The 71196-nt window shown below is 47.2% G+C and overlaps 3 long non-coding RNA genes and 2 pseudogenes across 4 annotated transcripts; all 5 read left to right on the top strand.

The window, feature by feature from the left end:
* Window positions 1–907: 907 nt before the first annotated feature.
* Window positions 908–5082, top strand: LOC127696577 (uncharacterized). Its single transcript, XR_007980246.1, has 3 exons — window positions 908–1026; window positions 1512–1619; window positions 4392–5082. It is a non-coding gene; the product is annotated as an uncharacterized LOC127696577 (long non-coding RNA).
* A 2189-nt stretch (window positions 5083–7271) lies between these two features.
* On the top strand, window positions 7272–10353 carry LOC127696277 (uncharacterized). Its single transcript, XR_007980209.1, has 3 exons — window positions 7272–7395; window positions 8364–8483; window positions 9896–10353. It is a non-coding gene; the product is annotated as an uncharacterized LOC127696277 (long non-coding RNA).
* Window positions 10354–19809: 9456 nt separating this feature from the next.
* LOC127696204 (uncharacterized) lies at window positions 19810–28034 on the top strand. Of its 2 annotated transcripts, XR_007980203.1 has the most exons (3): window positions 19844–20050; window positions 22902–23057; window positions 26702–28034. It is a non-coding gene; the product is annotated as an uncharacterized LOC127696204 (long non-coding RNA). The 2 variants fall into 2 exon arrangements; XR_007980202.1 differs by lacking the exon at window positions 26702–28034 and having other exon boundaries at window positions 19810–20050; window positions 22902–25407.
* Window positions 28035–29167: 1133 nt separating this feature from the next.
* On the top strand, window positions 29168–41242 carry LOC127696805 (glycine cleavage system H protein, mitochondrial-like; annotated as a pseudogene).
* Window positions 41243–47972: 6730 nt separating this feature from the next.
* Window positions 47973–50103, top strand: LOC127696804 (methionine aminopeptidase 2-like; annotated as a pseudogene).
* The last annotated feature ends 21093 nt before the right edge of the window (window positions 50104–71196 follow it).

The following is a 71196-nucleotide window of genomic DNA, read 5'->3' as shown; positions in this document are numbered from 1 at the left end:
CCAGAGAACTTGCCCAGCCACCCCTCATGGAAGCCTTCACTGACAGAGTGGTCCTGTCAGGTTTAAAGCCTTCTCTTTTGGGGAGTTCCCCTAGGTAAGCACGTGAACCATGCTCTGTAATTCATAACTAGGAAAAGAATTATGAATGGTCTAAATAGTAAATGTGAACTATCAGAGACCACTCAGGTTGACCCTAACTCTCTGGGAGCACAAATGTTATTCTCGAAGGCCAAGGCAACTCCCAGAATTTCAACCTTGATGTTGAACAGCAAGGTTGGGGCTACCAGGGGAGACATCTCAGCTGAGCTCCTCTCTTCAAGGACAGGGTAGACATGGCATCTACTTTTGCCAGGGAACAGCAGTAACTAAGGCCCCACTACTGCAGTGTTGCTGGAACCTAACCCCCAAGTCCTGAGGGGACAGGACAGGCATCTGGCGATCTCTGGTTCCCTGGCCTTATTCTAGCCCTGGGGAGAGTAGACAAGTTACAGAACATCAGCTTAGCAGAGAGAAGAAACCGAATCAAGAAATCTCCATGTGCTTTCCTGAAACTCTGACAAACATGAGTCATAAGGAGAAAGCAGAAAACAAATGAGATGCACGACTAACGATCACTGCTATGCCACAAAGCAGGGGGCGCGGCCGGCAATGCCGGTGGGCACCAGGTGTGCAGCTCACGGTTCCTGTGTGAGCAAACTGCTCACATCCGGCCCAGGCCAGTCAGGACCCTGCAGGAACTCTGGTGCAGGCGCCCAGGACAACCGGCAGCTACTCTTTTTTTGAAAGAGGACAGGCCTGGAGAAGACTGGCATACTTGGAGGCTGTCAGCTCAAATAAGACACCATTACCCTGGACAACAAGAAGCATTTGATGGCCCAGCCCCCCCCCCCCCCCCCCCCCCCCCCCCCCCCCGTGCTCCAGTGGCTTCCCATCTCATTTACTCTGCATCTCAGCGGGACAGGGCAAGGCTGGTGTGATGCCTGATCTCAGCTGTCAACTTGATGAGATGGAGACCCATCCGTTGAGGTGGGCATGCCTGTGGAAGATTGCTTTGATTCGGTTTGTTGAGGGCGGGAAGAACTGTGTGGGTCCCACTGTTTCCTGGGATGGGACCTGGGACTGTTTTAAAAGGAGAAATGAGGGGTTGGAGAGATGGTCAGTGGTTAGGAACACTGCTGCTCTTTCAGAGGACCTGGATTCAGTTCCCAGAACACACATCTAGAAACCCAGTTCTAGGGGATCCAAGGAGCTCTTCTGGTTTTCTCAGGTGCCATGCATAAGTGTGGTACAGAGACAATCATGCAGGGAAAACAATCATAATATAAAATTAAATAAAATCAAGAATGTGAGCTGAGCATAAGCCTCTGTTCCTCTTTATTTCGTGACCATGAGTGTCCCGTGACCTCTGTCCCGACTCCCCCACCACCTGGGCTGGAGCCTCAGACTGTGAGGCAAACCTCTTTCCCCAGGAAGTTGCTTTTGCCTATTTTCCTCCTCTGCTTTCTTTTTAGATATTTTATGTGTTTGAGTGCTTTGCCTTTGTGGTATGCATGGAGTGCCCAAGAAGACCAGAAGAGGGTGTGAGACCCCCCTGCAGCTGGAGCTGTGAGCCTCCCCAGGTGGGTGCTGGGAGCCACACCTAGGTCCCCAGGCAGAGCAGCTGATGCCCTTAATGCTGGGCCATCTCTTGAGCTCTGCTTAGTCCATGGGCAGAGGAAGGTGGAGCTCTGTGAGTTCAAGACCAGCCTGGTTCAGAAGAGCTAGGACCATGTAGAGAGGTCCCGCCTGACAACGACCACAAGAGGAGGGGGGAGGATGTTGTCATCATCAATGATTCTCACATTCAGTGTGTTGTCCCTAGCTGTATTCCAACACTGGGGGGTGCGGAGGGGCAGGAGGAGTGCAAGTTTGAGGCCAGCCTGGGGTATATAGTTCAACTCTATCTCTATAAAGTTTTTTCCCTTTGTAAATCCTATGCACTCTTTTGCCTTAGAGGTGCAAGCATCTTCTGTGCAGAGTGCCAGACCTGAACTCTGCCCTGGCCTGTCACAGAGCTGAAGGCTCTAGGAGGAGGCAGGGCCCCCAGCAGCTGCAGTCAGTGGGGTAGCCTGCCTCTGACTGACAACTGAATCCAGGGCTTTCCCCATGACACCAGCTGGTGCCTTCCTTCTCACCACATCTGGAAGAAATGATTCGGGTGGCAGTAGGCTAGCCATGTGATCCTGTGTGCTGAAGCACTTCAAAGTGGGAGCGTGTGCACTGGCTTTCCCCAGCTTCTGTTAAGTAAAGGTCACGGTGTTTGTGAAAATGTGTGTGTACAGTGGTTGGTTCACAGGAAAGGTTTCAAAGGTCATGTCTGAGATAAGGCTGGCTCTAGGGGATGCTCTGCCGAAGCCTGTCCCACCTCCGGCTCTCACTGGATGAGTGGATCTGGAAGATCTGGTCCTTCCCTTCCTGTCTGCCTCTGCCTGCCACTGTCCTCATTTGCTCTAAGACAGCACTCCACCCACACAGAGGGCTAGAACAAAGAAGGCTCAGGCCCCACGACAGTTTCGGGTCTCTCTCTGCAATGGCAGGTTTTTTCTGGCTACATGAGGATGTTTCCCATCCTGTCTCCAGAGAATGCCACATCTTTCTCTCAGTCTCCTCTGAGGTGGCCCACAGCCCTCAACACTAGTGTTGTGGTTTCAATCTCAGCCCCGAGTGCAGGTCTGTAAAGACTCCCCGACCTAGAACAGAAAGTCCTGCTGTGCTCCTGCCATTAATTTTAGTCCAGTAATGTAGAGAGCAGAGCTCACAGATGGTTAGGTGCTAGGCTAACGCCTATTTGCCTCCTGCCTTCCTGTGTAAGGAGGATGTCTATAAGCACAAAGGACCAGTTCATGTGGAAGGCTACGGTTCATTTTGAGGCAGAGCTCACCAAGGCTCAGGGGAGGCCTGGAGCTCCTGGCTGCTCAGTTAACCAGTGGATGGAACGAGGGTTCCTCTCTGCAGAGCCAGCCTTATCTGAGGCACTGCCTTGAAACCCTTCCCTGTGAAGCATTCTTCATGTGCTCATGTTGGAGTGTGTCAGATAGAACTCAAAGCAAGATGTGGGGCAAGTAACCATGCTCTTCTCAAGGCAGCCCAGGAGGGGTGCTGCAGAGACAGATGCATGTATGGCTGCAGAGAATTAATGCATGAATAGCCATAGTATAAGTAGAACAGGTGCCAAGCCTATAGAAAGAACTATAGAGCACTGCAGAGAGCTGGACTAGGAGAGGTGCCCTTCCCTTCTGAAGAGCATACCACTGTCCAGTGCCAAGCAGCCCTGAAAACATACATGCAAGTATCATTATATGGCGTGGACAGGATACATACAGGAATATGTATGTATATACATATATACATGTAATAACAGTTAATGAAAAAAGCGGCCAGGGATTTAAGGAAGAGCAGGGATGTTGTATATGGGAGAGTTTGGAGGGAGGAAAGGGAAGGGGGAATGCAATTATAATCTCAAAAAAAAACAAACAAAGCTAAAACAAAGGCAGACATTCTAAGTAAAAACCAGGGCTAGAGAAATGGCTCAGCAGATCAGAATGCTTAACTGTCCTTGTAGAGGACCCAGTGCTCCTCTGAACAACACATCAGATGCTCCCAACCATTTATAACTCTAGTTCAGCGAATCCGATGCCTCTGCTCATCACGTGTGTGGTCAGGCACAGATGAGCATGCCCATACAGTAAAAACAAAAAAAATCTTTAAAATATTAGAAACTAAAAATGAAGTTGTGGAAATGACTACACATGATCTTATTTGTGCTTTCTATCCATATGGAGTTTTTGCATCCAGACATTAACATACATAAAAATCCGGCAGAATATGTATTAAGTTGCATGTGTCATATGTGCATTACCGCAGAGTAGACTCGGAATGTTTTTCATTTGCTTTTTTCTTGTTTCTTTGCATATCCTAACTTTACTTTTTCCGCAGAATAGATGTAATGGTTTTGTTTTTTTAAAATTCACCAAAGATATATTTTAATTTAAAAGCTATGATATAGGGAGCAGTTTTGATGCTGAGGTCCTGTCCCCCATTTGATTCTTGTTTTGTCAGTAAAGAAAGCCATGGGCCAATTGATGGGTGGAAGGTACGGATGGGACTCTCAAGTCCCCGGAGAAAAGGGGGGCCGCATAGAAGGGAGAGGGAGTTTGCCATGCTTTGGAGAGAGGAGACCCTGGCAACCATGTGCCGTCTCAAGAGACCCAGTGTACAGAGCCATATTGGGGCAGTCATGCACTTGGTCAGAGTTTGACTTTGGTCAAGGTTAACTTCTCCTAGATAGCCAGGATCCTGCTCCACCTAGGGCAGAGTGCTCGAAGTAAAGGTTAAGTTCATTGTTCCTCCAGGTCTAGGAATTCCTGAATTAAACAGGTGACCCAACCAGCTGCAGGAGCAGTCAAGACGAGGACCTCCAAGAGAAGCTAGACAACTTCCACCGGAACTCAGCCTGGAGTCTGGGGGGAAGGGTTTGCCCAAATTGTTAAAAGGTCTGGCGCCATTAAAGTTTGGGGCTTTGATCAGTGAATATTGTCTTAGCCATACTTCTTTTCGCCCCTCTTCCCTATTTATTCCTCAGCTTCTGTTCCAGAAACCCACTTCGTAATAGCTGCAGGAAGCTATGGAACCCTACAACCCAGAGGGCTCCTTCAGTCAGGTTGTCGGAGATGTTTATCACTGACTGACAAAGGTTTAGGGCCGATGGGAGGAGTGGAGCTAAGAGTATTGATAAGGCGGGCTTCTCCAGGTGGGAGAGAGCAGCACCCAGCAATTATGCCAAGAAGGCACACTGAAAATAAACAACTGCACATGTGTCTTTTATTCATGGATTCAAGGGAAGCCAGGATGGAGCTGGTAGTGTGGGGCAGCTAAAGGCTATACACAACACTATGACCCTGTCTGGATGTAGCAGCACACGACTGTAATTCCAGTGCTCAAAGAGTGGAGGCAAGAGGGTGAGGAGTTCAAGGCCAGCCTCAGCTAGATAGCAAGTACAAAGGGCATAGCCTGGGCGTCAGAAGACTAATAGCTCAAAACACACACAGACATACAAATACACTTTCTATTTTTTTATTTTTTTTATTTTTTATTTTTTTAAAATTTATTTATTATATGTAAGTACACTGTAGCTGTCTTCAGACACACCAGAAGAGGGCATAAGATCTCATTTACGGATGGTTGTGAGCCACCATGTGGTTGCTGGGATTTGAACTCAAGACCTTAGGAAGAACAGTCAGTGTTCTTAACCACTGAGCCATCTCACCAGCCCCACAAATACACTTTCATGTGTGCCAGTTTATAGCACGTGGACCACCTGGATTCCTTAGTGTTTACTCACAGGATGCTGTTTACCTCAGAGTTAACCCAGTCTACAATGTGGTGTTTGAATTAAATTAATAAGTTGCTTTCTTCACATTGTGCTGCTCTGAATTTTCTGGACAAGAGCATCTTTATGTATGGGAATCAGGGTAGATTAGGATGGACTCTGCTGTGGTTTGACTGAACCCTCAGAGGTCTTGTGTTGAACCTGAAGCACAGCAGGTCTGAAAGTTGGGGTGTTAAGGGGTGGTTAGATCACAAGGTCACTTACTGCCTTGGTGAATGGGTCAATTTAATAACGATGGGATTAACTGGTTGTTGAAGCTTGGCCACGAGCGCCATCTTCCTTGGTGAGTCTCCTTGTTAGCTAGTGTTCCGGACTTTGAGTACAATCCATTAACATCCGACCTCCATGTTTACTATCATCACAGCGAACTAATAGCAATTTTTCCCCTTTCTTTCTAGAGACTCCTGCGCCATGAGAGCGAAGTGGCGGAAGAAGAGAATGCGCAGGCTGAAGCGCAAGAGAAGAAAGATGAGGCAGAGGTCCAAGTAAACCAGCTTGTGCACCCACGAAGGCCGCAGGGGCAGAAGTAAGGGATGCCGAAAGCCGGGACACTGGAACAAGTAGTTGGACTGTATATGCTGCTGTCGGCAATAAGTCTTCGTAGACCTGGAACGTCACTGCCGAGATCACCCGGGGAGATGACTGCCTCCGAAACAGTCCCTCTGGCTGGCCCTCCGCCCCGGACCTTTGGCATTCTGGACTAGTTCTGTTCTCTTGTGTGGCCAAGTGTAACTGGTGTACAATAAACCTTCTTGCTGTCAGCTGAAAAAAAAAAAAAAAAAAAAAAAAAGCTTGGCCACATCTTTCCTTGCTCATAAATCACCTTGCTTCATAAATCACCCAGAACTGTTCTCTTGTTAAGATGGCATACAGAAGACTGAGATAACCCCAGCTGTTTGGTAGCCTATTATTGCATTCACCATGCAGCCCAGTTGCCTTGAACTCACAGCCCTCTCTGTTCTAGCCTCCAGAGTGCAGACAGTAGCATACGGCAGCAATAAATCTATCTGATTCTCAGCTGTAGGCGTTTGCTGTTGGTTGTGGATGGGGTGTGTGTCTGGTGTCTGCCTGGGGACTGAATCCATGGCTTCGTGCCTGTCAGGTAAACTCTACCACTGAGCCGCATCCCTCGCCTTTCCGTTCATTTGTGATCTTAACTGAGTAACTGCAGTCCCCACAGGGTAAGAGCTGAGTTCCATAATGCTGTCCATACTTCAGACAGAACTCATGGATCTCAGATTACTTACACTTCAGAACAACCATGGCAAGTTCCCAGGGACCCTCTCCAAGGTGATGATTTTCTAGAATGTTTCCTAGAACTAGAACATCACTTTATTGACTGCTCATTATACACTGTCATTCCAACCAGTGAAGACTTGCACAGGGCAAGGCTTGCGTGTGGGAAGGGCCGAGTAGGCATCTCTTCCCCTGCAGGCCATCCTCCCCTCTCAGGACCCTGTTATGTCCAGACCATCAGTGGACAGGTTTCTGTCTCTCCATATTGTCAGGATTTAAACCGCTAACTTCACCAGCTTCGACATTTTCTTTGGGTGTCGTTTGTCAAGCTAGCATAAACTCTTACATACCAATTTTATTGCTAATTTTAACTCTCAGATCACATATTATACTTCATATAATAATATTCGAATGTGTACAAGTTAAAGCAGCTGCAGCTTAAGGAATCTGCAAAAGCTAGAGGCCCAGCCCTGAAACAGGCTGAAGAGGAGTCTGTCGGGGCCAGATAACAGGCCTTAACAAACCACAGAGATAAGGCACTGAGACATCAGGTGCTGCTTGCAGGGACAGTGCATCTGAGGATTTAAAGCAAGGCAGGAGAGACAGTGCCCAAGCTAGAGCTCTGAGAGGAGGCTTCTGCTGTGACGGGGCCTTGACTGATGGTGGGTGGCTAGTCAGTCAGCATGCCTGGCACATTTTGACCTTGGATGGCCTCTTGGCAGTAGTGGCAGGTGAGGGGCTTCCATCTGGCGATATGATATGAGACATTTTCAGAGATCACTTTTTATTACTTCCTGGAGTACCAGGCAGCTGGTGGCTGCTCCTTTGTAAACAAGTTACAACAGGAGTTGTTCTTTCTTGCCACTTCTACTCTAAGGGGAGTAACTTAGGTCAAGTCTGCTTTAGAAAATGGAACCATTCAGCTGGGCGGTGGTGGCGCACGCCTGTAATCCCAGCACTCTGGGAGGCAGAGGCAGGCAGATTTCTGAGTTCCAGGCCAGCCTGGTCTACAGAGTGAGTTCCAGGACACCTACGGCTACACAGAGAAACCCTGTCTCGAAAAAACCAAATCAAAAAAAAAAAAAAAAAAAAGGAACTATTCAAGGCTAGGCAGAGGCAGAAAGTTGGCCTACTATTCAGCACACAGAGCTCTAGACCAGGTCCAGTCTGGACTCAAATGCCTGGGGAGAAGGCATCCTATGTTTGTTTCTGTCTGTCTGTCTGTCTGTCTGTCTCTCTCTCTCTCTCTGTGTGTGTGTGTGTGTCTTTGTTTCCAGATTTTTGGGTAGATATGGGTTCTTTTCATATGGTAGCAGAATGACTGGGGAAGGGTACCTTAGCTTTAAGATGACTCCAGCCGTCCTTGGAACTGTATGTACTCTCTTAGCTTACTTAGCTCTTTCTCTGCTAATTTCTTCCTTTGGGTACCCAACAACCTGGACCCTTTCTGGAAATGTCCACAGAACCCACATATCAGCCAATATCAATAGGAAATCTGTAGTTTCTGGGAATTTGGGAAGAGCCTGTAGGAGAGAAAGTCAGGAGGGAGTTACTAGCTCCGTGAAGCACTCGATCATCCCCGGGCCACCAGGGTTCTGTTGTGGGGCAGTCTGGAAGCAAGCGCGGCCAGCACCATGAGGCTGGAAAGGCTGGCACCACCGGCTCCTGCCTTCATGGCCCTATTCTGACTTATATCCAGGTGGTGCCTCCTGCATTTCTTTTCCAGACATTGGAAATGAGACTCTGTGTGAAAACTCAGAGGAAGAGTGAGCCCCGAGCCTAATCTGCAATGTTGGCCTCCTTGGAACACCTCCAGACGGTAGGAGGGGCGTCGGTAGTCTGTCCTAGAACCTGCTGGTTGGCGGTTTTAAGTTTTCCTTGTGCGAGGGGGCGGGGCGGGGCGGTGGTGGTGAACTGCAGGTTTCCTTAGCCGGGTGGTGGGGCGACTGGAAGGGAGGCAGTACAAAGCTACTTTGCTTGATGAAGAATGCTAAAAATGTGTGTGACGAAGCAGAGCGAGGTGGAAGTGAGCCCAAGATTGTAAACAAAAAGCCCGGAGGATCCCAAGGGGGCAGGTGAGGTGGGGGCGGGGCCGGGCCTGGCTTTCCTCACTTGCCAGCCGGGTCTCCGGGGTTTACACTTCTGGTCACTTTGTTGCAGCTGCATTTCTCCTGTGGTCTGTGAGCACAGCAGGGAGGAGCAGACCTGTCCCTCTTGGCATTCACAAAAGCCAGTTTCTCTCACAGGCTTAATAATTCAGGCGTCTCAGCCTGCTGGCCCCAGAGCCTTTGTACTGCAGAGAACTATGCTCTGTTCCCAGGCCTCCCCACACCTGAGCTCAGTGTGCTGCTCCTGACAACCTTCCTCACCCCTACCCACCTGACTGACCTTTACCTGGGTGGGTATGGATCCTGTGCCCACAGCTCTGATTCTTGGGAGCCATCTCCCACCCCAGGCTGGGTTCACACTTCATCGAGCACAGTTTAACTATGCGATGCCCTCGTACCCCCCGACTCCCACCCCTACCCCCACTCGCTCTGTTCTTCATGCCCTTGCAGACACCTGAGTCTTCCACCTTCTGCTCTGCTGTCTCAGACCTGAGCTGCTTGCTAACAAGGGCCGAGTAGCCACCTTAGGTCAGGACCTCAGCCACGGCCTTGGCTTGAGCACCCAGACCGTGGTCTGTAACCTGCACCGAAAGCCCCAGACCACAAAGATGATGGCGCGTTGGGGCAGAGAGACAGCCTTCCTTCTGAGTATAATTAAGGCCTTCCCATCTCAGGCTTGACAGGAGGAGACCCCTGGGAGGCTCCTCAGAAGCTAGTGAGTGGGAAGTTATTTATTTCTCTTCTGCTGAAATGAGTCAGTTCAATCCACATAAGAATATATTAAAGGCAAGTCTGTTGGCAGTCTGCTTTCCGTCGAGTTGACTTGACCCAAGGATGGAGACCAGGGAAGTCACCATGGAGGTGAGGGGCTGGGGGAGAAAGAAAGGGCGGGTTCTCACAGAGAGTTGGGGGCAGGGTATGCCAGGTAGGGACTGAGGGATGCTGGGAGAACCTGGAGGCCAGGTCTGCAAACTGTGCACCTGAGTCCCTTGTCCTGGGATCTGAAACCAAAGTATGAAGACTGTTGCTGGCTTGGCTTCTGGATTTCCCATGATGCACTGTACTGGGATAGGCAAAGGTTAGAACAGAGGAGAAGCCACTCCCTGTGCGTTGATGTCTACAGGGAGAAGTGAGGCCGTTTGGAGAGGGAAGCCGCTACCGCCACAGAAGCAGCCAGCTGACCAGGGGCTGTGTTATAGAAGTTAGATTTTGGACCAGGGACAAGGGACTGAGGTGCATAGTTTACATACCAAAGCAGACCCGGCCTCCAGGTTCTCCAAGAATCCCTCAGTGACTTCCTGGCATACCCTGCCCCAACCCTGAACTCTGCAGCCCAGGGGCTGGGCAGCCCTTCCCCCAGAGGCTCCTCCCTACTATGTCGTGCAGACATTTTGGTCTCTCCTCTCTCCCTCTCCCTCCCTCTCTCTCCTTTTCTTCCTCTCCCTTTTCCCCTCTCCTCCTTCTCTCTGCACGCAGGGGCCTTTTCTCTCTTTCTTGCCCCCTACCCCACTCCCCATGACCACTCCCCTAGCCTTAATCCTTGGAGCTAGTGAACTCAGCCAAGAACAGTTTTCCAATAAACCTGCCTTTAATATCTAATAATCTAATCTGGCTCAAATTGGCCCATTTCATCATACAGAGAAATAACCTATCAACAGAAGCATTGAAGGCCCATTACATGGAAAACTCTCTCCTCCTAGCAGAAAGAATGGCTTAACAGAGTTAGTACAGTTGGGCAGGTCAACCCCTTCGGTCAGGGACCTCCCCTAGGGAAGAAGGCCTGTGTACTGTAAGTTATGCTAAAGAGGTAGGAGGAAAAATATAAGAACTTAATGAGATAATATATGTTTTCTTCCCAGAATTCCTGTCCCCTAGCACAGCCCTCAGAAGCCTCTCTGAGGATCTGTGGGTTTACCCAACTTTATGAGTCTTCTCTTATGCCCTCTTCTTTCAGGGGCCAGCCAGAGCCTAAGTGTACTTTCTGGTACTCTGGGGTTCCTCCCCTTTCTCTGAAGTCTCCTTTCCCTGACACACAGGGTAATGTCAGCTATGTGGCTAAGAGCCAGGCCCTTCCAACCTATACATTTATACTTTTCTCTAAAACTCATCCAGTGTGGTTCATGAATTTCATTCTTTGAATTCACAGTGCAAACTCCCAAAAGCCTGCTTTGGGGGAGAATTGGTGGCATTTAGGTTTTGGGATTCTAGCTCTCTCCAAAAAACTCAGTTCTTAAAGATACCTCGGTCTTTACATATCATTGTTGCAGGTGATAGTCACACAGGTGGTGGGCAGTGCAGGACTTAGAAGCTGGAGACAACTTCACACAGACGGGAGGATCAGGGGCTGCCCAGGTTGTCCCTAGAAGAGCCCCAGAGAGTTCTATCTCATAATGACTGAAAGTTCCTGAACCTCTTCAGCAAGAGAGAGCCTGGAAGATTGCCTGCTGACTCCCAGGCAAAGCCTTCTGCATACACGAGATAGAGAGAACATCTCTCACACAACCTTAGGACAGCTTTTTACAAGGCCTTAGTGTTCCTGTGGTCCCCAATAAGATCACTTTGACAGAGGTGGTGTTGACTCAAAATGGGCTGACAGGGGTTCCTCAGGGAGCTTCCAGGGGTGACCACTTCTTCCAGGAAGCCTCTTCTCTTTAGGGGGGCTCCCTATCCCAAGAAGAGCCACACTGACCCTCACAGGGCGCACTCTGGTCTTGTGAGTGGAGCTGGCTCCAGGCCTCAGCAGGCCTCACAGACAATTCTGTTAGACTCCGCCCAACAGTGACCTAGCAACAGCTTGCGTCCATCCCCGCCTCTGCTGTGAGCCAAGTTTGGCTGGCATCTTGTAAGAGGACTGCTTGATACCTAGCTCTTCTTTCTTCATTTCTCATTCTCCCTCCCCCACCCTTCTCTCCCTGTTCCCACGTGTTCCTGGCGGGTCTCTGTTTCTCTCTGCCCATCTCTACCCCTACTTCCTCTGCCCTTGTACTCTACCTCTACCCCATCTCCAGGCCCCGTCCCCTCCCTTTACCCACAGTAACTATCCCTTACACCAGGTCCTGGCATTGCATGGTTTCTCGGGGGGGGGGGGGGGGCGCGGGGGGGGGGGTACCCTGGCGTGGGCCTACCAGGTCGCTCTTCACTCCCACCAGCACCACTGCGATGATGTCTGTGCGAGCATGCAGACCTGAGTTCAGATCCGAGGTGCGGTGGTGTGATCTAGTCAGTTTTGCAGGAGCATGCACATGCATACACACAGGTGCATATCCTAACTAAATGTAAAAACAAGTACATATTAAAAATAAGTAAGCAGGTACAAGAGATAGCTCAGTGCTAGGAGCATTTGCTGTTCTTGTAGATGATGGGGGTTTGGATATCAGCACCCACGTGGTGGCTCGTAACCACCTATAACTCACCAGTCCTTGGGTATCAGGCATGCATTGTACATATACACTTGTAGGAAAAACACTCATATATACATATATATATGTATATATATATACACATATATATGTGTAATTAAATTGAGAATAAAAGCATATAAGGTAAGACAGGCATGGTGGCACATGTCTTTAGTCTCTATACTCAGGAGGCAGAGAGAAGGCAGATCTTTGTAATTTTTGAGTCTAGCCTGTTCTACGTAGCAAGCTTCAGGCCAGCCAGAGCTATACAATGTGACTCTGTCTAAAAATAAGTTAGTAAGCCTGGTGTGGTGATATACACCTTTAATCTCAGAACTTAGGAGGTGGATGCAGGCAGATCTAGTTTGAGACCAGTCTGGTCTACATAGCAAGTTCCAGGCCAATTCTATCCTTGTCTCAAAATAACGATGATGGTGATGGTGGTGGTGGTGGTGGTGGTGGTGGTGGTGGTGACAATGATGAAGACAACTGAGGAAGACACTCAACATCAATCTTTGGCTCCACAGCTCATGGCACATGAGCACACCTGTAGCTGTAATAGATTAATCTTTTCTGTCTGCCCAGCGGCAGCCGCATGAGTTCCTCACTACCACCCCAATGTTGTGGATTCTTGAATAAAAGACAGACAGACAGACACAGGCACACACACACAGCCTTATGTTTAATATGCCTTAAATAGCTCAATGACTGGGCACTTTCAAACAGCCGCATGGCTAACGCACTCTCTCCTTTGATATTCCTGAGTTATTACTATATTCCATCTTGGCCGCCCCGCACTCAGGCCTGCTACTCCTCGCTGGGGAGAGCTGGGATGGCCTCGGCTCTGGGGTTGTTCAGTTCAGGCCGGCAACAACACGCACCAGGCTCCATTTCCTGCGCTGCCTCTGGCAGCAGTCCTGAGGCACAGGACTCAGGTCTTGGCCCTTAACATGTGGGGCCCATGAGGCCGAGAATGTCTGCCTTAGCCCCATCCCGTGTGCAGCCTTGGCACTGCGTGGCGTGTGATGAGGGAGACTTGCTCAATGCTGAGTAAGTGAAGGCCTGGGTTTAGCTCCATGCCACTGGCTATGTCTTTCCAGCTAGGGGTCCACCGGGGCGTTTGCAAACTGGTGAAGAGAGGATGTGGATCCTTCACGGTTGCTCCTTGTCAGCTCAGTCAGGGCTCTGAATCATTAATCATCTCATTTCTTAGGAAGGCGTTTAGCTCTTCGCCCGTCCCCCTGTGCCCGAATCATAGACAAAAGCCCTTCCCATCTGGTTTCAGAGCTGATCCTTCCCCTCCATCATTCTGGCCCAGGAAGAAAAAGCAGGAAACAGCTGTGAGGGTGGTTTTGCCTTTCTAAGTTTCATGTGTCCAGATTATGATACATCTGGCTCCCAGGAGAACCACTACATGTAGGCCAAGTGTTTCTTATAAGTCCTGACAGGGTGTGGCCATATACTAGGCACACATTCTACCCTCCACAATCAGGAGGAGCCCAGGCTAGGTTCTTAGTGCCTTCCCTCACCGCTTCTGGGCTGATCCGATCCTTTGGCTATCCCTTCCCTCAGATGCCCCAAAGCCAGCATTTCTTGGACCTCACACCTGCATCACCAGCTGGGTCACCCAGTCCTGTGACATGTCTTCTGTAATCACATGTTTTAGATGACCACAAGTTGACTTTAGATAGGCAAAGCACAATGCCAGGGCACCAAGGTGTTAACTGTCATGGTATCTTTTTAAGAAGCTGGTGGCTCCCTGCCTCTGGCTCTTCCCTTAGGATGCCACTATATTTACATGATAGTTATGAAGAGCCCTTTGAGGTCACCTCACTCTTGGTGGATGTGCTCTGCCTCTCTGATTAGTCTCTGCAGTCTGATACAATGAGCAGGCTAGGAAGCTAATTGTACCTTGTTTTCTGGGTTGTTTTCATAATGACAAAATGAAGCATAAGTTAGTCAGGGTTTTATTGCTATGAATGGATACCGTGACCATGGCAACTCTTATAAAGACAAGCATTTACTTGGAGCTGGCTTACAGGTTTAGGGTTTAGTCTATTGTCATCACGGTGGGAAGCATGGCTGTAAACAAACAGACATGGTGCTGGAGGAGGTGGAGAATTCTACATCTGGATCAGAAGGCAGCAGGGAGAGTGACACTGGCCTGGTTTGAGCTTCTGAAACCTCAGAGCATACCCCCAATGGCACACTTCCTCCAAAGTCCACACCTCCTAATAGTGCCACTCCCTATGAGCCTCTGGGGGGCCATTTTTTTCTCAAACCACCACAAAGCACCTCTCCTCCTTATGGAGAGTCAGAGCTATATCCTGGGGTCTTGGGTTTCCTCTGCCTAAACAGATGGCTTTCTTTCTTTCTTTCTTTCTTTCTTTCTTTCTTTCTTTCTTTCTTTCTTTCTTTCTTTCTTTCTTTCTTTCTTTCTTTCTTTCTCTTTCTCTCTCTCTCTCTCTCTCTCTCTCTCTCTTTCTTTCTTCATTTGTTTATTTGTATTTTATGTATATAAGTGTTTGAGTCTGTGCACCTAGTGCCAGCAGATGCCAGAAAAGGGTGGGGTTACAGATGGTGGTGAGCAGCTGTGTGGGTGCAGAAACTGACCCTGGGTCCTCTGAAAGAACAGTGAGTGCTCTTAACCACAGAGACACAGTTGCAACTCCAAGATTTCAACTCAGTTGCTAAACACCCAGACCATATCATCACTGATGAGTCCCTTTTAATTTGGTTATTCTGATATGACATTCTTATATCTTTTACAAAAGAGAGCCCCCTCCCCCATCAGAATTTTAGATAAATTGTTGCATTTTGAAGCAAGGCTTTGTTTCAAAATGACATATCTTTTGAGCAGTCGTGGAGACCACACAGAGTTCCTATGCACCTTTAATGGGACCATGATGCTGGGATCTTTCTGAGCCCTAAGCCCTCCTGTGTCTGCAGCTCTCTATTTTACCAAGGAACCTGTGGTTTGACTCCATGAGATGAGCTAGCTCTGGGGTCTGGGGTCATGCCACCTCAGAGGGGACATTCTACCCCTGGCTGAGGCCCTTTGTCCCTGTTTGCTGGAAAGTGGCTGTGTTTGGTGGATTTTGACCTCAGGCTTTTCAGTAGAGAAATCCCCTGGGAGGATGTTAATACGACCCTTGGTGGATTCTATAACTGAGGGTTGCCAAATGGTCAGATGAGCTGAGGTCAACTGACATCAAAAAGAAAGGAGGAAAACCGTCATAGGTAAAATTAACAAAGGCATTGCGGGACTGCCTTCAAAAAACTTCCTTCCCCATTTAGGAGAGTGTGACTCACATCAGGCTGCCATTGAGGGGGAAACTGCAGGGCTGGGACAGGACTCTGTGCCTTGGGTAACCTTCTCCTCATGAGTCCCCACCACAGCCACCGACACACTGCTAGATAGGATCCAGCCCTGCAATCCTTCCTCTGTCAGGCTCAGACTTCTTCTGCTATAGTCAGGATTCACCTCCAATGATTTCGTTCCCCATCCTGCTAACACATGCCTCAGCCAGAGCCAGAAAGACCTACACTTTTCCAGGAAAGGAACATTAGCTGAATGGTTGGGCACCATGTGTTCCGTGGGGTGGCTGAGTGAATGTATCTACGCCTGAAGAGCTCCAGAGAAGCCACACCCAACTTTATCTGACTCTTTTTTGTGGGTGGGGATGGGGTGGTTGGAAAAGACAGGGTCTCATGTTGCCCAGGCTGGCCTCAAATTCTCTACGTAGCTGAGGATGATTTTGAACTTCTGATCCTCCTCCTCCTCTTCCCAAGATTTGGGATTACAAGCATGCACTCCCATGCTCGCCTTATTCTGATCTTTTATGAGTTGTTTTGAAAGCACCTCTTACTGTTGCATTCATATCAGGCATGTGGAGAAGCAAAAAGGAAAACAACAAAGTCCCAAGAACTGGTAGGAGTTAGAGTAGGGCTGGCCGGCCGGCTCAGCATGGGAAGCCCTTACTGCCAAGTCTGCTGATTGGGTGGATGATCTCTAAAGCCCCGTGGAAGAAGAGACTTGACTCGAAGAAGTTGTCCTCTGACCTTTTCTTCCATGCTGTGGCACATGTGAGCCTCCATCATACCATTAAAAAATTTTAATTAAATAAAACCAAACCAAACACACAAGGATCTGAGTAGATATTTCTCCAAAGGTCCATAAATGACCAAAAAGCTCATGAAAAGTGCTTGGCATAATTAGAACTTACTATGTTCCAATATAACATATGTTATATAAGAGAATGAGATCAGAACCGTTGGGGAGCCGCGGGAGAGATGGCCCAGCAGTTGAGAGGACTGTCTGCTCTCCCAGAGGACCTGGGTTCAATTCCCAGCACCCACATGGCAGCTCACAACTATCTGCAACTCCTGTTTCAGGGTATCTGACACCCTCATTCAGACATATATGCAGGCAAAACACTGATGTACAGAAAATAAAAATAAATACATTAAAAAATAAATATAAGATTAAGAATAAATCCATGGAGAGACAGGGCTGGGGGTGGGGGGGGTGGGGGCAGAATTGGGGAGGCAGCACCCGTGGTGGGGAGGACTAGGATGCAGGGAGGACTAGGATGCAGGGAGGACTAGGATGCAGGGAGGACTAGGATGCAGAGATTCTGGACTCGTGTGCATCACTGGTAAAGGAATTTGTTGTGGAGAACATCAGGGATTATTACAAAGGTCAAACAAGTCTGTCATCCCAATACTTGGGAGGCATAGTCTGGAGGTTTAGGAGTGCAAGTCCAGTCTCCACACAGGAAACCTGATCTAAAAAAAACCAAAGGGGGAAATAAATATAATCCAGCAACTCCATTCTTTAGACCCCAAAGAGCTGAGAGTGATGTTTGTATAAAAATGGATCAAGCCAACCATGGTGGTATATGTCTGTGACTCCGCACATAGGAAGCAGAGGCAGGAGGATCATGAATTTGGTGTTAGTCTGGGCTCTAGGGTGAGACCCTGTCTCAGACAAACAAAAGTAAATAAACAAAAAGCTGTAGTAAAACAACTTAGGCGTGAATCATCTGAAGGACAGATGACTGATCAATCAATCGATCGGATGGGGCCCATGCTTTTTAAGAATAAAAAGAAAGTGCTGACTCATGCCACAGTGTGGGTCAGTCTTGAATACATTAAACCAAAACCAGCCAGACACAAAAGGTCGCACACTGTGTAACCCTATTTACCCCACGCCCAGAGCAGGCTATTTTATAGAGAAAGGATGTAGATTCATAGTGACCAGGGACTAGGAAGAAAGGCGAATGCCTCTTGTTCACGTTGCTCCCCATCCCTTAAAGGTGTGATGGCAAGAACCTGGCCAGAGAGAGAGAAAGCAAGGCAGGAACGGCAGGGAGTGTCTTGGGTGCCCCATGGGTGCGGTGGGTGAGCGAGACAAGAAAGACTTCTTGGGAGAGAGGCTTTGTTGAGCAACTCATTTATTGGTGTGTGGGTGAGGACAAAGGCTATTTAAACCTTTGTAGGGTTGGGGTTGCGTGGAGGGTTATGGACTGAGTGTGCATCCTTGGCCCGAGCAGGTATTGGGGATGCCTCATTTGCATAAGGAGGAATTCCAGGTGCTTGCTGGATATGACCTTATAAGGAGAGAGGAAGTTTAACTTGTAACTTGGACAGCAGGTTACTTGTCTAAGATTGAGTGGGGTCATAGGGCTGTGTGTGCCTAGACATATAGGCCCAAAACAGGAAGGGAAGGGCTCTACTCCAGCCTCAAAATGAGACTTTTAGAGCTTGGATATGCCTCAACCTCTCTCTTCCTGCACCGTAGTTCCTCCTGGTTCCATGATTCCCCCAGACCCACACTGCTAATGTATAGTCAGGCCGTTTTCCTAGGATGAAGAAGCTCTGCAGTTAGGTATGTTGTGATGACAGGTGCAGAACCCTGAATGTCCTCACACCCAGTCCTATACATGTTAAACCTGCATATCTCATACGTAATCCAGTCATAAGTGATTGATCCAGTTTGGTTTGTGTATTATATGCTAAATGCATAGCTCATACGTGATCCAGTCATAAGTCATTGATACGGTTATAGTGTGTGCATTATATGCTGAAGGCATATCTTATATGTGATCTAGTCATAAGCCATTGATATTTAGTGATGGTGTGTGGATTATATGCTAAAGGAAGGCATATCTCATGATCCAGTCATAAGCCATCAATATTTAGTGATGGTGTTGGTCCACTTGTTGTTGCTATAACAGAATATCTCAGATTAGGTCATTCATAGACATGGAGACTCATTGGCTCACAATTCCAGAGGCTCTGATCAAAGAGCTGTTGTACTTTCAGGGTAGGCTTCTGAACTCTTAAGATATAACGGATTTGTCATGTGTCCCCCCCCCCCCATCTGTGTGACTTCTGAGCGGGGGTGGAGGAGGTGGAGGGGGGGTGGGGGGGTGTTTACTGCCCTCTCTTTCCTTCACTATGAGTCACTTTACATTTCCTGAGCCCCTCCCCCATCACTTACTCCTATTTATGGCCAGCTGTCTATTTTAATTATTTTATGTATTGAGTCTTTTTGCATTTATTTTAAGTGATTATGCGTGTGTTATTGTGGCCTAATTTACTCTTTGCTGTGTCCTGCAGGTGGAGCTCAGGGATGAGAAACTGAGTCTCAAAGATCTTTAAAGCTGTAAGTGGCAGCAGCAGAGTATAAACCCATGGCTGTCTTACTCTGAACCCCAACTCTTGGAAGGGGCCATGGTTTGCTGAAGAGTGATACCATGGACTCAAATGTTACGTAAACTCAAAAAGTGTTTTATTCTGCAGAAGTCCAGCATGCTGGGGTCTACTACCTACAAAGATGAGCTCACAGGCCTGATTTAAAGCACATTAGGGAAATTCCAGGGAGGGGTAGGTGACTTCTATCTTAACCTTGGCTCTAACTCCAGGGACATTCCAGAACCACTGATGGGGACAGGGGGCCTGGAAACTGTTGCAGGGGAAGTCTAGAAACTGCTGCTGACCTATTGTCCTTGTCTCAGGCCAGGTGGCAGGGCAGCTTCTGAGGCCTGAACTTGCTTGGACTTGTCAGTTCTTGGAAACAGAGATTTAGGCCTAGTCTCCTGAACTGCCAAATTGAAAACTGTCATGGAGTCAGCCTAACCATCTCATTCTCTCCTTCAGTTTTGGGCCACCTCGAATCCTTGAGATATTTCTATGAGCTGACATTGTTGTTTGAGAATCACCAATTGAATGGTGGGAATCTGTTTCTTAACAAACTTAACTAAAGCATTGATTATGCAGGGACCACAAGTCAATACTAACATCAATAGGATAAGAGGACTGGTCAGGGCAGACAAGGGTGGTCAGCCAAGGAGACCAGTTGAAGAGAAATCATACCAACCCTGAGACTGTTCTCTTTCTATTCTTCTGTCTTGTAGTCTCTTTCTGACTAAGGCCATGAATTCTTTGACCACCCCTGAGTGGTCAATGTAGAAACACCATTCTTCACCTAAGGCTGTGTAGAGTCCTCCCTGCTGGAGGAACAGTGCGTCTAGGGCTCTTCTGTTCTGTTAGAGTGCTTCTGCCAGGGAGGACAGGGAATCCTGCAGGGCCGTGGAGGCCATGATGGACTTTTCCATCTCCTGTGTATCTGCATCTTGTTATGGTTTGTATATGCAAGGCCCAGGGGGTGGCACCATTAGAAGGTGTGGCCATGTTGGAGTAGGTGTGCCACTGTGGGCGTGGGCTTTAAGACTCTCACCCCAGCTGCCTGGAAGTCAGTATTCTGCTAGCAGCCTTCAGATGAAGATGTAGAACTCTCAGCTCCTCTTGCACCATGCCTGCCTGGATGCTGCCATGCTCCCACCTTGACGATAATGGACTGAAACTCTGAACCTGTAAGTCAGGTCCAATGAAATGTTGTTTTTATAGGAGTTGTCTTGGTTGTGGTGTCTGTTCGCAGCAGTGAAACCCTAACTAAGACACATCTATTGCCATCCACAAGGCTTTGTAATTTTTATCTTGGAGTATTAGGGCTGAGGCCCCTACACTTGTAGCTTCTGCCAGCCCTGTGCCAAGGAGAGAGCCTAGTAACACAGTAGAAATGGCCACCCTTTTAACCCAATTGGTTGGAGGTGCTAGCTGTTTGAAGAAATCCTCCCCAGAGTAAGAGGTCATTCTGGGTACAAGCTGTACAAGAACATAAAAATCCTCAGTTGTATTTATAACCAGGCCATGAATGCATGGAGTAAGCCCTGAGGTACAAGCCTACCAAGTGTTCTCTGGGGGCAGCATGTGTCCTGCAACAGTAGGGTTTGCAGTGTGGTTGCAGAGATGCAGAGGTGGGAATAGGCTGGGGGCACCTTATTTCCAATGCAGTGTCCCTGTCTGGTAACCAATAATTCTGCATCAAGTTTGGGTAGAGAGGAGTTAAGAACTGGAAGTCTAATTGGCCTTCCTCCCAGCCACTGTGAGTGAACTTGACAAGGTTGGTGCATCATCTCCTGGGGTACACAGATAGTAAAGGGGTAGTTGCTGGTGCATCATCTCCTGGGGTACACAGATAGTAAGGGGGTAGTGGCTGGTGCATCATCTCCTGGGGTACACAGATAGTAAGGGGGTAGTGGTTGGTGCATCATCTCCTGGGGTACACAGATAGTAAAGGGGTAGTTGCTGGTGCATCATCTCTTGGGGTAGACAGATAGTAAGGGGGTAGTGGTTGGTGCAGCAAAGTGTAAACAGCGAGCAGGCAGGACCAGGAACACTAGAGTCACAGTTCCAGTGGATGGACAGCAGTTCCTCTGCTGGGACCTCAATTGCTGGATCATCTCTCCTGGCAGGCTTGATGTGGGAGTGATGTATCCACGTCCTGATCCTGTCCATGTTAACCGTCAAAGGCATAGTCAGGATCATGGTGTGAGGTCCATTCCAGTGAGGTTTCAGAGTCCTGTGGTTATGTCTTTTAATCCAGTCTGGCATCGGACAGCCACCAACTGGGTAGATTCTTGAGGGTCTCCTCAATTCCTGCCTTACAGTTATTTTGTCAACATCCTTGACTAGCAGGGCAGTAGTAGATATGATCTGGAGGCAGGCTGATCATCTTTGAGCCATCAAGTACAGCTTCTTAGATAAATAAGCCACAGGTCTTTTTGATGGTACCAAAGTTTGAATGATGACCCCTTTTGCTATCCACTTTCTCTGATCTACATATAGTTGGAAAGGTTTGTGAATGACCATTACGGCCAATTGTGGTGACTCTAATAAGTCTTTTCTTAGAGTCTTAAAAGCCATGTCCATCTCAGGGTCCATTTTATTTTATCTTCTTAGTCCCTGGTGGCCTCATAGAACAGCTTGACTATCTCAGTGAACCCTGGCACCCAAAGTCTACAAAAACTAACAGACCCCAGAAATTCCAGTACTTGTCTTTAGGTTCATGGGACTGGAATGCTAAGGATGGTTTGCTTCTGGGGAGTCAGACAGCATGCATTGGCTGGCCGCCCCTTGAATATGTACCCCAGAGAAGTGACCTCAAGTTGACAATGCTGAGCCTTCTTAGCCAACCCTAAGTAGCCAAGTTGACTCAGGTCCTGTTGCAAGTCTCCTGTGACCTCCTGGCATGTCTTCAAGTTGGGGGCCCACAATACATACTGGAGCACAGTTATTTAGTGGAAATATTAAAAACATTGAACCAGCTCATTCCCACACTTGTGCCTCTGACCTGGTGGCCTGGCTGGCCATGTACTGGCAGGCAATGGCCGACCTGTTTTTATCTCATGGAGATTCTGACTCTGAACTCCGCAGTCTCTCCACCCAGCTCACTAGGTTTCCATTGGTGAGTAGCTACCAGGCCAACCCGTGCGTCAAATCCCCCGTGGCCTTTGTGGAGTACCTCAGGCAAACCTGCTCTTGGCCACCGTACCTTTCTCTTTTGAACCCAGACGCTGTGTGAAGGAAAATACCACACAAACTTAGTTCAGAAACAATGGTAACTCAATCTCTGGGTGCAACAACTAAAACCTAATCTTGTAAGTCTTATTAAAATCTGATCCCTCCAGTGGTGGATCCTTGTGGGTCCATCATGATACTAGGAAACTCTAGCAGCTACATCTTAGCCCTCTACTGTCCCTGTTCCAAAAAAGGACTCAACTCTCTCCTGCTTCCTCTCTCCTTCAGTACAACCTGGAAGTCCCGCCTACTCACCCAGTGATTGGCTCCTTTATTCATTAGGGGATTGGTTCACAAGAACAGCACCAGGCCCATCCACAACACAGTTATTTGGGGGTGGGCCCATAGTACTCACCCAAGTCCTCAGGGAGTGCCTCCTCAAATGTGGCGTATGCATTCTTGAATCCTTGAGGCAGGCATGTCCAAGTCAGTTGTCCCTTGAAGCCTCTCTGCAAGTCTTTCCATTCAAAGGAAAATAGAGGTTGGCTTTTGGGTGCCAGAGGCAGGCTGCAAAGCAAAGCCATTTAGTGGCTGAAGCTTTCAACGGATGTCAGGGCAGTGTGGTTTACAAAGGCCTTGTTCACAGCTGACTGGTGCTCTCTGGCTTCCGGGTCAAAAAGCAGTATGAGTCCTATATACTTCAAAAATCTTTCTAGGTGTTCCCTGGGGACATTCTTTTCCTGCATCACCTGGCTCACCTCAGATAAATTTGTGGGCTGACTGGCAGCTTTTTGGAGGCTTCCCATCAGAATCTGTCAGCAGACCTGTCTTTATCTTTAACAGCAGTGTTAACATTTCAACCAGGTCGAGTCCAAGGAAAGGCTGCATGAGTATCAGCCTGAACTTGAGTGGGCAGCCCATTTGCTCCTGGAACCAATTTCTTTGTGGCTCCCGTAATCCTTTCTTCCCCATCATGAAGAGGATCTGGAACAGCTGCTGACAGTTATGCCAGGTGGGCAGGTAGGTCAGAATGATTGAATTTAGAGGACCTGTGAGAGTTGATGGGCCTTCTGAAAATGGAGAGTTTTGTAACTTCTAATTGCAAGGTTCATCATTGGCAAATGACACATATGTCATGAACAGTCTCCCCTGAGCATCTGGGGGTCCCATCGCCCAAAGAGGCAAGGCCACAGGAGAGTCAACCCTCTGGGCAGTATGGGCCCAAGTGTGTGGTGGACTCCATTTAGAGTCAGGGACTGTTCCTCCCTCGGCCTGTGCTGGCTGGGCAGGGCCAGCAGTGGCACCAGCAGGAACATAAGGAGGGGGACAGAGATCCTCCTCAGGAGCACAAAGGGGAGCAGGGGAGGGGGCTGAGGCCTACCCTTCTTTAGAGGAAGAAGGGTGGGAGGGAAACATCAAGGCCCCAGGCCTCATAAACTAAACCTGTGCCCTATAAATGATGGGGAGATGGAAAGTCCCCTCCTCAGTCCATTCTATTTTATAGGTGGGCCATTCATTCCTCCTGTAAGAGATGTTTAGTGTGTGGAGATGAACAACCAGACTGAGTCTTCTGTGACTCTGCAAAAGTCCTTAAAATGGTTCAGAACCAAGCCCAGTGCTCTGGGCCTGTTCTGTCCTAGAAATCCAAGAAAAATGTGTGCGAGAGGACAATAATCACAAGCAGAATACACACAGACACATAAGGACATTCCAGGAAAAGCAGAAACAAAACCAAAAGGCTGTCTCTGCGGGTCTTCCTTCCTGCGCATGGGAGCCCCACAGCAGGTTCAGAATCCAGACGAGATCTAGCAAGTTCTCCAGTTTCTGGCAGGCTGTTGGGAATGTCCTCTATTGCCCCTGGCCAGATGACAAAATACCTGTCCGCTTTGTCCCTCTTGACCTCCAGATTAAACTGGAAACAGAATTAAACCCGAATCAGAAACAGATATAGACAAGACAAAAGATAACCAGATGCCCAGATGTACGATTTGAAAAACACTCAACTATTTGGCCAGGGGGGTCTCTATCAAATCCTGGATGACCCCCAAATGTCAGGGTCCATGATTCACTGAAGAATGACACCCTAACCTCAAAAGGCATATAAATGCAAAGAGTGTTTTCTTCTGCAGAAGTCCATTGTCTCCCATGATCAAGACAGAGAGACAACCAAGAGGGCATGCAGGCCTGATTTAAAGCACTTTAGGGAACCCATTCCCGGGCATGGGGGCCGGCTGGAGCCGCAGACCCATTGTCCTTGCTTCAGGCCAGGTGGCAGGACAGTTTCTGACTCTCTGCCTGAAGCCTGGGTTTTTAGCTGCACTGTCTTGAACTTCCTCTTGGAAGCCTGTCATGGAGTCAGCCTGACTAATCACTTATGTGAACTGCGCAGGATAGTGAGCTCTCAAAGACACAGGCAGAGTGGGGACCAGGAGAAAGGAATGGGAATTCCCATCCACTTTTGAGTTTGGAGAGATGACATTGTGGGTAAGGAGATGTCAAGGGAGACTACACAACACGGATATACTTAATACCACAAAGTGGATGCTTAAATGTGGTTAAGTGGTACATATTTCACTGCATTAAAAATGTTAGATATTTTCAGTTTGTCCCGAACAAAGCTCTAGCATCTGATCCGCCTACCTGACAGGTCTGTGTTCCAGTCTCCCATAATGTTGGGAATCTAGTATTAGCTCAAGGGTCCTTGAGTGGTGACACAGAGGACACTACCAGATGCAAGATTGATAGTGGAAAGGACAATCAAGGGGACAATCAAGGACAGGCTGAATGGGTGTCAGAGGCTCCCACCCTTGCTCTTTCCGTTCTCCTAGTTGGGGACAGTCATCTAGTCCCTCACTTCCCCTGCTTAAGAAAAAAAATCCTCAACTCAGTAACTCAGCAAAAAGATTATTGCATGGTGGTTCACAGCCTCGTGACTCAGTGTTATGTAACAACCTGGTCTGCTTTAAAATAAAACACATCAAAACACAAACGGCACTTTTCTGTTACATTTTAATTTTCTTGGCGTGTCTGTGCGCGACTGGAGGTTAGGGAATGATTTTTAGGCATCAGTTCTCTGCTTCCATCCACAGGTGTCCTGAGCCCTGGGCTATCTCAGGGAAAGCCTGCCCCTCATCTTTTGTTTTACCTTTTTTTTCTTTAAAAAAAAGCATTCATAGGGGGCTGGAGAGATGGCTTAGCAGTCAAGAGCACTGACTGCTCTTCCAAAGGTCCTGAGTTCAAATCCCAGCAACCACATGGTGGCTCACAACCATCTGATCTGTAACAAGATCTGACTCCCTCTTCTGGTGTGTCTGAAGACAGCTACAGTGTACATACTTACATATAATAAATACATCTTTTTAAAAAAGCATTTATAGATTCATTTTATTTTGAGTGTTTTGTCTGTATGTGTATTGTATACCATGTGTGTGCTTGGTACCCACAGGTGTTAGCATTCTGTCTAAGCTCCGCCCCACAGTTATCTGGCAACAGCCAGGTAGGCCTGGCCCACTATAAAAGGGGCTGCTCACCGCCCCCCCTCTTGTTCCCACTCTCCCTCCATTCCTTTTACCCCTCTCTCTCCACATGCTCACGGCCAGTCTCTACTCCTCTCTGTCTCTGCCTCTACAACCATCTTGACTGAGGCATTCCCTTCCCCCAACCAACCTGCTGAGTCACCTTCCTCCATACCCGACTAAGCCTCCATAGAACATTTCCCCCTTCTCTTTATCTTTTTATAAGCACAACATTGGTGTTGTGACTTGGATTAGAAACTCTGCAGGTTTCCATTACCCCTGCTCTCACATGGGGATCCACGCTTGCTAGCATGAACTTCGGGAATCTGGTAAGCCCCCTCCCCACACGGGTCAGGTAAATGTCTGCATGGTCCCGGGGCAGAGTCCTTGAGCTCGGAGCTACTCCTATACTGCCCTTGAGAATGGAGACATAGGGCCTTTCCACTGACCCTCGTTCTAGGACTTTTCCCCTTGGGTGAGATCTTCCTCTCTCCTTTTGAGACAGTTTCTTTCCTGAGGCTGAGAATCCCAGGCTAGGCCTGGATAAACTGTTCTCTGTATGTTCAGGGCACTGTCCCAGAGCTCATCCCCCAGCCCCCACGTGTCTCACCCACGGGTTGGTCTTCGCCACCTCGTCCTTACCTACTGGGATGTCCAGGTCTAATTCACAGTTAACAGAAAACGATATCAATACATGGCCACTGAACTGGCACTTTCTCGCTAATGACCCAAGGCTAGGCCTCCCCCTACCCCCCTCCCTCATTTGCCCACTCCCACTGGCCACTCAGCCTTTGGTTCCACGGGTTTGCCGCCCGAAAAGCAGGCCTGGCCCTGCCCCTTGCATCCTGCCAAGGAATCTGGTTGTGAGACTTGCTTTCCCACATGCTCGACCACCTGCTGCCCTTGTACTTGCACGCTCGGGAGAGGGGCTCCTGCCTCTCTGCCCTGCTTGGCTGTCCGCTGCTTGGCTGTCCGCTGCAGCCTGCAGCCTTTGCCTTGTCTGAGAAGCCACCTTCCTGCAAAAGCAAGGGAGACCCTCCCTCTCCCTCTCTCTGCCTGGGACTTATAAAGCGAAGGTTAGCAGTGGCCGTGAGAAGAACATGCACATTGCTGGGATACAGATGCTACTTCCGGTGCTTCCTTTTCCAGGCCCACCATGGCCTCCAACAGCCAGAAGCACTGCGCCACGACTTCCGGCTTCTGGGAGGAAGTCCCGCCCAGCTCGGCTGAAGTAAACACACTGCTGCTGCTGTGTCAAGGTGAAGGCAGCAGCAGCCATACGTGCACGCCTGTCTCAGCAAACAGGCCTGCTCTCTTTACAGTCTGTTTCGTCAGATGTGTGCCCGCGCCCCCGGCCTGCGCTCATTGCCTGCCTGCACAGTCCCCAGCACAGGCCTGGACCCACCTGGACAAATTCACTTTCTGTCACCACAGTCTCTCTACTTACACAACCTGCCAAAGTCGCTTAAGATTTTTATTCTTAAGCCAGGCTTGGTGGCACACACCTGTAATTCCAGCACTTGGGAGGCAGAGGCAGGTGGATTTCTGAGTTCGAGGCCAGCCTGGTCTACAGAGTGAGTTCCAAAACAGCCAGGGCTACACAGAGAAACCCTGTCTCGAAAAAACCAAATCCACAAAACAAAACAAACAAACAAACAAAAACAACAACAACAAAAAAAGATTCTCATTCTTATCCTGTCTTGACAGATGGTGATTTTCACTACTGTCATTAAATTTTGGTGTGCCCTATTCATATATAACCAATCAATATAGCCCTCAATCTTGTCAGAAGTCTGCTAATTATTAATACATTTAAGTCTATGATGGACAGAATCTCCCAAAACCATTAATAGTTAGGTCTCACAAGGTCTCAGAAGATTTGGACACAGCTTCAAGACACTGCCTAGACTGTGTTTTAACTACTGAGAAACACAGTGGACAAAACTGGATACCCTGAGTCAAATGACTTACATATTTTTTTCTAAAGCAATGTAATTTGTTTCTTATGTCACATGTATCCATTGCACAGAGAAAAATGTCCCGTGTCTCTGGGCTTGAAAGCCAGACTGACTCTGCCCGTTACTATAGAGACCACCACAGAGACCACAGGGAACTGTTGGCTAGTGGACTCTGTCATTTTTTAATTGATATATGACTGCTAGATTATTTACTCCCCAGATTTCTGACTACTTTGACAGCTAGGAAATAGACCTAACTTCTTACCTAAACTCCTTTCTGGCAACTAGTTCAGATGTAAGCCTTCACAGATGCAGTGTTACCTCCTTACCTAAACTTGGTTTCCAGTGACTAAATGCTTCATATTTCCTCTTCTTGCTATGCCACTGTCCTAACATTATCTGAGTTCCTAAAGACTGTACATGTTGTTAACGCATGTTGTTATCTATTTTGTAAATGTATAAGCTACAGGAAACCCACTCAGATCTACCTCTCATGGACCAAATAGACTCCACCCAGTTAAGTACATCTGCCTAAAGTTCCCATTTACTACCTAGTCTAGAGGGTGGGATTCCTCTGGGTTTCAAATGTACATCTTAAGAAAAATTTTCTTTTTCCCAAACGTACTTAACCTTATTCTTTACCTATAATGTGTGTGTGTGTGTGTGTGTGTGTGTGTGTGTTTGTTTCAGCATCTTGTCAAGACCAAGTGCTTACTACCTCCAGGACATCTACAGAGAAGTAACCTACAGGTGCTCCAATCTCCTCTCACAGACACAGACGCTTCTACTGGACTTGTTCCTTCTTGTGGATAGGTCTATCCACAGATTGTTCATAGACAGCATGGAGACAGACAACTCTAAGACTTGACAAACATCCCCATACCCATTATTCTAGGTTTCCTAGAGACACATCATCATCCCAGTGCCAGCAGGAAGTAGTCAGATGTCATGACAACACTATTCCTGCTTCTCCATCTCTTTCTAATTTTTTCTTTTTTAATTAATCCAAAACAGGGGAATGTTAGCATTCTGTCTAAGCTCTGCCCCATGGTTACCTGGTAACATGGTTACCAGGTAGGCCCTACTCACTGTAATCAGGGCTGCTTACCCCCTCCTCGTTCTCTTGTTCTCTTGCTATCTTGCTCCTCCCTAGCTTTTTCCCTGCTTCCCTTCCTCCTCCTTCCCCCATTCCCTTCTCCCATCTCTTTCCGTGTGTTCATGGCCGGCCTCTACTCCACTCTTTTACTCCTCTTCTCTCTTCTCTTCTCTTCTCTTCTCCTCCTCTTTTTCTTCTCTCCTCTCCTCTCCTGACTTCTTCTTCTCCTTCTCCTCCTCCTCCCCCTCCTCTTCTCTCTCTCTCTCTCTCTCTCTCTCTCTCTCTCTCTCTCTCTCTCTCTCTCTCTGCTTCTGTTACACTCTTAACTCCCCTCCCCATGCCCAGAATAAACTCTATTCTATATGTACCATCGTGTGTCTGGTTCCTCAGGGGAAGGGATGCCTTGGCATGGGCCTGCTGAGGCACCCCCTTCACCCACACCCCACCATACCTCCATAGAATATATCTCCCTTCTCATTATCTTTTTATAAATACAACAATCGGGATCAGAAGAGGTCATGGGATTCTCTGGAACTGGAGTTACAGATGATTTCAATGACCATGTTGGTGCTGGTAACTGAACCTATGTCTTGTACAAGAAAAATAGTGCTCTTAACCATTGAACCATTTCTCCAATCCTTTTATTAAAAATATGTTTGTTTTACCTATGTTTGTTTGTTTAGTGTGTGCATGTCTGTGTGTACATGCTCTCAAGCACTTGTGTACATTGAGGTCAAAGGAGAGCACTGTGCATCTGATTCTTTCCTACCATGTGTTCTTTCTCACTGGGACCTCTGCCTGCATTTGACCTGTTAGCCACAGGGCTCTGTAAAGCACGGTTGAGTCTATAAAAGATCTGAAAGGTTAGTTTGATTACTATGGATGCACATTGACTTGTTCTGTATCTAACTTAGCCATCTCCCAACATTCCCCTGCACACTCTCTATCCTTTAGGATATTCTCCACTGGGCTGGCATTACAATCAGACTGGTTCCCAGGAGCTCGCTTTACGTTTGTAAGACTGTCATAGTAAATACAAATTATGGGAGGAAATGGTTTTAAACTTGGCTTCTACACAAGGCCCCATTGAACAAGACTCTAAAAAAAAGATCTCTCCTCTAAAGAGATCATAAGACAGATACAAATTTCCCAAAGCATAGAATAATGATGTCCTTCTATTTGTCCTGGCTTTGTATTTTGGCTCTGTGAGTAGCCAATTAACTTCTTGTTCTGAGCTTCTGCCTTTGCTCATCTTATTTATTTATTTATTTATTTATTGCACTGTTTTCAGACACACTAGAAGAGGGCATTGGATTCCATTACAGATGGTTGTGAGCCACCATGTCGTTGCTGGGAATTGAACTCAGGACCTCTAGAAGAGCAGTCAGTGCTTCTAACTACTGAGCCATCTCTCCAGCTCACCTTTGTTCATCTTAAACAGAGTGTTGCTTAATTCTAGATTCACGGATCAAAGCAATCTCAACTTAGTGAGATCCAATCTCAAAAGGATCCCAACAAAATCCCTAGATCTTCCCAGGTTGAGGTTTCTGCCTATATGGTTGGGGTGTTTCCTTTTTTTTCTTTCTTTTTTTGTTTTTGTTTTTTGTTTTGTTTTTGTTTGCTTGTTTGTTTGTTTTTCGAGGCAGGGTTTCTCTTTGTAGCCCTGGCTGTCCTGGAACTCATTCTGTAGACCAGGCTGGCCTGGAACTCAGAAATCCGCCTGCCTCTGCCTCCCAAGTGCTGGGATTAAAGGCGTGTGCCACCACTGCCTGGCAGTGGGAGTGTTTCCTGCTTCACACCTCATTTCCAAATGCTGCTGCAGAGGCCACAGAGACCCTCCTGGGCTCCCTTCCTAGCTCTCTGCCATCTATAGACAATGGTACCTGTTTAGCTGCCAACTTCAAGCCCTCTGCCACCTCCAACGCTAGGACTATAGAGGCTGATCATGGTGCGCCCTCTTCCTTCACTAAACCCCCTTGTCAGGGCTCGCACAGGACCTTGTCTCTTCCGGAGCCCAGCAGTGTCATGTTGTCCTCACTAAGTGACTCAGGTGTGACGGGAATATCCTTAGCCTTGGGGAATTTTTACCTTATTTATTTATTTATTTGGATTTTGGAAGACAGGGTTTCTCTGTGTAGCCCTGACTGTCCTGGAGCTTACTCTGTTGACCAGGCTGGCCTTAATTTCAGCTCTGTCTCTCAAGCCTGGGATTAAAATCATGTGTGCACTACCATGCCCTTCCACACCCAGTGGGGAGCTGTGCTTTTAACCTTTGCATCTTCCTGCACTCTTCATTCTGTAGCCAGCATTTCCCAAAGCCAACACCCAGAGTGGCGGGACTGGCAAAGATGTGGAGAGAGGTCTCTACAGCGTCCCGCAGTCTGCCTCCCCAGGTTCAGTGAGACAGCTATGGCTTTCCTGCCTCTTGCTGGGTCTGCTCGTGGACCTCAGGCTAGGCTACGTGGATTTTCTTTTCCCCCCTTTCTTCCATGTCCCTCAGCCACATTCTCTAGGGCTGTCTCTATGAACTAATGGTTCTTTCTGCCTTTCTGGACACTGCAATACAAGATCTTCTAGGAGCCCAGAAGCCCTCAACTCAGACCCCTGTCTTTGTGTAGCCTCGAGCGGAATGATGGCTCCCTTTCAATAGCCTTAGAGGGCAGTAAGGCATTTCCTGGGGTCCCTCCTGCACATCCCAAACTAGACACTGCTCTAGGCGACAGCCTTGGGCTGGGGAAATAACGTGGAAAGGCCCTGCCGTGCTTGCCCAGCAGTCTGCCCGAGGCACTCTCCCTGGACGGCTCACTCCTGATGTCCAGGACAGCAGTGTGGAATGGATTTTGACCAAGACTGAGATCAAGCGGGACCCTCCATCAGCTCCCGCTTTTAAAATCACACGTGAGCCGGGCGGTGGTGTCGCACGCCTGTAATCCCAGCACTCTGGGAGGCAGAGGCAGGCGGATTTCTGAGTTCAAGGCCAGCCTGGTCTACAGAGTGAGTTCCAGGACAGCCAGGGCTACACAGAGAAACCCTGTCTCGGAAAAAAAAAACAAAAAACCAAAAAAACAGAGAGAGAGAGAGAGAGAGAGAGAGAGAGAAGGTCTTTGTAGCCCTGACTGTCATGGAACTTACTATGTGACCCGACTGGCCAGAAATGTACAGAAATCTGTCTGCCTATGCCTCTCAGATGCTAGGATTAAAGGCACATGATGCTATGACTAGCTTAAATAGTTCCTCTTAGGTCTCTGCATAGCCTAAGAGCTTCCTTTTAGAAGAAAGCCTGCTTTCCCAGAGGCAGAACAGGCTTCTTCCTGCTGACATGTCCTACTTCCTGCTCTCGGCCTCAGGACTCAGGGCCACAGAATGAGGGGTCTTGAAGAGTTGTCCCAGCAGCAGCTGTGGAAGCCTCCAAGGTAGCAATTACTCCTGCACGGCCACCAACTCTATCTCCACTGTTCTGATAGCAAGAGAACAGTGAGGTTTTGTGTTGCAATTTCTAAAAATAAAACTTCCTAATTTTGAGATACATTGAGATTTCCTTTGGTTTTACAAAACTGCTCACATGTCCTCCTCTTCATGCCTGCTTTCAACGGTCACACTGCCACCCTTCTCGTGGTAGGCTAGCGCAAGGATGTTCTGTTAACCCTTCTGCCACCTGCCTCTGACGATGGGAGGCCACTTGCCTTGTCTCAGTTGGCTGGGCCTGTCACAAATACCACAGGTTGAGTGGTTTCACCACAGGTGTTTGTTTCTCACTGTTGATGCTGGATACAAGACAGTACAGTTGGCCTTGTTGTTGGAGTTCCTTCACTCAGGGGACAAGGCCAGCATGAGGACACCACTGTCACAAGCACAGCCATCCAGAGTCATCTCCCAAAAGCCTTGGTGTCAAATCCAAGGTGTCAGAGTTTCAGCCTGAACTTTCAGGGTGCACCGCAGTGTGGGCTCCCTTCCCAGCCTCTGGGCAGTCCCTTTGGTTCCTGCTTGCCGGGTCCCATGATTGCCAGGAGTAACTGAATACTGCCAGATTTCCTCTCATCTTCCAAGACTAGCCGCAAGAAAATGCCTCCCAAAATTATTACCCTGGATGCTATTGGTTTGCTTTTTGAAGAAACCCAAGAATAGTAGAGTGTCGTGTTCCTTCGTCTTCAAGGAAGCTCCTGCAGAAAAGCCCTCCTGGAGGAGAAAGTTCTAAGGCGGGGACATCAAATTGCCCTCTGTACCGTTCTGGAGATATCCCACACTGCTGCGGGTCAAAATGCATCAAAGCGCACAGGGCGGTCTGTTCTTTGTTCCTCTGCTTCTGAACCGGTATGCCTAAGCATGCTTTTTCACTGGAGAAGCACTAACTCAAACTTTGCCATGACGTGTTTGATTCCAACCAGGACACAAGGTGGTGAGGTGCCGCAGATGAGCTTTAGCTCTGGTATTTTGAACTCTTGTCTCTGTTGCTATGATGTTGGTGGTTTCATTGTATGTAGGAATATTAAATAATTACAGCCAACATTTATTGCATTCTTTACATGTTCTTAAACAGTGAATCTTTACCGAAGTTTCATGAGATAGATAGTTTTATCCATGAAACCACGAGGTGTCAACTAATCTAATTTCCTTCCTGCTCTTCAGATTCTGAGACTATCCCAGCAAAGAACAAATCTTTAGTGTTGTTTGGTTGGTTTTTAAACTTATTTTATGTATATGGGTGTTTTGCTTGCATGTAAGTCTGTTTAGCTTGTGTATGCCTGGTCCTTTAAAGGTCAGGAGAAGGCTTTGAACTTCCTGGGACTAAGTTAGAGATGGTTGTGAACCACCATGTAGGGGCTGGGAACGGAACTCCGATCCTCTGCAAGAGTAGCATCTGCTCTTAATTGCTGAGCCATCTCTCCAGCCCCTTGGTTTGTTGTTTATTATTTTTATTTGTTTTTAGTCCAGGCTGTCCAGGAGCCTGGGAATCTACCTGCCCCTGCCTCCTGAAGTCATAGGAATGTGTCACCATGTCCAACTAAAAGAAATCCTTATTGCTCTCCAAAACTGAGATCAAGAAAGAGAGCATGTCATAGAAACAGAGAAAGAGAAAGAACAAAATCAACATAAAGATGTGGAGAAGGGCTGGAGAGGAGGGAGAAAGAGGGGAGTAAGGAAAGCAAGGGAGGAGATGGAGAAAGGGTGTGGGTTGGCAAGCCCTGGTGAGAGGAGAGGAAACTGTTTTTCGGTTCTTCTGTGAACCTTACTCTTTCTTCCCCATCCAGGAAACACTTGGCACACAATCTGTCACAATTCACCTTGGGTAAGATGCAACCAGGTGCAAGGTATGGTCGGTGGCAGGGTATCATTTCATGTCTCAGTAAGGAAGATTCAGGATGGGGAGGGGTGGGGAAGAAAACCAGTGACTGGTGCCTCTGTTGAAGATGTCCGGGTTTCAAACAAATAGAGCACATCTAGCTTTTCACAATCGGATTTTTCATCTTTTTGGTTCGGGTTTTATTTGGTTTGTGATCTGAAACTCTCAGTCTTTTTGAATGTTGGGTAAACAGATCTGTTCCCCAAGACTGGTTTTGTTTTGTGTGCATCAGTATCCCACAGAACTGAGCTGCTGGGGATGTAGCTCAGTGGTTTAGCATTCGCTTAGTGAGTTGAGGCTCTCAGTTCAACCTGCAGCACTGCAGAGACAATTGTTTTATAAAAGAGAGAACTGTCTGGGCCTGGTGGCAGATGACTCTTAAGCTAGCACTTGGAGTCTGGAGGCAGGAGGATCTCTGTGATTTTGAGCCCAGCCTGGTCTGCATTGCAAGTCCCAGGCCAGCCAGGGCCACATAGTGAGACCCTGGTGGGGTGGGAGAGGACAAGTTTGAAAGAACTGGGCCCTTGAGAGGTGACACAGCGGCTAAGAGCCCTGGCTGCTCTTGCAGACGACCCAGATTTGCCTCTCTGGGTTACGGCAGTTCACAACTCTAGATCCTCGGGTATCGTAACCCTCTTCTGGCATCTTCAGGTACTGCATGAAGCATGTGGTGCATATATAAGCACAGATAGAATGCTCATACATATAAGATAAAAACAAATTTAAAGTTAGAGGAAGATGCTGGGTATGGTAGCACCACCTCCCTTGAATCCCAGCACTTGGGAGGCTGAGGCAGGAGGATCTCTGTGAGTTCTACAAAGCAGGTCTAGGACAGCCAAAAGTGAAAGGGGAAGAAGAGACTGGGAAACTGGCATCTTGGAGAAGTTATAGGAGCTCTGGCAGTCACACATACTAAACAGAGTACAGAGATTCCCGACCAGTGCGCTTTACAGATGCTAACATTTCTATCTGACCGGAAATCATTGGTCAGACAGGATTTTATCACATTGTGGTTAGTAGTAAAGTTACTTTTCTGTTTGTTTGAGTCAGAGGTTCTGCTGCCCAGACATTGGCCCCCTCACTCTGCAGTTCATGGTCACCTTGACTGGGTCACCTGACTCTGCCTCCTGAGGGGCAGGATTATAAGTGTGGACCATGGCACCTGACTCCAAAGATGATTTTTTAGTTTAAAAATACAGCTTTGAATACATTGTTTTCTAGAAGCTGCTGTTCAATCTGGAGAAAACAGAAAATGATGGCCTGGGCCCCGTGGTTCAGAAGTCCTTTCTCCTCTTTCAAATTATCATGAATCAAATAAGGATAGGAAGGTCAAATACAGTGTTAAGGCCTCAAAAAAGAAAACTCAGATTTGTCCCCACCATGAAACAAGAGTTCTTCCATATTCACAGAAAGGAAGCTGTTCTGTGACTCACAGAAGGAGAGCGCCAGCCATGTTCTAAGAACAAGATTAAACATGTAAAATGTCAATAGATCAGCAGTCTGTATCCAGGGCAACATTATCTAACGTCCTTAATACTTCCAACCCCTGACTCTCCAGGTGTAGAACGGACACCCTTGCTTTTTTTCCATTTTCTTTCTTTCTTTCTTTCTTTCTTTCTTTCTTTCTTTCTTTCTTTCTTTCTTTCTTTCTTTCTTTCTTTCTTTCTTTCTTTCTTTCTTTCTTTCTTCTTCTTCTTCTTCTTCTTCTTCTTCTTCTCTCTCTCTCTCTCTCTTTCTTTCTCTCTTTCTTTCTTTCTTTCTTTCTTTCTTTCTTTCTTTCTTTCTTTCTTTCTTTCTTTCTTTCTTTCTTTCTTTCTTTCTTTCTTTCTTTCTTAGATAGGGTCTTTCTATGTACTCCTAACTGTCCTGGAACTTGCTATGTAGACCGGGCTGGCCTTGAACTCACATAGATCCTTTTGCCAATGTCTCCTGAGTACTGGGATTAAAATCATGCACCGTCAAACTGGCTTATACTGGCTTTTAAAGCTGCCTCATCCTTTCAAAGACCTCTCTCCCAGAATGCACTCACACCCTGAAATCAAAACTCTGCAAGATGGCATCCAAACAGGTCTGTCTTGCTGTGAATCGATCCCTATTCTCCCGACAGACTTATTGGTTATTTTCTTCTAGGCCCTCATGATAATTCTAATTTTCTTTCCTCTTATCTTGCAAGGAAGAATACATCTTTTAAGGAGATGTTTGGCCCTCTGAGGGTAGCTATAATGTACATTACAGTAGCAAATCGTCATATGGTAATTGAGCTCACAACATGCTGCCTCTGCCACGAGAGTTTCTTCTCTCCCACTTTACTCTTGAGCATGTTTGTCTCAAAGCGCCCAGAAAGGCCCTTTGTTTGGATTGGGTGGCATGCAGAGAAGAAATTACCAAAACAGCCCATCTGAAAACACTGTATTCCGGAGAAGAGCCTTAAAGGAAGCCATGTTTATCAGAGGCTGCCATTTTGTATCCATTGGTATAAATATGCCTGCAGTGGAACAAGACATCAGCAGCCCACTCTCAGGATGCTTGTCCACAGAGAGAGCTGAATCGGTAGCTGCAGTTCACAGCCCAGGCTGTTTCCACTTGTTTCTGCTGGATGTTTGTACTTTCTGATTTGATGTCAGTGTTGATACTGTGTTTTCTGCTGGATGTTTGTTAAGTTTCTGATTTGATATTAGTGTTGATACTGTGTTTTCTGCTGGATGTTTGTAAAGTTTCTGATTTGATGTTAGTGTTGATACTGTGTTTTCTGCTGGATGTTTGTAAGTTTCTGATTTGATGTTAGTGTTGTTCCCGTGTTTGCACTCTCATCTGCCTGTTCTGGTCATCTCTGCTGGATGTCGCAAGTGTCGCAAGTGCCTGCTTCCATGTTTTGTTGCTGTCTGTTGCTTCTATTGATCTGCTACTTACCAGTTGTTTTTACTTTCTTTTGTTGTATCCATAATAAACTCACTCATTCAAAGCCCCAGAATTATATTATCGATCATTCTCTGGTCTAGACAGAAGAGCAGACCTGTTTGCTTATTGGCTTTTTAATGAGATAATAGTTTAAGAACTTGACCCAGAGCCAGCCCACTGCGCCACCCCAGCTAATGGCGGTACTGGATGAGTGAGAACTGTGACCCTAGTCCTCAGTGTGGCCCTACCGACTTGACCCAGCATTAATCTTTGTTCCTTTTCTGTGACAGGCTCTCAGGTTGGCCAGGCTGGCATCGAATTGGATAACAGCCAAGACTGGTCATGGACTCCTGATCGTTCTTCCTCTCCTACCCATCTCTAGCCGATGCTTTTGATAAGTTACAGCAACAACAAACAATTTTCAAAAAGTACGGATGCTACTCAGTTTATAGTAGTGTTATGCCCAAAGGAACCCCTTGTAAATAGAAATATTTGTGAGTTAAAAATGCATTTATTGTATTTGGTCCACAACTCACTGTAGCTCACAGGCCACATATACCTATGATAGCTATGAATGAGGCCTAACACAAAATTCTAAACTTATTAAAAACATTATAATGTGGGCTATTTATTTACTTTTGATAACTCAGTTGTGGAATTCTCAAGCGTGAACTTCATGGATGACCATGCCGAGTCTCAGGATATGAAAAATAGCCACACATGTGCTCTATTTGTTTGGTGTTTGATGTGTTACAGTATCTTCCAGGCACACCAGCTAAATTTAAATGAAACGGAGTGATTGTCAATCCAATAACTCTTTAACTTATTTACCTTAAAATAATAGGCCTCTGATGTCATCCAGAAGGCAAGTGTGCACTTGATTGTTGAGCGAATTCCACTATTCCGCTTCGCCCACCACAGTGTAGCCCACGGGGCTCTCTGTTTCCTCCTGTCTCACCCACTTTTGGGGCCCAAGCCTGCTTTTTATCTTCTTGACAATTAATTGCTTTTCATGATAAAGTAACAGCATTGTACTGGCTAGTTTCGCGTGTCAACTTGACACAGGCTGGAGTTATCAGAGAAAGGAGTTTCAGTTGGGGAAGTGCCTCCATGAGATCCAGCTGTGGGGCATTTTCTCAATTAGTGATCAAGTGGTGAGGGCACCTTGTGGGTGGTTCCACCTTTGGGCTGGTGCTCTTGGGTTCTATAAGAGAGCAGGCTGAGCAAGCCAGGGGAAGCAAGTCAGTAAGAAACATCCCTCCATGGCTTCTGCATCAGCTCCTGCTTCCTGACCTGCTTGAGTTCCAGTCCTGACTTCCTTTAGTGATGAACTGCAACATGGAAGTGTAAGTTCAATAAACCCTTTCCTCCCCAACTTGCTTCTTGGTCATGATGTTTGTGCAGGAATAGAAACCCTGACTAAGATAAATTGGTACCAGCATAGTGGGATATTCCTGTGACAACCTGACCATGTTTTGGGGAGGATTGTGGAAGGACTTTGGAACTTTGAGCTAGAAAAGCTGTGGAAATTTCTGTAGGAGCTTGGAAGACAATGTTACGAAGAGTGCAGAAGATGGAGGCCTGGCTTGTGAAATTTCAGAGGGAAGATTAAAGACTCTTACAGTGGCCATGTTTTGATTGTGAAGATTCTGTGGTTTTGGTTAGCTGGGGCTGAAGAATCAGCTGTGAGTAACAAGATACCAGAACCACTAAAGCAAACCTTTGTGTTACTGGGACTATTGATGCTGGTTAGCTGGAGCTAAGAAATTAGAGGTGATTAAGAAGAGGCCAGCATCACTGAGATGAAATCTTCTTGGAAGTGTTTTCTGAAAGCACAGAGAGTGTGTTCCAGAGATAGCCACAGTTGTATTTTGTGCTGTGGCTGGACTTGGTACTGTGTAAGAGTTACCCAGATGGTACTGGTTTTGAAGGCATGAAGGGGTCATGAAGAGCAGTTGAGGCTCTTGGCATAGTGAGAGGCCACGGAAGGCCATTGGTGAAGGTGCAGCCTCAGTTGCAATTGATGGCCCAGGACTTGAAGGGGTCATGCATAGGAGCAGAGGCTTTTCACCATGAAGAGAGCCTATGAGAGGCTATTGGTGAAGCCTACTTACAGTGGAAAATAGCAGTGATTTGGAGATGCCAGTACCATGCCATGACCACCAAGAACAGCAGCAGCAGTGGAGTACAGGCAGCTGGAGCCTAGAAGACAAGCTGTGTGCTACAAAGGGCAGAGCTGAAGAAGTGACCCAAGCCCTTGGAGGAGCCCAGAAGATCGTGATTTGGATCCCAGACATTGAATTATTGGAGTTTGAGTTTTGCTTTTGGTTGTGACTGTGCCCTGATATGTTTCCCTCTTGAAGGAAGATAGTATTTTAGTGGAGCCCATAGTTGAGAGACTTTGAATTTTTAGAAGACTTTGAATTTTAAAGATATTGGATATTTTAAGGTGATTGAACTTTTAATATGTAAAGGCTGTGGGACTTTAAAAGTAATTTAGATCTTGGGGATGGATAAGAAAGTAAGGGTTGAGGCTTAATAATGATGTGTTTGTGTGTCAAGTTGACAAGGGGTCAATTGTACTGGCTAGTTTCATATGTCAACTTGACACAGGCTGGAGTTATCAGAGAAAGGAGTTTCAGTTGGGGAAGTGCCTCCATGAGATCCAGCTGTGAGGCATTTTCTCAATTAGTGATCAAGTGGTGAGGGCACCTTGTGGGTGGTTCCACCTTTGGGCTGGTGCTCTTGGGTTCTATAAGAGAGCAGGCTAAGCAAGCCAGGGGAAGCAAGCCAGTAAGAAACATCCCTCCATGGCTTCTGCATCAGCTCCTGCTTCCTGACCTGCTTGAGTTCCAGTCCTGACTTCCTTTTGTGATGAACTGCAACGTGGAAGTGTAAGCTCAATAAACCCTTTCCTCCCCAATTTGCTTCTTGGTCATGATGTTTGTGCAGGAATAGAAACCCTGACTAAGATAAGCATAAAATCCAAAAACCATAACTGGATCAAAACAAAACTCTTGTATCCTCTGAAAGGAAAACTACCATGAAGGAAGGATGTATAATGAAAACTACTCTTTTTTTTTGTTATTTGTAGGGAATTTGTGCAAGTTCTCAAGACTATAGTTGAGAATGCATTGTATGCAAGAACACACGGACAGAAACGCAGTTACCCTCCCGACCTCCGATCACATCGCTCACTTCGCTGCCAGTGGCGAGGAACATTCAGGCTGTGGCCTGCAGCCTGCGCAGCCTGGCCTTCTGCCCGCCAGGGCCCTGGGTGCTGAGCGCCACCGCAGAGGGCTCACTGCACATGCACGGGATCTGCTTTGCTGTCAGGCGTAAATTCACAGAGAAACTTGAATGGATAACAACAGAAGAAGGTATTGGAACGGTGTGAATCAACAATTTTGCACGGGAAGCTTTGGGAGATGTTACTGTGGTCTGCCTGAAGTTGGGACAAAATTGTAAAAACAGGAGGAGTTTGGCGCTTTGGAGAGCGTGAAGGCTGCCAGTGAACTCTCCTCTCCTCTGTCAGGAGAAGTAACTGAAGTCAATGAAGCACTTGCCGAAAACCCAGGGCTCGTCAACAAATCCTGTTATGCAGATGGTTGGCTGATCAAGATGACACCAGGCGACCCTTCTGAGCTGAATTAATGAGCGAAGAAGCACATGAGAAATATGTGAAGTCCATTGAAGAATGACACGGCACCCCTCTACTTCCAGATAAAACTGGGGTGCCACCTCCTCCAGCATGCTTGTCTTAAACTAGTGGAGAATAGAGGACGTGAAATAACTTCTAGCAGTACTGATGGAAAGAACCCGTTCTTGACAGTGCTACTTAAGACCCACGCCTAACTTCCTAATGGATGCGGATAAACACAGTGTGCAGACTTTTTGATAATCACCATTCTAAGTATTTAGACTAGGGGTTAAGCTCTGGTGTTTAGAATTCTTAAGATCATCTGCAGTGACAAGTGGGTATGAGGCTGGGTTTGGTGACGGACCACCATTTAATCTCAGCAACTCAACAGGCAGACGTTAGTTCGAGGTCCGTCTACATAACAAGTTTCAGACCAGCCACAGCTACATGGTGAGACCCTACCTATTGGTTATAAGAATTTCACAATTCAAGATAACAGTAGTGTATCTTACATAATGTTGTAACTTGCCCATATCCACCACTGGATTTTGGCCAGAGACTTAGTGTCTTCTCATTGGAAATGCCTGGGAATGCAGGGAAGTGTGCAGTGTCAGTGGCAGAAGACCGCTGTCTTTGTTTGGCCATGTACATGTATTGGTTGTTGTTTCCCTGCCATGAAGCACTGGCTTTGCAACACTCTTAAAAACAAACAAAACCTTCATCCTCTTAAAAAAAAAAAAAAAAAAAAAAGAACACCGAGCCAAATTTAGCGTGCACCACGCATGCCTTTGCACCACGCATGCCTTTGCTGTCAAGTCAAAACCGCAAGACTGAAAAAACATTTCCTTTTTAAAAGTTACAGCCCAGACTTCTATTGATATTTGGTAACAACTTTAATACAAAAAAAAATCAGAACCATTTCTTTTTACAATTTTTATTTATTTTATGTGTGTTGGTGTTCTGCCTGTGTGTGCATGCGCGTGTGTGCACATGCCTGTGTGAACATCGCACATGTTACAGATGATTGTGAGCTGTCAGCTGGGTGCTGAGAATTGAACCTGGGTCCTCTGGAAGAGCAGTCAGTAAGAGTTAGAGCTAAGGTTCCAGCAGGAGCAGTTGTCCAACTTTCCTCCCCCTCCTCTCCTTCCTCCCCCCTCCTTCCACACCTCCCTTCCCCCTCCCTTTCCCTTCCCCCTCTGTCTGTCTGTCTGTCTGTCTGTCTCTGCTGCAGTTCACCCTTATTCTCAATCACTCTAGTCAACCAGCGCTAGTGACTCAGGCTAAACATCCACAAGTAACGCTTCACAGGGCGGGCATCCTGCAGGGACACACAAGGCAGGTGTGTGCTGGTGATTAGTTTGGATTTTATGGATTTTAAAGTTCTGATCATCAGGTGCCTTCCCTCGCTATTGATAAATAACCTGCTGAAAGGCACCATGGTCTTCCAGGTTTTTGTTTGTAACTCTCAGGCTCTGGTCTGGCACAGGCCATTCCCAGTGTGTGGGTGAGTGCCGCCTTCCCCTCAGGATGATGGAGCACCAGCACCCTCCTCTCACACAGCGCTAATGGCTCATTCTGATGAATATGTCTGTAAGCCAGACACAAGGGAGCCTGGAGCAGGTGCTGAGGGCTACAACCTTCCTTTGCCAAAGTTGCCAAGTATAAAGAAGAACTGACTCCTCTTAGAGACTAGACATGTGAGATGCCGTAGGGGGATTTTTTCTCTTTTCTTTTCTTTTCTTTTCTTTTCTTTTCTTTTCTTTTCTTTTCTTCTTTCTTTCTTTCTTTCTTTCTTTCTTTCTTTCTTTTTTTTTTTTAGGAGAGATGGGAACACTGAAACACATGTCTTACTCCTCTTAATTCCAAACTAGCCTTGAGACAGCAATCCTCCTGTCTCAGCCTCCTGAATAGTGGAATTTCAGGCATGCACCATACCAGATTGAAGGGGGAAAACATTTGACAGAGTCTCACTATGTAGCTCTGGCCTATAAGTGGCTGTGTAGATCAGGCTGGCTTTGAACTCATAGAGATATGCTTGTCTCTGCCTCCTTAATATTGGAATTAAAGGTTTATACCACCATGTCCTGCAAAATTTTTTTTGTTTTTTATTTATTTTTTTAATATTTTTTATTTTCTATATTCTTTGTTTACATTCCAAATGATTTCCCCTTTCCCAGATGCCCCCTCCCTATATGTCCCATAAACCTTCTTCTCTCCACCCATTCTCTAATCACCTCCCTCCTTGAAAAAAGATTTTAAAGCTGTCATTTCTGTTTTGCAATAATTCAAGGCTGGGAATCATCTGTGTTTTGGAAAGCCGCCTTCTGAGTGCAGCAATACCACAATCTTTAGCAGAAAATGTCCGGGCTTGATTGTGTCACATAATGATTTACATGATTATCTAGGCTTTTCCAGAGCCACATTTCTTCAAGGTTTGTCCCCTTAGGAGAAATGTATTTGTGTGTGTGTCCATGCATACATGTGTGGGTGTGTGGTTCAAAGATTCTGTGCTTGAGAACAGTCGGTAGCCCTGGTGGAGGTGGAGAAGGTCCCAGCGACAAGCTCTGTCTTCCTCCTGTTATCTCCAGGGCTTGGGCCGAAGAAAACCTTTGGTTGGGTGGATGAATCCAAGCAGAAGGAGCACTGTTCTCAGGGACTAAACCTTGTGCATCAGAACCCCCTGCCCAGTGACTTAATGTCATCTTATCTGGAAATAAGTCAAGACTCATTCTGACACAGCATGTAAGATACTGTCACACTATGCACAGCTAAACTCCTGCCCTGAGAGACCACAGTGGTCTTGCTTGCCACAGTGATTATAGAGGTAAAGGACATGGAAAGAAAGGGTGTCCCCTTCACCGGCAGCTTCCTGAGGGAATAAGAGAGCACTTGTACACACACACACACACAGACACACACAGGCACACACACACACAGAGACACACATAGACGCACAAACACAGACATACACAGACACACAAACACAGACATACACAGACAGGCACACAAGGTAAATATTAATAATATCAGAATAACAGAGCCTGTTCTCACTTGGGCCAGGGCTGTCAAGGAAAGTGGAAACAGCTGGGCAGCTGTTGCCTCTGAAACCCCCATACTTTGTGAACTGAGAATGATCCAGGAAATCGTGATGTTGTAGAGAGACACACACATATCTGCTTATGTTCCTGCCAGCATGCTCACAGCTGAGGTAATGTGAGGAGGTGTTTGGGTTGGCGTATGGGTCCTGGCAACCTCAACAAACCAGGACCCCATCCTCAATAAGCCATTTAAAGAGACAGTGATAGTGAAGAAACAGAGAAAAGAGATTTATTCAGTGCAGCTGCCTCGGGAAGAGGATAGACTGAAGACACTTGGCAGCACCCCTCACCCAGTCTTTTGGGCCCCTGATATGAGGTTTAGATTTAAACAGTACTGGCAGTACTGGTCAAGAAGGGCTCCTGCCATCACTGATCATGGTCTCTCCAGCGAGGTGGTCTGATAAGCTGTCAGAACGATGTGAAATCTTTTCAAGAGCAAAGCTCCCAAGAGACTCCTGGGAAATTCCATTCCATGGGGCCCGTTGACTCGGCAGCTGATAAACAAGTCGAAGGGCACGGCACGTGTCTCTCTCTAGAGTCCTGTCCTGCTGTCTGGGAAGCACAGCATTCCTGCTATGCCTTCAAGAATGTTCTTTGGCGGCAGATGTCCTACTAGGGAGTGATGGCTGGCTGGTTTTATGGGTGGTGGTTTTTTTTGTTTGTTTGTTATTTTTTGAGTGTTGCTATAGTCTGCTTAAATATGTCCCAAAGGTTTCCATGGTAAAGGCTTACTCTCCAGCAAGCTTCAGTCTGAGACAGTGAAAACCATCTGAGATGGTGTCTCACTGTGGCCTATTGGCTTTGGAGCTGCAGTCCTCCTGGGAGGCAGACATGCACCATCACAGCCAGCAGATGGTAGAACATTAGGAGATAGGGCCTAGTGGGGGTCTTCACATCTTTGCGGCACACGCCCTTAAAGGGGCTAGTGGGACTCCAGTCCCTTCTTGACGTCCTGTTTGCTTGAAATGAGCAGTTTTAATATGTAGAGCATCCCTAGCCACCCAGCCACCCAGCCACTCTGCCACGAATGGTGCTCTGGAATCTGAAGTACTCTCCTGTCATGAGTTGGTAGTCTCAGACATTTGTTACAGTGATAGATAGCTGACTATATTTTCCAAAGTTTCTTTTACTAAGCAAATCACTACTTGATTAAAAAGAGCCCTGAACTTGGAAGCGTTTCCTGTACCAACAGCACTGTGTTATTGGAGGGACCCAGCACTTGGTTCCTGTCCTTTCTGTCCGGTGGCAGTGAAGCAACCCCACGGACATTTCCTTTCTGAGCACCGCTTTCCCATCAGCTGATGAGGCCACATGGGTCAGTTCCTGTATCGCCATCTGCTCTGGGGCAGTGTCGATTCCCAGATGGGAAGGAAGTCTCTTTTTCCTACTGCCCCGGGGAGCCGCAAGGCCTTGGTAGGAACTCAGCAGCTTAGCGGAAAGATCTGCGCAGGGAGGTAGACTTTCCCACGCGGCTTCTCACAAACCACAGAGCCACGGCGAGCCTCAGTTTCCTGATTTGTAAAATAAACACAACAAGCACAACTCCTAGTATTTTTGTTTGTTTGATTCACTTGAGGACCAAATGTAATAGTTTTCTCAAAAACATTTGCAGGCTGGCAAGAGCCATCAGTACTCACCTCAGAAAGCGCTTAGGTGCTGGGCAGTGGTGGCGCATGCCTTTAATCCCAGCACTTGGGAGGCAGAGGCAAGCGGATTTCTGAGTTTGAGGCCAGTCTGGTCTACAGAGTGAGTTCCAGGACAGCCAGGTCTACTCAGAGAAACCCTGTCTTGAGAAAGCCAAAAAAAAAAAAAAAAAAGCACTTAGGTTTGGAGTCCGGTAGGGGCTAGGGACTGGGTCATTTTCAACGTTCGTATTTTGGACCCCAAATTGGAAATTATAACAATCTCTCTGTGTTCTTTGCCACCAGCCTTTGGTGAACTTTCCCTGTGTGGTTGTGGTTACAGGTGCAGGCTGCCACTGTGGTCAGAGTCCCTGGGGACAGACGGGATGGTTGGGAGGGGGCTTCTTCCTTCCTCATGCCCGCCCCACCCTGTGGTTGAGCAGGCTTGTCTGAGAACCCTGATAAGTAAGTTCCTGTGGAACTAATTTGAGGCTAGGGAGGTGTTTTTCTGCTGGCTAGTGTGCTACCTAGCTTTCCCCCTGGGTTAAGGAGATGGGAGGGGGGCTTCCCTCTCACTTACACAGGGGCTGTGCTGCATCCCTGGACACAGAAACAGCCTGCCCCTGTAGCTCTGGGGCTACAGATGGTAAGACCCAAGAGCTTGAGACGGCACAGCAAGGCTCTCTCAGACAAGAGGGCTGCCCAGGACGACCAGGCAGGGAGAGGCCAGCAGTCTTGGCTAGAGATGGCAGGTAGTATTTTAAAAGGACGTCACTGGGTCTCCTTCTAACAGAGTCTGTCTGACTAGGCAGGCTATTTCTCCCTTCGTGCATTTCTTTTTGGAAAAATTATATACACCCAGTCCTTTGTGTTTGCATATTTTACATCCATGGATTCTAACTGTGGCTCACTAATTGTTTTAAAAATTTTATGTCTGGCCCCAACCTGTAAGACTTTATTATATTTTTTACCCTTAGATTCATTTGCTTTACTTTATGTGTATGAGTATTTCACTTGCATGTATGTCTTTGCATCGTGTGCACCCTGGGAATGGAGCTATGAATGGTTGAGAGCTGTCGTGTGGGGAATCGAACTGGCTCCTCTGAAAGAATGAGTGCTCTTAGTCACGGAGCTGTCCCGTGATAATAATAAGGTTTTATTCTTATTTCCTAATAATACAGTGTAGACACTTTACAGGGCATGTGTAGTATTGGATATAATCATTAGACACAATTTAAAGCATGGGAGAGGATTTTGTAGATTATGTATAACTATGACTTATGATTTATTTGTTGTTTGTGTTCTTTAGATTTTGGGGGAAGAGGTCCTCACCATGTTGTCCAGCCTGGCCTGTACCTCACGCAGAAGAGAAGTACAGAGAAAGAGGTGTGGAAGATTTCATACAAAGGCTGAAAAATTGTTACATGAGAAAATTCTATTATCAAACAGGAAGGTTGGACACTCCCTACTGCTACCCACACAGACACACACACACAGACATACACAGACACACACACAGAGACACAGACACACATAGACACACAGAGAGACATATACAGATATACACGCAGACATACACAGACACACACACAGACACTTAGACAGACAGACAGACACAGACACACACACACACACACACACACACACACACATACACACACTCCCCTAGAACTGCCTAGAGCCACTGATGGAGCCCAGTGGCCCTCAACAGGGTTTGAAAACGGCTGGTAACTCATTGTAAAACACCCCACCTCCTGGGTAGAGAGCTGTAAGATGGTAATGAGACGTGAATGGCGTGCGCCTGATGCAGTACATGCAGAAAAGCCTGCACTATACAAAGGACTCCCGAAGCCCCAGACATGACGTCAAAGCAACATCCTTCGCATGGCATCTGCTGTGTACTCAGGCCGGTTTCCTCCCTCGGAAGGGTGTCTGTGTTTCCTTACAAGTTGCCCTTGCTTCTGTTGTCATCCACGTGTTCTGTCCAGTGCCTTGTTTTAGGACATAAGAGAATGTCAACGCCAGAAGATGCCCACTGAGCCCCAATGTCATTGTCATCCAAGCCCCTGCCTCAGCCTTCTGAGAGCTTCAGTTATCAGTGTGTGCCACCATGCTTCCTTTCCTCCACTTCAGAGGCCAGGGCTTTACTGCGTGCCAGGAACACAGTGTACCTTCAGCCTGTGTTGCTAAGCCTCCCATGCCCTTCTATGTGAGGGCCTAGAACATCTCTGAATTTTCCTGTCTCTGGGGGGTCCTGATGACTTCTTTGCAGATATCACCCAGGTCTTCTAGGGTGGACATTGGCACAGGCATTAGAAAGCAGTGGTGAGCTGGGTGGTGGTGGTGGCGGCACACACCTGTAATCCCAGCACTCTGGGAGGCAGAGGCAGGCTGATTTCTGAGTTCGAGGCCAGCCTGGTCTACGGAGTGAGTTCCAGAACAGCCAGGGCTATACAGAGAAACCCTGTCTCGAAAAAACCAAAAAATTAAAAAAAAAAAAAAGAAAGAAAGAAAGAAAGCAGTGGTGGAATACATTTGTAATCCTAGCACTTGGGAGGCTGAAGCAAAGGCATCACAGCTCAACATGAACCTGTAAGACATAGCCAGACCCTGTCTCGAAACAAACAAAACAAAATGGTAGAAAACGTGACTAACAACACAGACAGCACAGATCACCTGGGGCTGTACAGGAGTTCTGTCACAGCTGTGTGACCCTAGGGCTGGTTCATTAACATCTCTGGGCCTATTTCTTGAGCTGAGTTAGAGAATGATTATAGGTAAATCATCATCGGCTTTAGCAAGAGATAAGTGTACTGAAGTCTGTGTGTTGGTTAGGATCTTTTTTTTTTCCCAACTTGACATAAATTGGAGTTGTCTGAGAAGAGGGAACCTCAATTAAGAAAATACCTCCTTCTCTCTTGGGTGACGTGGTGGGCGTGGAGGGGGCACGGACCTTCGGGGGCCACTTGAATGGCGATCTGGATCCAGATGACAGGGAAGAGGGAACCTCCAGCACAGCTGAGGAAGCTACCAAGAAGAAAAGACGGAGAAGAAGAAGGGCAAAGAGGCTGTGTCAGCAGTGCAACAAGAACTTGATAAAGAATCAGGAACCTCAGTGGATAGGTGAGTGAAAACAGCTGGAGAGACAAGCACTGAAGGAGAAAGACAGAGATGCTGATGGTGATGGTGCAGCTGGGCAGAAGAGGAAGGAGGAGGAGGAGAATGAGGACCAAAAGTTCAAACAGACCCTCCCTCAGTTCCAGTATGTGACCTGTATCCTAATGGTATATTTCCCACAGGACAAGGAGTATAAATACCCACCCACACAAGATGGGCAAACAGCTGCTTGGAGAAACACACGTGAAGAAAAAGGCCTAGACCACGCTAGTGAGGAGATTTGGGATGACTTCTGAGAGGCTGCGGAAGCACACGGGCAAGTTAGGAAATATGCCGTGAGCTGGATCAAGCCTGGGATGACAATGACAGAAATCTGTAAGAAGTTGGAAGACTGTTCCCGAAAGCTAACAAAGGAAAATGGGCCTTGTTTCCCACTAGGTGTTCTCTCAACAACTGTGCTGCACATTACACTCCCAATGCTGGTGACATGACAGTCTTACAGTACGATGACATCTGTAAGATAGTCTTTGGAACACATATAAGTGGTAGAATAAACGATTGTGCTTTTACAGTTACTTTAATCCCAAAATATGACATATTATTAAAAGCTGTAAAAGATGCCACTGCTACTGGAATAAAGTATGCTGGGACTGACATTCGTCTCTGTGATGTCAGGGAGGCCATTCAAAAAGTTGTGGAATCCTATGAAGTAGAAATAGATGGGAAGACATATCAAGGGAAACCCATATGTAACTTAAATGGACGTTCAATTGGGCCACATAAAATTGACGCTGTGACCATTGTGAAAGGAGGGGAAGCTACAAGAATGGAGGAAGGAGAGGTGTGTGCCACTGAGACCTCTGGGAGCACGGGGACTACATGGAGGGTTCACACTACATGAAAACGTTTGATGTGCCAATAAGGCTTCCAAGAACAAAATGCTTGTTAAAGGTCATCAACAGAAACTTTGGTTTCCATGCCTTCAGCTTGGGAGAAAGTAAATACTTAATGGCTCTGATGAATCTGTGTGACTTGGGCATTGTAGATCCATATCCACCATGTGTGACATTAGAGGATCATACACAGCACAGTTTGAACTTACTGTACTGTTGTGTCCAACTGACAAAGAAGTTGTCAGTAGAGGAGATGACTATTAAACTTAGTCCAAAGCCAGCTCACCATCTTTATTTTCTAAGCTTTGTTGGAATACGTTATACCACAAGTAATTTGCAACATGTTGTCTGTTTTAACAGTGGACCTGTGTAATACTGTTATCCATGTTTAAAGGAGTTTGATCAAAGGCAAACTGTCTACATGTAATTAACCAAGGAAAAGGCTTTCAAGACTTTAATGTTAACTGTTTCTCCTGTCTAGGAAATGCTGTACTGCTCACTAGTTAGGACTGGATTAAAAGCTATCAAGGCCCTGTAAAAATGCACCTCTGAGTGTGTTTGTGGAATAACTTTTGGGGAGAGACCTACCATGAATGTGAGCAGCACTGTCCAATGGACTGTGAGCTGGGATGAAGGGAAACTGGAGGAAGAACATGGCAAGACCTTTCTCCAGTAGAGGAAGTGAACCTGTCACTGTTGCCATGGTCACAGATGCTAGACTCCACCCTTTCAGCTCTGGGAAGCTCCTAAGCCTTGTAGTGGAACTAAGACTTTTGGATTGAGAAGCTATTGGCTCTTTGTCTATCCAGCATGTACACAGCCCTTATAGGACCACCCACCCTTATTGTTATTCTGTAAGCCAATCCAATAAAGCCCGTTATACCACTCCATTGGTTCGGATCCTCTACAGAACCTTAATACAAATCTTTTGAACTAATCTAAGTTTTTAATTAGAATATCACAGTTTTAGTTCCAGGAAGAAAAAGTATGGGTCTGGGATAAAAAGCTGTCCTTCATGTATGCTTGGCAAACATTCTACCACAAACCACATTCCTGGCATGAGAAATAATGGTTATGAGGCAAACTATAACACTGTCTTCAATTACAAGGACTAGTCCTCAAGTCCTATGAGAAAAGCGCAAGACAGAAGCAAAGTCAAACACATGAATAGCCCTCAACGTGACACGAAATAGAGCGTTGCTTTTGTAAGCCACGGAACTGCAAAGACTGGAGGCCAGATGGCACAGTCTGAGAGCTAGTGTGTGTCTGTTGGTAGACTGCTTGCTCAGTGTGCTTAACGCCTTGGGTTTAGTCCCCAGCACTCCATAAACTGGGTGGTACTGGGTCTGTGATCTCAGGCAGGCAGGAGGATCAGAAGATTATTCTTGGGTGCTGTGGTGGTTTGGATAAGAATGACCCCCCACAGGCTCCTGTATTTGAATGTTTGGTCATTAGGGAATAGCACTATTTGACAGGGATTGAGGGATATGGCCCTGTTGGAGGAAGTGTGTTGCTGCAGGTGGGCTTGGAGATTTCAGAAGCCCAACCCGGGCCCAGATGCTGCCCGTGGATCTGGATATAGAACTCTCAGTTCCATGTCTGCCTGTGTGCCACCATGCTTCCTGCCATGCTGATAACAGACTAGAACCTCTGAAACTGTAAGCAAGCCCCAGTGAAATACTTTCCTTTTTAAGAGTTGCTATGATCATGGTGTCTCTTCACAACAATAGAACACTGACTAAAATAGCTGCATAGTAAGGTGAGGTCATCCTGGGTTATATCAACAACACTCTGTCTCAACAACTCCAAACTCTCAAACCAAACCACCACCAACAAAAACCCTTGCCTATATTAGTACACTTAGCTCTTGCTAGAGATTTAGCTATGATCATTCTCCAACTCAGCTCAAGAAACAGGCCCAGAGATGGTAATGAACCAGCCCTAGGGTCACACAGCTGCTACAGAACTCCTGTTCAGCCCCAGGTGATCTGTGCTGTTGTCTGTGTTGTCAGCCATGGTTTTTGCTTTTGTTTTCCATTTTGTTTTGGGCCGGGCTATGTCATCCAGGTTTATGTTGACCTTGTGATGCCTCTGCTTCAGCCTCCCAAGTGCTGGGATTACGGTGTGTGTCCCCCCCCCCCCATACCTGCTTCCACCGTTTTGACCTTTTTCTATTTATGTTTTATTATATATGAATATCATGATATTAGTATATATATATATATATATATATATATATATATATATATATAATGTTTTGCCTGCATGTATCTCTGTATACCACATCTGGCCTTTAGAAGCCAGAAGAGGACATATTATTTCCTAAAACTGGAGAGACAGACTGCTGTGAGATACCATGTGCATGCTGGGAAACTGACCCCAAGTGCTCTTAACCACTGAGCTATCTCTCCAGTACTTCCCATGTCACTGGGTCATGATGAGAACCTGAAGGAGAGGTCCTGAGCACCTGAAGAGAGAAACAGGAATTCAAAGGGAAAACAAATTGTCATAAAAAGAACAGAAACTCATTCAATATCCAAAGACAATGAATGCCTCTAAGGTTCAGAAACATTTGCATCTGAAAATGACTTACTAAGTTCTAGGCCAGACAGAAAACAGACACACCTTTAGGAATACTCTATAAAATTACTTAGCTATACAAACTTCCAGACAAAAAGAACAAATAAATTATAGAGGAGTTAGATAGTCACCAGCCTTTTTGAATGGTGAGGGAAGTCAGATGCTATAGAACTCTCCCCACTGACAGAAGAGGAGGTCCCACACTCAGTCAGGTCTGTCAGGTGAGAGAGTGATTTTGTGTGGATACGCTATGGCTCAGGGAGTGTTGCATACACACTGTTCAGGAAGGGCCTCTGCCCAAGCAACACAGGAAGTGAGAGGAAAATCTTTATTTTCTGTTTTGAGGCAGTGTCACAGTGCAGTCTTGGCTTGAACGTGTTCTGTAGACCAAGCTGGCCTTGACCTCACAGAGATCCACCTGCCTTGGCCTTGCAAGAGCTGGAACTAACGGCCTGCACTATCACACTCAGCTAGAAAAAGAACAGGAGAACAAGAAAGGATAAATGTGAGAGCTAAGACTCAGGCATTCCACACCTGGGTCCACGGGTTAGAGCCTTGCTACACACATGATTTATGATTATGGTGGGGAAGTTTGAAATGCCACAGGATGATAGTGTCAGATCCTGCAGACAAAAATGCGTTTACATGATGATATGTTAAGGACCACTTTCATTGTTTTGTTAATAGGCTGGAGAACCATAACCTAATGAGATGGCCTCAAAGAGGATGGCCTCTACCATTTCACCCACACCAAGTACACCTCACTGAGAACAGTCTGCATCCTGTTCCTTGTCCTCTACATCAAGATGAGCATCAGCTCCTGTGGACTGAAGCTTTGCCCTGGGTTTAAAGACCCGAGTCTCAGAAATACTTTAAACTGTGGCAAGAGGATAAGGGCAGTGCCTGCCATGGAGGCATGGGGTTTGAGATGTGTGTTTTCAGCAGTACCTGCTGGTGTGCCTGCCTGCTGGTGTGCCTGCCTGCCTGCTGAGCCTGCCTGTGTGCCTGCCTGCCTGCTGTGCCCATAGCTGTGCCTGCCTGCTGCTGTGCCCATAGCTGTGCCTGCCTGCTGCGGAGCCTGCCTGCCTGCTGTGCCTGCTGCTGTGCCTGCTGCTGTGCCTGACTGCCTGCTGTGCCTGCTGCTGTGCCCACCTGCTGTTGTGCTTGCCTGCCTGCTGCTGTGCCTGCCTGCTGTGCCTGCCTGCCTACAGTTGTGCCTGCCTGCTATGCCTGCCAACTGCTGTGCCTGCCTGTGTGCCTATTGCTGTGCCTGCCTGTGTGCCTGCCTGCCTACTATTGTGCCTGCCTGCTCTGCCTGCTGGCTGCTGTGCCTACCTGTGTGCCTGCTGCTGAGCCTGCCTGTGTGCCCGCCTGCCTGCTGCTGTGCCTGCCTGCTGCTGTACCTGCCTGTGTGCCTGCCTGCTGCTGTGTCTGCCTGTGTGCCTGCCTGCTGCTGTGTCTGCCTCTGTGCCTGCCTGCTGCTGTGCCTGCCTGCTGCCATGCTTTACCACCTTGATGGTGATGGACTCAACTCTGGAAGCTCAGATAAACTCTTCCTTCTCTAAGGTTATAACAAAGAAAATTAGCAAGGGTCAAAGATGAAGACAAATGTTCTGAACTGCACTACACAGGATATTTCTCCCTGGGAACTTTTCTATTCTCAGGAGTTCTCTTTCATTTTTTTTTTCATGATAAATCTGTGTTCTCTTTGCTCAAAACAAACAAACTTTAAGAGCGACAGTGGACCAATTCCCAGGGAAGGGATGAGTTGCTGAGAAAAACCAAAGCCCTTGATAGCGGGTGAAGGAAGAAGTGATTTGGCCTCATTGCGTGGGCCATTTTGGGTGGGTGGGCGTGTAGAGACAACAGTTCTGGATAGATAGGTTGGTGCCTTGGTATGTTGTTAAGTAGTGAGGTTTACACTGCAGGCTTAGGAGTCAGGCTCTGGATATTTGGTTACAATATCACCGTGTGTGACTTAGGGATGAGGTGCAAGTAACCATGCCATAGCTGTTAAAATGTGGCAACCCCAATTTTAGTTTTGTCTTTTGTCTCTATAGATTTCCCCAGGGGAAGTTTGTTGGCTCATTCCTTCTTGAGAAGGAGGATTTGTTGTTGTTTTGTTTATTTTTGTTTTTTTTTTTGAGATAGGATCTTGCTTTGAAGCTCAAACTATGTGATCCAGGCTAGCCTTGAATTCATTATAATCCTCCTGCTTCAGCCTTTCAAATGCTGCAGCTGAGGAGAGATTTAATAAGGAATAGATATGAAAAAATCTAGATTTAAGGAAGGAGTGTTTGAGAGTGTGAGAGAGGTGGTGTGTTAGATGGGTTTCTGTCACTATAATAAAATACCTTATATAATTAACATATGAAGGAAAAAGGCTTATTTTGAAAATTATTTTTAAGTAAATATACATGTGTGTGAGTGCATGTGTTTGCGTGTGTGTGTGCACATGCACGTGTGTGCACATGACGCAGCGGGCTTTTGGAAGTCAGAGGATAAGCTTTGAGAGTCAGTTCTTCCCCTGTGTGTGTGTGTGTGTGTGTGTGTGTGTGTGTGTGTGGCCTGGGATCAATCTCAGGCGCCTGAGCTCAGCTCCCCCCTCCCTCTCACAGGCTCACCAGGCTGAAAGGCTTGTTTTCACTTACAGCTTCGTTGGTTTCCAACTGCGATCAGCTGGCCCAGCATTCCGGCTTGTGCTAAGGAGACACATATGCTAAGACAAACACGTAATGGCAGGAATGTGTCCCAGAGCAGCTACTGCTTGCCTGAGGGCAGAAGCAGGGCAATGGAAGGCCTGGACTCCTGAGTCTTCCACAGGCCCTATAGGGCAGCACTGAGCAGAAAGAACCACAGGAGGAGGGTCTAGAACCTAGGGTGTTGAAAGTTCTGACCCTCCTCCTGCCAGCCCCTCCCCACCCTTTCCTCCTTCCCTGTGGAGTGCCAGTGGCACTGGTGTCCTGCCAGCCTGATGCTCACCCAACACCTCAACTCCAGAGCATAATTAAATACGACCTTTAGCTCTGAAAGAAAGCCTGAATTTTAATTGGTGCGCTTCTGAGTATCAGTCTCTGTGAGATCTGAGGACTGAAACCTTATCTTGGGACAGCCCTTGGGAGGCTCTGACAGGCACTGGTGAACTAGAGCCATTTCAGAATCCAACTCGGGCTCATTTCTGATTCCTGTTTTCCATTACATAGAAGCATGATTTTCAATTAGCATACGAGAGCTTTCGCTTTTTAATCAGAGGACCACATTTAAGCTGAAGTGGCCACGTTTCGCAGAGAATACAGCAAAGGAGATATTGCCCCATTTTTCTGTGGCCATTTTACTTTCTCTTTATTAACCAGCAGGAAACCTAACAGAGCCCCCGAGCTCTCTCCGGTGTCTTGCGTCCTAGCTCCTCTGCCCGACTGTGACCTGTGAAGGCCAGTTTTGGCCAAGCTGGACCTGCTTCCAGCTCTGCTGCATCTGTATACTTTACAAGTGACCTCGCTGTGAGGGCAGTATTTTTCCATTATAAACATTACTTCAGGACCAGGCAGATGCTCAGTGTAAAGGTGTCTGTCACTGAGCTCTTGACTTGTTAGGTCCTTGGGACCCACATAATGGAGGGAAGGCACCAACTCCCAGGAGCCATCCTTGGAGACCCACAGATGTATGGTGACATTGCATATGTGTATATACTCCCAAAACCAATAAACATGTAATTATTAAAAAGTACTCAGTTTTGGCACACTTAAGACATTCTGTTTTTATTACAAACAACAGGTACAAACATACCCTGTAAGTGTTTTACAGACATTTTTTTCCTCCATCCTTGTACAGCAATGTGATTATGAGATCCCACGTCTCACATGGCATTTTGGTTATCTATCACTGTGTAACGAGTCACGCGCAAACTTCTGTGAAACAAGCATAATAATGCTTCCGAGGTAGCTTAGCAGCAGAGGCTGAGCTCAGTCCTCAGCGCCCCCAGCACAGCTGCACTGGACATCTACAGGGCTTCTTTGCCCACATTTCACGACTCAGTTGTGGTAACTGGAATCCAGGAGACTAGGCCAGCATCTGGATGTACACAGAACCCCGTCCTCTGTGTGTCCTCACATCCCAAGGCACCATGACAGCTGTGACTTACTGCTGCTATGTCCCAATGGAGAAAGGAATTAGGAAGGAATGTGGGCACTGGAGACGAGGCCACAGATGAGCAGTAGACATTTGTGTAAAGTAGCTACTGAAAGTAAGAACATCGAGGGTCTAACAGCTGTCACAGCGTTTTCATGATTGCAGTGGCAAGAGGGTTAGGTTTCGCTCATTCTTTCTTTAGAGGCAAGGTCTCACTCTGATGTCCATGTGATCTGGAAATCATCATACACCTCAGGCTGACCTCAAACTCACCGGTTCTCCTTCCTCGACCTCCCAAGCCCTGGTGTTACAGACATGAGCCACCACTGCTCAGGGAAGAACTGGGCATATAGAGATAAGGATGCGAGGTCTGTCTGTCCCCGCAAAACTACGGTCTTGTCTACTGCACCATTTGGCTTCTTGTGAATGCTGACTTGGGTTATCTCTAAAATGTCCTTTCAAAGCTCTTTTCCTGGGTGCTGGCTATATCAAGAGGTATTATCCATGTGCACACCTTGCCTCATCTGGCCTTTCTTGGATTTCCCAGCACAGCTAGCCCTCATCCTTGCTTTCTGTTCTGGGGAAGCCCCTGTTGAGAATTCAGGGTCTGATACTTGAGCAGGCGGCTTGCTCAAGAGGCCAGACAAATCCAAGGGAGCGATACTGATGGATGCAGAGACTCACTCCCAGGTTCTTTCCAGTTTTCTGGAATGGCGGCACCTGCTGTTGGGAACTGCTGTGTGACAGCCATCATCTCTAAACCCCACTCACTGATTTCCTTCTGTGCCCAGGAGAGCATGCGAGGACGAACCTCTCCCTGGTAGTCAAGGGGACGGAAGGCCAGAAGAACGAGGTAAACTTTACAAGGAGGCAGTGTGGATTGACTTGGTCTCCTGGCTCCCCACCCCGCGTTGCTTCTGTTTTGTGCTCTGCTTTGCCGCTGCCACAAATTATCACAAGGCCCGCAGTTTAAAGCAACATAGATGCATTATTGTGGGGAGCAAGGAATCCCGAGAGAGTACGTGCTGTTGCCATGGGCACAGCCATTTCAAGGACATCCGCCTCGTGACTGAAACCCTTGGGAAGTGGTATCGCCTCCCCTCCTTGTCCAAGTTCAACTGCCGATAGCACGGACAGAATACGTTCACCACAGCTTTCTCCCCGGGATATTCATGGCCCAAGGACCGTGTCCCTACAGACCCTGCTGCTACTGAGATCGGCTAACCCTGTCTCCTTGTTCAGCCTTGTACCATAAACATTGCCTCTTTGATTCAGCTGTATGCAGTGGCCCTGCCTTCTCCTTCACTTGTACATAAATAAAGACTGAGTGGGGAGGGGTCGGTGTGTGGGTTTCCTGTTCCTCCACCAGAGAGCCCAGTTTACACAATCCCAGCTTTTCTGTCTACCTGTGTCCATCTATCTGTCTTTTCCTCATTCCTTCAATGCTCCAATCAGGTTAGGCCCTCGAGCCATGCAGGTCGTGGAACAACATCCAGGAGTATGGAGGTGTGTGCCTGCGCGCATGCGTTCGGAGGCTCCCTGATCGCCTATTGATTGGGTCAATAAAGATGGCAGAAGCTAATCGTTGGCTGAAGGATAAGGCAGGATTTCCGGGCCGGACAGGACGAGAAGGGGACAGAGATAGGACTGGGATTCAGACCAGGCTGTGGAGTGGATAGGGAGCTGCGGACATGTATGTAGGTCTCTCCGGGCACCGATAGTTTCTAGCCTCCGCAGGCCGCTGCAAAGGCTAAGGAGGATGAGGCAGAATATTCTTCTCCCAGCCTTTGAGGTATCTGGCCAGTTTTAAAATATAAAAGTCTCTAGTATTTTCCTTCACTGGGGCTAAAGGGAGCTGTGTGAGACGGCCGTTACCGGCACTGGACTGGGGATAACAGGAGGAGCTCGCAGCATAGCTGGATCTGGGGAAAGCGTCAGGCACCATGGGAGCTGAGAAGATGGCAGGTGAGCGGCACCTGGTCCCAGACTGTAGCCGGAGCAAGTGTGCATTTTTAAAATTACATGCAACATGTGTGTATGTATATGTATGTATGTATGCATGCATGCATGCATGTACGTGTATGATGGAGTGTGCACATGTATGTGTATATGTGAGTGTGTATGTATGTATGTATATGATCGAGTGTGCACATGTGTGTGTCTCACTGGGCTAAAACTTAGGTGTCTGAAGGGCTGTGCCCTCTGGGGGCTCGTGCACTTTCACCCTCCAGATACCCTCGAGCCCTGGCTGATCCAGGTCACTTCACACCTCGTCACCGACTCCCCTTTTGTGCCCTCTTCTGTTCTGCACTTAAGGGCTGTGGTGATTACAGTGAGCCCACCTGGATAATCCAGGAGACTCTCCTGTTTAAGGTCAGTCAGTTAGCAGCTTTAATTCCCCTTTGCAGCGGACCTGAAGGAGACTGTGGTAATAACTGTGACACGTGGTAGTGAGGGGGGGTGGGTTGTAGCCTAGGTGAGTCTCGCTTCCTGGTCAGGGCCGGTGAGGCGGCTAAGTGGGTAAAGGCATTTGTGAGAACTGGAAATTCACTGTGGAAGACAAGAACAGATTCCCCAAAGCTGCCCTTTGACCTCAGGTGCACCATGGCATGTCTGCTGCACTCACAGACATGTGTCATAGCACCACCCCCACCACCACCACCACCAGCACCACCACCACAGTCAGATCTCTGTGAGTTCAAGGCCAGCCTGGTCTACAGAGTGAAACTAGCGAGTTTCAGGACAGCCAGGGCAACATAATAGAGAGACTCTGTCTTCAAGAAAATGAATTAAATTAAATTAAAATATTTAAAGTTATGTCTTCTCAGCCTCCTAATTTTCTTTCTTTCTTTTTTTTTTTTTTAAAGTTTATTTTATCCAGTTGGGCAGTGTCGGCACATGCCTTTAAACCCAACACTTGAGAGGCACAGGCAGCCAGACCTCTCAGTTTGAGGCCAGCCTAGTCAACAGAGTGAGTTCCAGGACAGCCAGGGGTACACAGAAAGGCTATTTTAAAACAGCTCTAACTAACTAACCAACCCAACTCTTCCCCCCTAAATTATATATATGTATATGTATGTATAGTATATGTGTGTGTGTGTGTGTGTGTGCTCACATGTGTGTGCTCATGTGTGTGGGCACATGTGGAGGTCAGAGGCCAGTCTCAGCTGTCTCTCCTCAGGTGACATCCACTTTTTGGTGTTTGTTGTAGAGCCTCTCGCTGGCCTGAATCTTGTCAGTTCGGCTCAGCTGGCCACTGAGCCAAAAGATTCTGTCTCCACCTGTCTGTGACCTGTTAGGTCACCCAGGGCTGGGATTACAAGTGGGATTACAAGTGTAGACTGCCATGCCTGACTTAATTTTTTGTTTGTTGTTTGTTTAATCTAGAAACTTCTGGGTTGCTCTTTTTTGTTTTTTCCTTGTCACTTTTCCAGGGGTGGGACCCGGCGGAGAGCACGGACTTGCACAGAGACTGGTTTTACCCTTGTCCTTCCTTTTGCCCACTGATCTTTTCCTTTTTCACGGCTGTTACTGCTAGCTTGTGAGCTGCACTCTAAAAATATTTCCCTACACAGAACACCCCTGTCTTTTCCTGTGGGCCTAAGATGAGTATTTGTGTAATGCTTTGATTCCTGCAAAGCAGGTTTGAAAGCAGTCATTATCCTACTTAATCCTTATGCAATCCCCAAATGGAAATAAGAATGGCCCCTCTGCGGCTGTGTGAAGGAAACTCCATCCCAAACAAGCCAGTCTGATGTGCTGATTCCCCTGAACTGGAGCACTTTAGGAGGCCGGATGCAGCAGGGGCTTTGCGTGAGTTGCACTTATGTGCCTAAAGAGGGGCCACCCCAGGAATCGCCATTGTGCGAATCCTGTTGGACTAGCACAACAGGAGAGGAAACCTGAAGTTGACCCCAGCCCAGACAGTCACCACTTTTGAGGGGTAGGAGAAGATTCCTTTATTGCGATGGTCACAAGACCTTTCTACATGACTTCTACAAACTTTCTACAAACTCCCCGAGTTTGGGCCATTGCCACAACCCAGGAAAACAAGCTTTGATTTTTTTTCCCCGTGGCCCAGGAAACTGCATAAATCTCAGCCCGCCCTTCTGTGAGCCCGCCCTATCTTGTGGGACTCCTGTGCATCTGAGTGTAACTAAAATTCAGAGTTTCTCTTGTCAATCTCTATTGGGTTCGTTTAGTTTGTAACCTAGGCAAAGAACCTGGGAGAGCTGAGAGACACCATTCTCCACCCTGCTCTCTGGGAGAGTAGGGAAGGCAGTGCAGCTTGGCCCAGCACGTGGGTGTGGGCGGGGAATGAGGAGGTCCTTCTGACCTCCAGCCTAAGCGCCCGGATACTTGGACCAGAACCTGGCTCCTTGCCCCCGCCGTGTCAACACCCTCAGGTTAGCCAAGACCAAGCGAGCCTGTCTTGTGTTTGCTGGATTACTCTGCTCATAAATTCTCAGCATTCTTTCCTTTGTGGGAATAGTTGTCACCACAGCCACCCTTTTCAAATCCAGGTGGCTTGGCGAAGTGGGAAAGTCTTTTAAGTTATAAGCCTGCCCACCACCAACTCTAGCAAGCTAGGCTAGACCACTTGTCCCCGATAGGGCAACTAAAGACACAAATAGTAGGGGAAGTCAGACAAGAGAGATTTATTCAGAGGCCGCCCTGGGAAGAGGACCCAAGAAAGACGTCCAGTGATCCCAAGTCTCATGTTTGGGGTCTACACACGGTTTAGGTTTAAATAGAGGGCGAGCAGTACGCATTAGTGAGCAGTCCTGGGGAAGGTGTGGCTCTACTCCTTATAGACCTGTTGCAAGTAATTTTAAAACACGCCACCTCCTTTGCCTGGGACTGCGGCCCCACGCTCCCACCTTGGCTCCTGGCTGCGACAGCCCCACTCCCGACTTGTCTGTTCCTCACGGCTAAGCTCCACCAACGGCCAGCCACGGCCTTTCCCAGGAGCTGCGATCCCACTCCCAGCGCCTCTCAGCTTAGCTTCGCCACGCCACGCCACCGTGAGCGACTGGGCTCTGCCGGAGCTCTGACCTTTCCTGGTTCGCTTTGCCCCATCCGGCTTAGCCCAGGATCGAGCACAACCACCACCCAACCGGGAGCTACTGTCCCTGCTTCAACCCGTTCAGTCTCTGCCTCTCTTCTGTTCCAAGCAAGCCAAGCCGCCAGCTACCACACCTGCCTCTCCTTCTCTGCCCACCTTTGCTCTGCGGATGAAAACTACGCAGACAACTTTGCTATTTTAGAACTTGCCAGATAGCACAATTGCTGGGCACAGAATCTCCTGCCCTAACCTTAACAGTTAGCCTAAATCTGCCACCTGCCAGTTCTAGCTACCCCAAGATCTCACATGGTTGTTAAGTGCTTCTTGTTCTAAAGCCTGGCTGGGAAAACGCCTCTTTTCTTGCCCTGCATCTACCTGTTCTCCTGGAGCCCAGAAGTCTCACCTGTCTCTTCCACCCTGCAATAGGCTCCCACCTTCTTTATTGACCAAACCAGGAACCAATTAGGGAACCAGATCTTAATATGAGCACCTCCCCCTACACAGACCCACCGTTGTCTTGGCTCCAATCTCTTCTACAAAGTGGTCTGATAGGTTGTCAGAACTTTGAAACATCTTCCTGTATGTTCTGAACAACTGTCTTCCCATCAAGGAATGGAGATCTTGGGGACTTCAGCTTCAATTCTTTGCAAGAGGTATCATCCCACCTGGCTTTGCTGACTGTTTACACCTCAAGAAAGAGTGGGGAGGGTCAGGAGACCCTTACTGTGCTTCTAGCCATTGCAAGAAACTCTGCTGTTACTGCTTGTGGCCTTGGAGAGGGCCTAGAGTATATTGCTGGGGGGTGGGGGGATACTAGGGAAGGGACCCTCATGTATGTAGCTGTGAGAAAGCCCTCATCCTTGCTAGTGAAAGCTCTTCAGATTCAGCCTTTTGTGGAAGGAGCACGGCTGTGAGTCAGGTTTAGGGATGGAGCTGAGAGAGAGTGAGAAAGTGCCTGTGACTCAGAGGATCAGGTTACACCAGTATTTATTCATAAGCAGCAATGAACAAATATAAACAAAAAGGGATCACATTCATTCACACACACACACACACACACACACACTCTCACCTCTGGTCTGGTAAGTGCTGTAACCTAGTTCTGATGGAAGAGCAGGCCAGGCCTGTATTTCCTAACTGTGCTTTGGGTCCCAGCTGGAGCCTTGGTCTAGAGTTGGTGTGTCTGGAATTGATGGGCCGGCTCCAGGAATGAGTCAGTCTCGGGATGAAGAGTCTCTGTTAGAGCTCTGGGGAATGAGCCCACCTTAGCTGCCAGACCATGGTTTGTAAGTCTCTTTCAGCTCAGACATTCAGCACCACTTTATCTGACACCAGGCCTTATCATCTCCACACACACACTCCAGACTTGGTCGGCATGGTATCATTTTAGTCAATCAAACTTGAGGTGTTCACTTAGTCAGGACGCTTATCACATTTCACACACTCTGAGTTGGGTTACATTTGTAATTTCTTTTATATTGCTTACATTTATTCTTTACAAGCACCCATACCTAAACCCTGAAGGAAACCCAATACCTTCAGTGGTTTTTTTAGAATGAACTTTGGTTTGTTGCTGGGATCTGAGGAGAGGAAGTAGACATGGCTGGCATGTCAACCCAGGGAGGAGTTTTAGTGACACAGGTTCCTGTGGAAAACTTAATTTCTATGAGGCCTATTGTTTCAACAGTCTAGTAACCAAAGGGAAAGACATACCTGTCTTTGTAATGTCTTCTCTTCTAGCCAGCCAGTTCTATCTGCAAGGTACAAGGCGTGTCTGCTACGTGGACTGTCCGAGCTGGAAAGATCTTTGCCAGGTACAGGATGTACTGTTTTTGTTTTCGTGGTGTTTGGATGCTGCATCTGAAGGCAGCACAGCAGCTGGGGTGGGGGAAGGTGGGGGAGGGGTGGGCATATTTCTTACAGCTATGGAGGCTGGACAGTGTAAGACCAAGGTTGGGACAGAATCTGTGTGGTGGGAGACTGCTGGTTCACAGATGCAACCTTCTTACTGTATTCTCCCATGTGGGAAGGGACAAGGCTACTTGAGGAGACTCTTTTATTACGACATTAATCACACTTCTCTCATCACAGCGGCTGAGTCAGTTCTCTCATCACAGCGGCTGCCCCAGTGGGAGCAAAGCTATCCTGAAGCCAGGTTCATGCAGTCCTCTCTGGCTATCAGACTATTGAAACAGCGAACTCCACATCCTGAGAAAGAAACAGCTGAGGTTCTAGAAGGAGCCACAGGAGAAGACTGTCTGTCAGGAAGAGTCCACGTAGGTCTGACTTGTCACACCATATTGCAGGAGAGACCATTGCTAAAGGAAGGGTGAGGGAGAACAGGAGCGCCTCTCGACCAGGACGACTCAGTGACACACGTCTCTTGCTCTCCAGTCAAGCCCCCAGCTCCCGGAAGATGGGCTTGGAGGGTGTGGTGGTTGGTGATTGTAAACTTCAGAGGATGCAGAATCACCTAAGAGACAGGACTCTGGGCATGCCTGTGAGGGACTATCATGATTCGGCGACTGATGCCGTGAGACCTACCGTGACTCGGCGACTGATGCGGAGAGACCTGCCGTGACTGGGCGCCTACCTGCGCATGGACTGGAGGCCAGGGCTGAATAAGAGGCAGAAGGAGAACACTGATAAGTCCTCATCCTCGGCCTTCTAACCGAGGACACACTGTGGCTAGCCACCTCGAGCCCCACCATCATGGCTCGTCCCCGTAAACTCTGAGATGAAATAAAACACCCCCCCACCTCTAAATTCCTTATGTTGTGGTATTAAGTTTTAGCAACAGGAAATCTAACTAATGCAGGGTCCCTGAACTTTTTTGTTCCTCTTTCCACTGTGGACGCATTGAATACATCTCTTTTCTCTGCTTTTCACTGTTACTAATTGAGGATGAGTGGTCCAGCCTAGCTTGCTAGAACATCAGGGCTCTGCCTTTGATGCTAATAGACTTAGGTAACGTCACCTTCCAAAGGTCTTTATGACGGATTTGCCTTGGAGATTATATCTCATAATCTGGTCCTGGGTTCTATAATAAGCAGGCTGAGGAATCTATGAAGAGCAAGCCAGTAAGCAGCATCCCTCCATGGCCTCTGCATCAGCTTCTGCCTCCAGGTTCCTGCCCTGTTTGAGTTCTTGTCCTGGCTTCCTTGGATGATGAGTAGTGATGGTAATACATAAGCCAGGTACAGCCTTTTCTCCCCAAGTTGCTTTGGTCATATTTCATCACAACAACTGTAACCCTAACTAGGACAATGAGACTCTATCGTGTTCTTACAAAGTTCAGCAGAGACTATGCTCTTAACACAAGGCAGGTAAATAGTGACTAAAAAGTAAATAATTGAAACAAGCATTCTTTCATAACAAGGTTGTAAAATTTTCTGAAAACCATATAATCTTATTCAATCTTATTTGTAATTATATAACAAGTTAGTATAAAAAAACTAGAATTGGAAGCACATCAATAAACAGGATTATCTTATATTTCTTTAGGCCAGATACATAGGTTAATCTACATGAAATAATTCTAAAGGGTTGGTTAATGTATATGCTGATTTATATGCTGAAAAGCAGAAAATCATCTCAATAATTTTCAGGTATTTATAGGGTATTTTAAAAACTAATTGACTTTTCAGTAATTAGACCATTTTCCAAAATAAATTACAAAAGGAATAGAGACATTATTCTCTCCTCATACTATAATAGAAAGACTAGAGTTGAGAATTTACAACTCCCTTCCTATTTTTTGAGACAAGGTTTCTCTGGGTAGGCTTAGCTGTCCTGAAACTTGATCTGTAGATCAGGTTGGCCTCAGAACTCACAGAGGGCAGCCTGCCTCTGCCTCTTGAGTCCTGGGTCAAAGGCTGCACTGCCACTGCCCAGCCGGACAAAACACCCCCTGGCCACGCCTCTATTACCATTTAACTCAGACAGAAAGAGAGTAACAGAGGTAGGAGGTATGAACGAAAAGGAACAGAGCATCCCAAATCACTCCACTTTGGATTAAAGAATTTTTTAATTTAATTTTACTTGTTAGTGGGTGTGGGGGGAAGGGGATGGAGATGCATGTGTGGAGGTCAGAGGACAGCCTGGGGAACTCTGTCCTTCCATTCAGGCCCAGGGATCTAATCCAGGATGCCAGTTTTACTTGCTGGGATCTCATGTGCCTAAGGATTGTTTCAGGTTGTCTACAACCGAGAGAGAGCCTCTCCCTGGATGAACTGAGCCTGAGATTTCTCCCATTCGTTCATGGTTCGGCACTTGTCTGAAGCTTCCAGAACTGCTCTGAAGGCCTTGGAAGCCAGGCTAGAGGAATGAGTCTAGCAAAGGGGCAATTTGACAGTCAGACCTGCTTCCAGTCTCTACCGGTGCTCTCTGCAGCCCAGTTCAATGTTGATTCAGTCTAAGGGTCTTGACCATGTTTGTTTTCTGTAAATTAAAGAATTTAAAGGCAGCACTAGGTAGGAGTGGAGAACCCTGAAAAATGAGGACAGACAGAGTCAGGAGGGGAGGAAAACCTTTGATCAGGTACAAGGAAACACACACATACAGCAGACACACAGAGAAAAAGAGGGAGAACCCAGGAAGCCCTCCAAAATCCAATCTCTTCTGGAGGGCTGGGGCTTTAAAGTCTCTGAAGAGTTTCTACCTCCTACTGTAGGGTTGGTCAGTTTGAAGAGAGGCAGGTGCAACATATCCTGATCTGGGCTGACAAGTCTGAGTCTGTACTGGTGGAGAAAGCAACCCTTGAAGGCCTTTGTTTTAAGATGCCAGCTTTTAAGATGTCTCAGATCAGGAAGGCGAGGAAGAGGCTGATCATTTTTGCAAGTTTGCCATTTTTACCACCTTTATTTTTGTATCTTGCTGTAGTTTGGAACTAGTTTTTAAAGACACGTGAATAAGAAAATAGTTGCCCACTGTGAGAGTTATTTTGCTTGTCATAATGAAATACTTGACAGGAGCCATTCAGACTTGGGAGATTATTCTAGCTCACAGTTTCATAGTGTTCAGAATGGCATGGCGGTGATCATGGCCACCGGGAGAAGTTCCTGTCTGTGGCTGAACTCATAGCTCTCCAGACGAGGAACCAGAGAGCTCAGGCCAGACAGGGTTGAGCTTTAACACTCTTGGCCACATCTCTTTGGTCTTGCATCTTCCAGTGAGGCCCCATATTCAAGACAGCACCACGAGGTGGTGACAAATTATTTAAAATATATGAGGCTATGGGGACATTTTAAATTCAAGCAATAACGTCTCGTGTTCTACAGGACTATTTCTGAGTCGAACATCAGCATCTGCAGGAGTTCATCTATGTCTGCTGGCAAAGGCTCATTCCTTGAGCTTATTGACAGACATCACATCCTCTCACAGAGGGTCAGGGAGGATCACAGCACTTCACCGAGGATCTAGCCACTTTGTATCACCCTTTGTAAGCAATTCTTCCCTAACTGAATGTAGCCTTGGGGAACAGAAAACTAGGGGAGGGGACTCTTTATGTGGCTATGGAACAGTTAGCACTTCTGCTGGGTAAATAAAGTGCAGCCTTGCCTTGAGGAGGGGGTGGTGTGTGTGTGTGTGTGTGTGTGAGTGTGTGTAGGGGGAGTGTAGTGGCCATACTTATTTAGGAAACTTCTCACCTATGCTCTGTAACTCAGCTCAATAAACTCATTGGTACCCCAGGGTGGACTTCAGTGGAACGATTTTTCTGGCTCACTATTGGCACTTTAGAGAGGGGGAAAAGATGGCATTTACCCAGGGAAGAGTATTGTTAAATACTTGTCTTCTAACAATACTTGTCTAATCCTAGCCAGATAGCAAAGGGTTCCTTCATTGCTAGAAAGTCTCCCTGATTCCAGAACTCTAGTGCTGAATGCTTTCTGATTCCCAAATAGTCTTTCACACTATACCATTGTTAAAAGCTGAGTCATAGATTTTTTCCCCCTTTCTCTGTATTAGAGGTTGGACCTTAGGGCTTCTTCTGCCATTTCTAGTTTACTCTCTTTCTCATTGCTACCTAATGCCTCTCATGGGTTCCAAGTTTTGGATTCAGGGGCATGAGGGCCAATGGGATCAGATTGAGCACAGCAGACACAGCACTAAGCGACACGCCATCTATCTATCCCTCCTTGAGACAAAGGGCTCACCAGCTAAGGCAATGTGAGAGGAATCAGTCTCTGATGGAACACCAGAGCAATTAGGGACAGATGGTTATCTTCAGCTGAGGTCCCTGTCTTAGTCAGGGTTTCTATTCCTGCACAAACATCATGACCAAGAAGCAAGTTGGGGAGGAAAGGGTTTATTGAGCTTACACTTCCACACTGCAGTTCATCACTAAAGGAAGTCAGGACTGGAACTCAAGCAGGTCAGGAAGCAGGAGCTGATGCAGAGGCCATGGAGGGATGTTTCTTATTGGCTTGCTTCCCCTGGCTTGCTGAGCCTGCTCTCTTATAGAACCCAAGAATAGCAGCCCAGTGATGGTACCACCCACAAGGGGCCCTCCCACTTGATCACTAATTGAGAAAATGCCCCACAGCTGGATCTCATGGAGGCACTTCCACAACTGAAACTCCTTTCTCTGATAACTCCAGCCTGTGTCAAGTTGACACAGCCAGTACAGTCCCCATGAAAATCCGGGTCTGAAAAACAATACCAAAATGGATACTACTGAGGGAACTGAGCATGTAGGAAGCCCAGATAGGACTGTGTCTATGGGAGACTTACGAAAGAAATGACTCAGCCAGGACAGAGATTGGTATGCAGTCTTGGTGTTAGCGTGTGACCTGTACAAAGTGGGCAAGGCTTTGGCAGGCCTGACTGACTTAGACTGGCATGTAGGCTTGTAAACCAGGTTTGTGAGGTGCTAAGGCCATCAAGAGGCAAGAGAGACGGGGGAAAGGGTTTTGAATGGTTCTGGATGGACTTGCACAGAGCTGGAGCCTCTAAGGACAGAGATGATAGGCAGCCAAATGCTGGGTTGCTGGGCCTGTGGAGAGCTTTAAGGCCAGACAAGCATTCAGTATAGCAGTACAGGGGGCAGGCAACTGTGAGGTGCAGGTGATTCCCACTGCACTACCTGCTACAGAGGAAGAGGTTGTCAGGATGGGAACCTTCCTAGTCATCCCTGGAAGAGGTAGTAGCTAAGCTTGCCTACAGGTGAGTACCATGCATGGCCACTAGAAGCCTCCTGCTGGTTAAATTGAATGTGGTTTGAATGAGAGTGGCCCCAATAGGCCCATGCAGCTGAATGCTTAATCTCCAGGGAGTGCAGCTGAGAGAATAGACGGACAGATTAGGTGGTAGGGCTTTGATGGCAGAAGTGTATGATTGGGGGTTGGTTACATTATGAAGGGCAGGATGTAAAACTTCCAGCTTCTGTCTCAGCACCATGCCCGCCTTCTTCCTGCCTTGGTGAAAATGGACTCTGAAACCGTAAGCAATCCCCCAAGTAAATGCTTCCTAAGAGTTGCCTTGGCCACGATGTCTTTTCATAGCAATAGAACAGTAACTAAGACAGTTCCCCACTAATCTGTTGTCTCTGGGGATACTAGAGTGGAATGTTCTGGTTCACAGTAAGCCCCCAAAGCACTAGGGTCAATATGTGACAGTGTATAGGTATTGGGAGAAAAACAGGTGTTTCGGTAGACTCACCTTAGTTACAGGTCTCATTACTGCCCCTGCCACTAATCCCAGTAGACATACAGGAACAACTAAACTCATTCTGTGGGTGGGTGGGTAATTATGCTCCCCCAGAAGTATAATGTGTGCATGTCTCCTGAAGTGATAATGAGGGAATTTCTGGTTACTCAGTTATGTCATGTGTGTTTTTCTGGAAGCTGTTTTATGAGAGGCTGTTTTGCTGAAGCAGATGTGTGAGAGGATGTTTTGCTGAGAAAAGATATGTGGTGTTTTTCTGGAAGTTGCCTGGTGAGAGGGCATGTGATGTTTTGCTGGAATGGATGCTTGAGAGGACATATTATGTTTGGAAAGAGTGTAAGTATAACCCAGCAGACAGTGGACTGTGCTCTGACATTGGTTCACCTTGTAACTCTTTGCTGGTCTTCAGTGGCATTTGCTGAGTCTGGTCTTGGCTGACAACACTCCTGCATTGGCTCACCTAGCTTTCTTCACTGGTCTTTGCTCATCGTGACTTTGTAGAGAGAAACGCACCAAAGAACTTCTGATGGTATTCTGGCTGCTTCTCGCCACTTCTGAGGACTTGTGTTGATCTGCGGAGTCTGGTGACTTCTGAGCCAAGCTGCTGTTACTGATTCATGTTTGTTGTTTGCTGAGGGGACTGGACTGCTGATAATGAAGATTGAAATTGCCACAAAGAACTACTTCTGAACAGGTCCATAACCCCCTTGTCTTATTAGCCATCTTCTTCCCCTACCTTGGGTTGGTGGGCTATAAGGGAGGTTGCAGTCTTTCAGAACCCTTATTAAAGTAGGTTTTGTTGTGATCATAAAAAGAGAAAGTGGCATAAGAATATGTTCTATGGGCATGTGGGGGACGGGGGTGGCTCAGCGGGCCCATGCTGAGGCATCCCTTCCCCCTGAGGAACCAGACACACGATGGTATAGCATAGAACAGTTTATTTAGGACATGTGGAGGGGAATCAAGGGGCAGAGAAAGGCAGAAAGGAGGAGAGAGTAGAGAAGTAGAGGCTGGCCATGACCATGTGGAGAGAGGGGGGAAGGGAATGGGTAGAGAGGAGAGCCCAAGAGGGCAAGAGGCAAGAGAGAGACAAGAGAGTAACAGAAAGAGGAGGGGCAAGAAGCCCTTTGGATAGTGGGCCAGGTCTCCCTGGCTGTTGCCAGGTAACTGTGGTGTGGAGCTTAGACAGAATCCTAACAGGTTTTATAAAAATCTAAGCCTACACTCTCCCTCATGAGGGAACATTCTGGGGGTGAATCCTACTCTAGGATACATCCTTCAGACTACTGTCACACAGTGCTGGCTGAGACTGCAAGTGGTAAAGGCAACTCCATGGGTGTGGATGAAGTGGGAGACAAGCTTACCTACCCCACAAAGGGTGGTGAGTCTCAAAACAGTTGGCTACCTAGGGGTCAGGACAAAATTACAGAAACCATCCAGGAACTAGAAAAGTAGAGATCTTTCTGCCTAGCCCAGAGCCCCCTCAACAGTCCTATGTGGCTAATGAGGAAGCCAGATGGTTCTTAGAGAATGACTTTGTGGTGAAGAAGGCAGTGTTCCTCCTGTTTATGTACCTGGATTGAACACTTTTCCTCTAACTGCATAGCTGTGCAAGGCAAATGTCCTTGTGGCTGTGAATCTCGCTCACTCATTTTTCAGTATCCCCTTAGCCACTGAATCCCTGGACCAGTTTGCATTTTCATGGAAAGGACAGCAATAGACTTTCAGAGTATTGCCCCAAGGTTATCTTCACAGCCCCACCATTTGTCATGGGATGGTAGCCGAGGACCTGGCTCTATTACACTGTCCATTCTCCATAAAGAGGTTTCACTAAATAGATGACATGTTGCTAGCTTCTACTGATTTGGAAGCCCATTTGGGGAACTTATAAGTGAACCTGAGGGAATATGGATTGGAAATCAATTCCCACAAGGTACAAAGGTCTGGCATGGCGGTAAAAATGTTAGGAATACTGTGATCAGGTAGAACATTCATGATGCTCTACAAGGCTATGAAAAAGTATCTTTCAACACTCTGTGTAGGTAAATGTAATTACAGGCATTCTTGGGGACACTGACAAATGTTTATACCACCCCTTAACCAGGTCACCTGTCCTCTGTACAATCTGATCAAAAGAGGTGGTATGTGGGATTAGGTTAGTGTCCTATGGCTGTGATAAAACACCATGACCAAAAATGAGTTGAGGACAAAAGGGTTTATTTATTTGGCTTATACTTCCAAATCTTAGTCTATCACTGAAGGACGCCAAGACAGGAACTTAACAGGGCAGGAACCTGGAATCAGGTGTGCAGAGCCATATTGGGGCAGTCATGCACTTGGTTTGAGTTTGACATTGGTCAAGGACAATCCCTGGCTTCGGCCGGCCGTTAAGACTTAATAGGGAAGTAGGTTAAAGCAGGAATTTTTATCCTAGGGTGGAGAAGCTCAGTGAAGGTTAAGCTCATTGTTCCTCCAGGTCTAGGAATTCCTGAATTAAGCAGGTGACCCACCCAGCTGCCAGAGCAGTCAAGACAAGGACCTCC

This window comes from Apodemus sylvaticus, chromosome 11 (assembly GCF_947179515.1).
Source record: "Apodemus sylvaticus chromosome 11, mApoSyl1.1, whole genome shotgun sequence".
Taxonomy (NCBI): Eukaryota; Metazoa; Chordata; class Mammalia; order Rodentia; family Muridae; genus Apodemus; species Apodemus sylvaticus.
The sequence above is the reverse complement of the archived record's forward strand: the minus strand, read 5'-3'. Positions and strand labels throughout refer to the sequence as shown.